This window comes from Haliotis rubra, unplaced genomic scaffold (genome assembly GCF_003918875.1).
Source record: "Haliotis rubra isolate DU_JTF1 unplaced genomic scaffold, ASM391887v1 Scf16, whole genome shotgun sequence".
Classification (NCBI taxonomy): Eukaryota; Metazoa; Mollusca; class Gastropoda; order Lepetellida; family Haliotidae; genus Haliotis; species Haliotis rubra.
Window position 1 is genome coordinate 1,147,845 of NW_025765558.1, and position 72,089 is coordinate 1,219,933.

The 72,089-nt window shown below is 39.8% G+C and overlaps 1 protein-coding gene across 1 annotated transcript; it reads right to left on the bottom strand.

Annotated features, from left to right (window-relative positions):
* Nucleotides 1-7,838: 7,838 nt before the first annotated feature.
* LOC124271377 (G-protein coupled receptor dmsr-1-like) lies at nucleotides 7,839-55,647 on the bottom strand. Its single transcript, XM_046706511.1, has 3 exons — nucleotides 55,500-55,647; nucleotides 18,169-18,500; nucleotides 7,839-12,759 (listed from the first exon to the last, which is right to left on the bottom strand). The coding sequence occupies exon 3, from the start codon at nucleotides 12,727-12,729 to the stop codon at nucleotides 11,629-11,631; it is 1,101 nt and encodes a 366-aa protein (XP_046562467.1). The 5' UTR covers nucleotides 12,730-12,759; nucleotides 18,169-18,500; nucleotides 55,500-55,647; the 3' UTR covers nucleotides 7,839-11,628.
* Between the last annotated feature and the right edge of the window lie 16,442 nt (nucleotides 55,648-72,089).

Here is a 72,089-nt window from a genome sequence, read left to right on the forward strand (position 1 = left end):
CCATAACGAGGAAATACTTAATGGCAGAACGGAGAACAATAATGCCATAACGGAAAATAATAATGGTAGTACGGGGAATAATATTATACCATAAGGTGGAATAACAATGCTGCCGTAATGGGGAATGATATTGGCAGATCGGTGAATGATAATGCAATATTGGGCAATAATACTGGCAGAATAGGGACCAATAATGCCATAACGGGGAATATTTATGCCACAAAGGGGAACAATAATGCAATAACGGTCAATAATAATCCCACAACGGGAAATAGGGGAATAATAATGCCACAATCGGCAATAATAATGGCAGAACGGTGAATAATAATGCCGGAATGGGGAATGATATTGATAGAACGGTGAATAATAATACCATACCGCTAAATAATAATAACATTATGGGAAATAATGCTGGCAGAACAGGGAACAATAATGCCATAATGGGGAATAATAATGTCACAACAGGGAATAATTTTGCTGCAAAGGGGAATAATAATGTCATAATCAATAATAGGTCCAGAACGGGGAAGGATAATGCCACTGGGGAAATAGGGTATTAATAATGCCAAAAAGCGTAATGATAATGGCAGAACGGTGATAATGCCATAAAGGGGAATAATGATGCCATAACCGGGAATAATATACCATAACAGGGAATAATAATGCCTTAAACAGTTTACAGTACCCACGGTGCAGCTACATATATTGACTATCCTGTTTGGCCATCAAAATACACCTGCAGCAAATTTAAAGGTATCCCAGATTTGATTGAGTGAAAATTACATCTCATGGAGATGATGTTTGAAGCTGTCTTCACTTCAACACACATGGCTTCTGCACGTGCTATAGAAGCAGTCGCGACTGCCTACTGAGCCTGTGCATGGTGCGATTGTCTTTACAGTGTCTGTAAAAAGTCCACCTTTCGCGTGATGGACACATCAGTAATCATCGATTTCTGTGCGTCATTTGCCCTAGATGTACACAGTGCTTCAATTCTATCACCATGGAGAAAACAATGGCAATTAAGCCTATATGAGGCATTTTCAACCTAATCGACATGTGGTAAGCTCTCCTGTTTTAAGCTAGAAAGCACAACATACTTTGTGGTCCCGAAATTTGTTCAAGTTCTACATTTTACTCTTAATGCCAATGGTACCGCTTTTGACATTTAATTGAAACTGATTTCTCTGTGTTACATTTACCATCGCCATGTATCCCTTATATGACTTATTGGTATGAATAATACCTACATGTCTACCTGTAGCTCGTTAACAAGTTATGTGCCTATCACAGCCGAATGTCTTCTCAGTCATACGTTCACACGTCTTCTCTGATTTCGAAACAGGACCACACTCTCCAGTTGGTAATGTTGCACTTTCAGCACTGATGTTCGGAAAACACCATCATCGAAAACAGGAATATTTTTAAATATAAAATATGTTAGGTCTCTGTTTTTACGTGGTTTACAAATTTGTTTAGTTTAAAAGAAAATGTTTTCCGTGGGCACAATAACAATACCATAGAAACTGCCCGCATATATTTCTATTGCTCACTACGATCAGTTGGTAAATGAACAAAATGTTGACGAGACAGCAGTTGAAGCAAAGGCTACTACAAGTATGTATTGACATCACAAATAGTCATTTTTGTATGATCAAGTAACTATTACATCTCATGACATATTTATTTCAGGGTACAATAACACTATTGACTATTATTTTATAATTATGTTGAAACAAAATGAACACAATTATAACTTCAGAATATGCTTTTATCGATAGGATCAATAGAGCTATCATATGGTGAAGTAGATTTGATAATTAATATAGTAAGGGCATGGGTAGCCCAATCGCCAGACGCCGCGCAGTCTGATTTTAGGAGTTGCGTCCCTTGGACATGCATCAAACCTATGAACTCGGGCTTGAATCCCAGTTTACCCACTCACGATTTCGTTTCCAGATTTGTCATCATCATGGCCTTTCTCCACCAATGTGTTAAAAATATGGGACCTGAATTGATCACGGCTTTCGTTCTGTAATAAGCTGACATGCCGTGATGTAACTAGATTACTGTTCATAGCAGCGTTAGGGCGGTGGGGTAGCCTAGTGGTTAAAGCGTTGGCTCGTCACGCCGAACACCCGGGTTGGATTCCCCACATGGGCACAATGTGTAAAGCCCATTTCTGGTGTCCCCCGCCGTGATATTGCTGGAATATTGCTAAAAGCGGCCTAAAACTAAACTCAGTCAGTCAGTCAGTCATAGTAGCGTTAAACTCAACTCACTTTTTGAATATTTTACACTTCATTAAGTATGACACCCGTAAAGATCCAGGTTAGAATTGGTCTTCAGTAAACCCATGCTTGTTGTAAGAGGCAACTAACGGTGTCGGGTGGTCAAGCTCGCTGACTTGGTTGACACATGTCATCGTATCCCAATTGCGTAGGTCGATGCTCATAATGTTGATCACTGGTCCAGACTCGTTTATTTACAGACCGCCGCCATATAGCTGGAATACTGCTGTTAAGAAGAGGATGAAAGTACAGTCTGCTGTATTAGAACAACTGTCAGCGATTAGAAAATGAACGGTAAAAGTGCAATCCCGTCAAAGTATTGTTAACGGTAAAAGTAAACGTGATTGAAATCTAGGTAACCGATATTCACAATCAACAAATCACCGGTCAAGTAGCCTATGCAGTTGTAATTCACGACAACTCCAACCCCCCACCCCAACCCCTCTCTCTCTCCTTATATAGACGCCATCCACGCCCAACATTCACCACTAGCTTCCGTAGACGCTGTAGTGATCTTAACGTGCATCTCGCTGGGCTGCACTACAACCGGTTTCAAGGGAAACCGATGCAAATCAGGTTTGATATAGATCATAAACCGGAACACAATACGACCCCTAGTTTCCTTCCCTTGGCATGCACGAGCCATTAAGTGTCATTAATGTCATTTCGTGCATGTCCATTGCGCTGAGACACAAATAATCCAACGTCAATCAATTTGAAGCATTCATGGTCGATAATAATTGATTTGTGTTTGATCCGTTGTAAACGTTGTGGGTTTGAGTCCGAGACTAACCATGAGAACCTTGCTTGGTTGCCAGGACGTAGTCCGTTAACAGGAATCGCTTTACTGGTGCGTTACTACAGGAACAACGTTGAAAATGGCTTATCTTTTCGCGAACACCTGGAATCATTAGTGTTTGATAGTAATTGGTAAACCCATTCTCATGACACAGTTGTATTCGTACAGTGGACCTTGGGGCGATAGGGTGGACTATTTTTTAAAGCGTTCGAAGACCCGGCTTCGATTCCCCACATGGATGCAATTAGTGAAGCCGATTTCCCGAGTCCCCTCCGTAATATTGCTGGAATATTGCTAAAAGCAGCTTAAAACCGAATTCACGCACTCACATTGGACTCACGTTTAGCAAAGATTTCATCGATTATTTATTTAGATAACCAACCAACTTTGTTAAAGCGCTCGAAGACCCGGGTTCGATTCCTCACATGGGTACAATGTGAGAAGACCATTTCTAGTGTACCCCGCCGTGATATTACTGGAATATTGGTAAAAGCGGTGTAAAAACCACTCATTCACATTGGATTATTTATTTATAAAACCACTTGAAAGACCCCTGTAAAATTCGCTGGTCTTCGGTAAGGGGTGAGAAGAATGATACGAAGTGTGTCAAGAAACATTAGTTCCCTTTGAGGAATTGATATGAGAGGGTTTGTTGTAACATCGCCTTGAACTGTTGCTTTACGGTGTTCAAGTAACATCACGGCGTGCTTGGTGTTAGAGGGAAGGCCGAGGAGGCGCAGATCTCAGACGTTTTCCAGTTTGCTGAAAGCATGATTCCTGTTATAGTGCTGGCACACATAAAAACATCCCCGAAGTCTACCGACGTTAAACCCCAAATCATTAGGTTTCAGACATACCCAAGGGACGCAACAGCAAATTGCGGCGTCTGAGACGACTGAGTCATCTGTGCCCGAACGATCCGACACGAGTGAAATACAGACGAGAGCGGAAAACATTCACATCACATTCACATTTCTACATTTCTACTGACCGTCAATTAACCAGAAAGATTATTACTTTCTGTTGAGCAATGTAATAACGCTGATGCCGTCTTTGTAAATTAATCTCTCTCTTTAATCGTTGATGAATCGGGACAATATTGTGCCCTTTTCAAGAATACCTATCGATAATGCAGTTAAGGCCATGACAGCAATTTATGTCGCCTGTATGGAAGGACTACTGTGACCTCTGAGCAGCAAGGTTACAACCCGGACTCGGATGATTCAGGGCAACTCCAGATCAGAGAGAGGGAGAGGCAAAGACATCAAAGTACATCTGTCGAACTGTTAATTAAGAATACCCTGTCAGCTGGTGATGGGACTGACATTAAAGTTTTGGATTGTCAAGCTTAGATGTGTCTTAGGTCGTCATGTAAATATGTCCTTAAAGTGTCAGACGTTGGTGAAACCTTACGTTCAGGGAATAACAGTGAATCAATATTTCTTACAAATATTCAGATGGCTCAGTCGCCCAAGGCATGCTCGCGATCTCCGTTACCTTTGTGCGTCATTGTTCTCGAGCCTTGGGTTCGTATGTCAGAATCGGCCAGATTATTATTATCAAATGCTCGTCAACATCATACCCGTGATTGTCAACAAGGAGATTAACTTGCAGATCTGTTGTGGGCATTTCACTATTGTTCTGGAAAACCTTCTGACGCATTTACTAATCATGACACGTGGTTTGTAACATGTAACATGGGTTATGTGGAGGACGAATATAATTTCTTGTTAATTCGTAATGCATATTTTAACTTCGGCTGCAACGAATATGTCTCTCTTTCTCTCTCGAATTCAATATGTCTCTCTCTCTCTCTCTATATATATATATATATATATATATATATATATATAGTAACGAATACGAATATGTATTCGGGAATGCTTTTTGTTACTATCAAGGATTTGAAATAACAAAGATTTCATGTAATTGCTTAGGTTAGAACATTTGAATAATTTCTGTGAAGTGAAAGAGCAATACAATTGCGAAATATGCTGCTTAAGGACACTGCCGTTAGGGGAAATTTCAAAATGTCAGAAATTACGTCATTACATTGCTTGGATATATTTCATTTTACGCCTCTCACTTAGATAAACAACAATCTAGTTTAAAGTCAAACACGTTCTTTAACATATTCGTAAAACTCCGAGCATAAATAATGGGTTGAATTCATGAAGGGGTAGGGTTCATTTACTCGAATACGCGAGTAGAACGTAACAGGACGAATGGTAACCATCGCCAGAAGCATATTTCAGAAACGTTTCATGTCCGTTTCACATTATCTCAGATTGACATTCTAATTTACAAATACAGACACGTTTTTGCATCACGCAATCAACAACCCCTTGGCTATGCTGTTTTCTGTCAACTTTCAGTTGCTACATAGGTCGAAGGCCTACATGAGTAATGAATAAAGAATTAGACTCGTCCTTGACAGCATGATGCCCGGCGGTATTCTGTTACCCCTTTTGGAAACTTTTTCATCCATACTTCCCTATTCATACTTGCTTCTTCCTGTTTTTTATTTATTCAGGAAAGCCGTGAGTGGCAAGGGGGCGGTGGGGTAGCCTTGTGGTTAAAGCGTTGGCTCGTCACGCCGAAGACCCAGGTTCGAATCCCCACATGGGTACAATGTGTGAAGCCCATTTCTGGTGTCCCCCGCCGTGATGTTGCTGGAATATTGCTAAAAGCGGCGTAAAACCAAACTCAGTCAGTCAGTCGTGAGTGGCAAGAAGGCCCTCGCTTCTTACAACAAGCTGGTGTTACTGAAGACCGATTTAATCCAAGGGTCCGATAAATTCAGACCGTCTTCGTATGGGAGGAGTGTTGCAGGGTGAGGCGTTCGACGACAATCAAGCACCTATTTTGAAACTTGTACCGTTCGAGCAGGACACGCTTATACTATCCCCTAACACCTGGTGTCGTCACTGATTTCTTAGTGATGCACTCATAAAATGTGCATAGCTATTTTTTCCTTTTACGCCTTATGGCATCTGTTTCGGACCCGTGAAGACTAACGGGATCGGGTGGTCAGGTTCACTGACTTGGTTGGCACATGTCATCGTATCCCAACTGCGAAAATTAATGCTCATGCTGTTGATCACTGGATTGTCTGATCCAGACTCAATTATTTACAGACCGCCGTCAAATAGATTGAATATTGCGAATGGTGAAACAAAACTCACTCACTCACTGTTTCGGCTGTTCACAGCGATATACAACTCAACTCACTCTTTCACTCACGTAGTGTTAAGCAAAAGATTTCGTGCTGATTCGTTTCTGCCATAAAATGCGGTAGAACGTTTTTCTGTATTTTGATTTCTCTGGTTCTTCTAAGCAATATTAGCATTTAGACAAGGTTCATTACAATATATACAATTATACCTTACATACTTCATCCGATTCTTGTTCAAAAGTTGTTTGATCAAGGCTGCACCATGCAGTCCTCGATGCTTTCAAGTTTTATGGTAGAAGGAAAATTTGAAGTATCGGTAACAGAAGGATTGTGTCATGCAATACCCTGTTTAAACTTGCACCATAGGGAATCGTATTTTGTTCGATGAACAATTGCCTGATGGACATTGTGACAGTCAATTTGGAAAATCTAAAATTCAACAACAAACGCATCACAGTGGTGGACGCTTGGCATGCAAACTGAAGTGACTAAACCGTTTCCAGAATCACAAAAAATCCTTTCCATTGTTTAAATCCGACTATATGAGAAACATGTGGTTCTGGATCAATATCAAACAGTGGTAATAGAGATGTTCGCGAAGAAGTGAGCGCATCCTGCCCCAAACACGGTCCTGTCACAAACACGCGAAGGCATGTCAAAACCGGCATCTACACTGGCAACGCCAGCGGTTCCAGAATTACCTCTCACTTGAAGGTCCTGGACGTTTGGGCAACTTGTATTCCCAGAATCATATGTTTGCTAATTGGGCTGACGACAATGCTGTCATACCTTGGTCTCTCAGCACCTCATCCAAGCCCCTCGTAGATCATAACATTGAATGTTCCATCCTGCTTTATTCTAAACTGAAAAATACCTTAAAGAATATTGCAGCCACTCACTCGTTTGGAGGTGAGATGAGGTCAAATTGGGTTTAACGTCGTGCTTGAGAATATTTCGCTCATATGATGACATGCATGCGTGTGTATGTGTATGTGCGGCTTCTTGTACTAGCCCAGACTGAAGCTGGTTTTATAGTGCTAGCCCACTGAGATACCATGCCGCAGTGAAGCATGAATACCCCACTAGACACATTATACTGACTCCGAGCCGATCAGTCCTTGTTGTACCCATTCATGCCGAGCGCCGGGCAGGGACCAGCAAGTACCATATTTCAACGTCTTTTGGTATGACTCAGTCGGGGATCGAACCCGCGACCTTCCGGTCTCCGGGCGGACGCTCTAACCACTACACCACGGAGGCGGTCCACTCGTTTGAGCATCTCGTGCTGTGAGTCCTGTTTTCACTATTTGTCGAACATATAGATGTGTGTCCATTCCTTAGAAAAACACGGGTTAGTCTTGGACTTCAGCAACCCATGCTTGTCGTGAGAGGCGACTAACAGGATCAGGTGATGAGACTATCTCTACTACGTATATCGATGCTCATGCTGTTGATCACTGGATTGTATGGTCCAGATTTGATTATTTACAGACCAGCCGCCATATAGTTGGGATACTGCTGAGTACTGCGTTAAACAAGAAACAAACTAAACAAACCTTAGAAAAAACGTACATATTCTTCGAAATGTTTTATTTTCCATTTGACTTATATACAGTAACAATATGTAAAAAGCACATGTTCAACAAATTTCATAACGATGCTGATATACAGAGACAATGAACAAGAAAAAATTGGGAAAACAATTTGCACCCAAACAATTCCTGACCAACAACCCTCAAGTCTGAACACCATCAGTGTCAATGTACATTATAAATCCACTGTTTACTGGACATCCTTCTATTCAATGTATAGTTTCGGACAAATTGGTTTTGTAGTCCCGGGGTCCGTGGGGTAGCCTAGTGGATAAAGAATTCACTCGTCACCCGGATGAATTGTGTTCGATTCCCCACATGGGTACACCGTGTGATGCCCATTTCTGGAGTTCTCCGCCGTGATATTGCTGGAAGATTGCTAAAAGCGGTGTAAAACTTAACTCACGCACTTTGTAATCCCAACGCGATCTCCATTGTCACTGATAAATACTCCTGTTCTCTCGAACTTTGCATAACTCGATAAAATTTTGTCCCTTGGACTATTGAGTTGAAGACGTTTTATCCATCGCGATAATTGGTTGCAAATGTTTACAAATGTTACATTTTAAACATATATAACGAAAATATTTGAAAAATATAATTTTGGGACAGGTTACGAAAGGGAAATGTCTATATGTTAACGCATGAATATGTTAAGAATGTATTGTAATAATCTTGTATCTTTTCAATAGATACTCCACAAAGTCAAAAAATAATTTCCAGTTCAGTAAACCTGAACGAAACCATGTTTACGCCTGTATGCTTTTGTTGTTAAGCTAAACACACTCTAATATTAAAACCCACATAGTCCATTCTTACAGGTACACGAACACAGAATTACTATCAGGTCAAGAAGTCGTTATTACAAAGCCCCAGGGCTTAACAGCGAGATGAGGCTTAATGGAAGCATTGTCACCATGCCATACTGAATTAACATCCAACGCCCACTTTGCTGTATATAATTATAAGGACAATATGCTTGCGTGCTTGAGGAAAGTAAAGTGTGTCGTGAATGTGTCCCAAGGCAACCATATATAAATTATTAAAAAGGAGAACGGTTGTATACAAACCGAAACAAAACACTAACGGTCGGCACAAAAAAGCATTTAGTGTGTTAGCTTCGTGCAAAGTGTTTTTGATTATAGCTTTAGGCAGTGACGTGATCCTAAAGACAGCGACAGAGAGTAAGCTAAGAATCAATTGTTATGAATTTCAGATTCTCATTGAAATGAGTGTATTACTTGGGTTTATTAATCCTATTAATCTTGGCGACACTTATGGTCCAGTCCGTCAAACACATTTGCAGAGTTGTTTCCCTTAGTGAGTCAGGATAAGATGAGATGATTATGATCCTTTCTGCCACCACCATAACCCTTGTAGGTTTCACGATAACCGGGAACACTCAGGACCTCTGCTTTGTATACCATGACATTAATCTTACACATCGTGACACCACACTGATGCTGTCTAAAGTAACAATCCGTCTTCACAAACCAGTACTTGTCGTGAGATGAGACTAACGTAGTAGATGGTCATGCTCGCTGACTTGGTCGACACATGCCGTCGTATCCCCGGTTGCGTTGATGTGTGCTCATGATATCAATCACTCGATGATCTGAACCAGACGCAAATATTTACAGACCGCAGTCACATAGCTGGAATATTGCCGATTGCGGCGTTAAGCAACAAAGAAACATATCAACGGGCACTAATCCAACTCGCTTACACACCCCTCTCAGAACAAGTCTCCAGAATATCAAACCACTGGTCCGCCATGACAGTATGGCAAATCTGTGGTAAAATACACATGTTTGGGGTCACTAAACAAATCTGATCTAAATACTTCTATTTCAAAACTGAACTTTTAACTGACTTGCCACACCGTCATGTGGGGTTGCCTTGGTACTCTGGTATATATATATATATAACAAGAAACGGTATCACAGTGTATTGTCAAAATTATTTACAGTCAAACACTCCCTGTGTCGAAGTTGACGGGACCTACATAACACTTCGAGTTATCCGAGATAAGATACAACCACAAAGGGATAACCAATCACCGTATACGTGGGACCAAGCTTTTTACTTCCAGACATCCGTATTTGGACACATCAAAGTTCGACCCAACGGTGTTCGACTTTACAAATGGTAGGGAAAGCACACATCATACAAACGGACTATAACAAGTAAGGAATTATCAACTATAATGATAACCATCATCACAATATTCTGGAACGTGACGCCCTGCTATCACAGTAAGAGATAGTTCTTTGGGACAGTAAAGCAAATACATCAAATGGACGTCTTGACCGATTGGAAACATAACGTAATGCAGTAAACTACGGTTATGCCGAATTCAAAGGGACATAACCGTACGGCTAAAATGTACAAGTGGCCTGGAACAAAACATATAGTTCGTTATAGCCGTCAGTTCGTTACGTGTTCGTTACAAACATGTACGTGTCAGTGATGATTATGTCTTCCAGTAATACTAGAAGAAAACATCTTTGCCAAATTACGTAACTGCATGTCCATTTATATATGTACTTACGTTAAGGTATGTAAATTAAGAAATTTATAATACTTGACAAATATTTAAAACATGTAAATTAAATTTACAACCACTCTTTACGCAGGTAAATCTTTAAATTGAATTTACAACTGTTTACATGTCTGTCGACATGCAATGGTAAATTTTATGCCATATTTACAACACGTGTTTGTGCTTACGAATACGGTATTTGCACGCATGCAGGTCGAGCGTAAGTTCGGGAGATACACAGGATGTCAGTTGTGCAGAGTTGGAAGGTTGGCTGGTCTTGGACAGAATCGCAACAACTGTTCTGCTTGATCTATAAATAACATATCCCAGCTTGTAGGTTTTAATAAACTGTAACTACCTCAGGTCGATTTGAATCTGGTCCATTTTTACATGGAACACCGTGAAATACTGATAAAAGAAGCAGAATCAGCACTATATTAGTCAAAGAATCTGTTCACGATTGCGTGTATTTCTCGTTCTCTACAAATGGGGTTGTGTATTCCTAATCGATTCCAATCACATTCATTGACGGATATAATTCCTTTGCAAAGTGTTGTCAATATTTCACTAGGTTTTGCAAACTCGAACTCTGTTTTGGAAGTAAATTCGATGTCCTTTAGGTCTAATATTGCTGCTCCGTTTGTCCCGAACTATTGTCGTATCCAACGACTTAACCGGTAAAATATGTTTCACTGTACTTGGAAATGTAACTGATTAGGATGATGTCTTGATATGTAGGAGTAAGTCTTCTGGGTAGAGAACGGTCACATCAGATCACTGTCCAGGAAACCTCAATTGCCCGGACTCCAGGCAACAGCCGCCGCCTACATAAGCGGTATTAGTTAATCCGGACATGTATTTATCCGGACATGTATTTATCCGGACGAGTTCCCACCAAACGATTGTTCCGATTATCGGGGTTCGTCTGTACAAGGGAAATATTGGTAACACAGGGACTGGGCACAGGGGACGAATATTTCGAAACGTCACAAGGCAACAACGAGAAACTGATATGGTTTTGGTGAGTCTTTTGCTCAGTGGAATATCATAAATCCGATACACCAACATTACTCAGTGACACTTCCGGTTGACGACAGGGACGCTGAAATATAAAATTATACAATAAATAATCTTAAAAGCTGTATTTGCATTTTGCCACGTCATACACCGGAAATGACACTGAGCAATGCGCCATATTTGTTACATCACCCATCCCTGGTCCGCCTTAGTCAAGTCATGCGCAGAATCAATGCTGTATTTGACCGCTCTGAGTCAGCGTTGTGAATGCCGTTTGATGTCGTGTGTTTGGCATTGGGCATGACGGCCATCTTTAACAAGTCCATTAGTGTTCTCCTGAAGTCCCGACTCATAGCACAGTACAACACAAAGTTCACACCGTTGTTTATAAGCGCTACCATATCCATCAAATCACCAAGCGGAATGTAAACATTTCTGAAAAATCCTCTGGACGTAACACTCATGATGATGAGAATTCCTTGTGGAAACTCTGTGATCAGGAAAAGGACAATCACAATCAGCAGCATCCGGGTCGTTCGTGAGTTGTCCAGGGGGCGCTGCATCGTGGTGGAAGTGCAGGAAAGTCGTCTGCGTTTGTGACGCAGCTTCGACTTCAGCGTCCAGACGAGCAGGCCGCCATAGACTACCATCAATATACATGGCAGCAGCTTCGCCAACAGACTGTACATCCACAAATTCAAAAGCACAACCGGTTTAACGTCCGACGTACCTAATCCGAGGTTTTGAAAATGGTATACGGTTTCGTTGTTTTCAGTCAAAGTAAAAGTTAGCTTGTTCGTCATATAGTTCGGGGTAAGGCCTACGGCGGATAGTACATAGATCATTACGACAGCGATTCTGGCGCGGACGAGCCGTCGTATACGAGTTATCGCCCCTTTGGCAGGAGAATATATGTGTTTGTATCTGAAAATAGCTAGAGTTACACCAAGCCAGATTGAAACTGTGTGGGTAGCGGCGGAAAAGTTGATGTGGAACAAAATGAACTGCATCCATACCTTGCTGTTCTTCTCTGGGGATACCTGCCAGGGTGGATACACACAGTAAAAGTGAATCGCGAAGGGGACGTATGACGTCATTGTAAGTAGATCCGACACAGCTAGCCATGTAAGGATACAGTTAATAGGCGTGCGCATATGCTTCTGGGATAGGACTGTGATGTTGATGAGGTTCATTGGGATCCCAAACACACAGACGAGGATGCTGAGGTAACCATGGACACCCGTGTACCACTTGTAAAAGGAGGCAAGGGTTTCACTCTTGTATGGCTCGTACTCGGTCAGGTTCGACTCCATCCTGGCTCAATCAAACCACTCACGTGCTCTCTGAAAGAATCAGTGACACATTATTTTCACTTGTGAATCAAGTCACATACAAATAACATAAATAAAAGCGACAAAAGACGATTGTATAATGAGTATATCATGAGTACGTGTATATTTCAGCAGTATTACAGTTGTACGATGTTGTTTGCAAACAATCGAGGCTGGACCAGAGTCCAGTGATTGTCTCCATGCAATACGATGACAGAGCATGTCTTTATGAGTCACTACGTTCGCGAAAATTTGAGCGTATCCTGCCCATCAGGTGACAACCGTCATAAACATAAGTCTAGTCAATTGTTCACCTGAAATAATTCGGGAACGTATGTTACATGCCAAAATCATTAGTTTTGTCACTGATGCATCAAATTTGGAAATTTCCTCCACATGTCTATCATAATACCTTTTGAAAGCTTTACTGAGGCCTTGAATGTTGTAACATTAATCGACAACTTCTGAGCAAGAGAAGTATGACGCTCTTTGAATTCTTGATAAAAAGACACACTCGATGACTGTTTTTGTCTGCATGTTCAGCACTGAAAAGTTCACGCGCTCTACAATATTGATGTCGTTATGCAGACACAAATTCATCATTGTGAAATAATGTGAAATGACGTCAGGAATGACGTCGTGGCCCAGATTTCGGACACTTCTTCCTTGAAGCTGATAACATACTTAATTGATGTTCCTCTACCGTCGTTAAATAACAATTAATTTTTTCTCAGTTTAAACGATTTCCTTCCTTGTTGAGAACGAGAATTTCATGAATAATGCAGTATGAGATAGTACTGGTAGGATCTATTACACAGAAATGGGAGTTATTAAGTAGGGACGAACTGGAATGTCAAGACAATTAACTATTTACAGTCCAATCCCATTTGTAAAGCTCCAAACTCTGTTTGAAACGGTATGGAATTCCCTTAGCTTCATCTTATTCACGTGTTAAAATCATTACTTCTCGCTTTTAATGACATTTGTTTAAGACATACTTTAAAAAATGCCTTAGCTTCATCTTATTCACATGTTAAAATCATTACTTCTCGCTTTTAATGACATTTGTTTAAGACATACTTTAAAAAATGCCTTAGCTTCATCTTATTCACATGTTAAAAACATTTGTTTAAGACATACTTTAAAAAATGCCTTAACTTCATCTTATTCACATGTTAAAATCATTACTTCTCGCTTTTAATGACGATTTTTAAGACATACTTAAAAAATCCATTAGCTTCATCTTATTCACATGTTAAAATCACACTGACATTTGTATAAGATTTGTAAATCTTTACTTCACGGTTTTAGTGACAATTTGTAAAGACAATTTTTAAAACAATGTCAACAATGTCAATCTTGTCGGGTTCATGGAATTTCCCCACATATTAAATATTTTACGTCAACTCCAGTGAAGAATCAATCGTGATCACTTAACGAAACAATTCGATTGGCCTAATAGGAAAAATATCATATGAATTGATACCGAGAAGCCGGTTATACGCGCACAAGGTAATCCCGCCCTGTCGGAAACCAGAGGAGTGGTAAGTCTTCTGTCTGCAAGCTGCTCTAATGTAAAGCCCAGAGGGATTCTGGGTAAAACTATAGATCCCCGGTAAACCCACAAGTGGCGACTTAATAGCTGACGATCGCAACATCGCGTGATTGCTTGTCATCGTGCATGAATACGTGGACAGGTTGCTGCAATACCAATCACTTGATTTTCTGCTCCAGACTCCATTATTTACGGGTCACCACCTCATAGCTGGAATATTGCCGACAACGGATTTTTTATACGAAACAAATACTAACATGTGTTTGTGATTTAAAAAACACAGATCTCTGACTTAAATTCATGCTTCACCACTGGTGTGTTTTGCGATGTCATTAGGGGGTAGGCTAGTGGTTAAAGCGTTCGCTCGTCACTCCGAAGACCCGGGTTGGATTCCCCACATAGCTATAGGTACAATGTGTGAAGCCCATTTTTTGTGTACCCCGCCGTGATATTGCTTGAATATTTCTAAAATCATCGTAAAACCAAACTCACTCATTATATGTTTTCTATTTAGTCATCTGTTTAATAAATTTCGCAATGCGATTGTATTTCCAAAGATGTTTACTAAAACAGTCCCTTCTATTAATAATTTACGCCAAATAACATTGAATTAGTGTGTCCTTTTATAACTGCTTCCAGGAAACATGCGAGACTCCCTTGTCTGTTTCTTATTCAGATCTGTGCATAAAGACGTGGGTAACTAAAACTCTCTACAATTGTGTTTGACTACAAGGAGGATGACTGCAACTTTCTAATGATGTTCTCCGGCACAAATTCAGCATGAAAACCCTTTAAGTCTTCGTTTCTCAACTTTTGAATTCAGTTGATCATGCTCTTTCTACGAAGATGCCAAAGAGCGTCATACGGTTCTTGAACTAAGGTTGTTTGGTCAAAGTTGCATCATTCAAAGCCTCACGAAGTCTTCAGAATGTTTTGTGGTTAACACGTGGAGACTATTTTTATATGTCACCAGTGACAAAATGATGTCGCAAGCAATTTCCTGTTTTGACTTGTACAATACGTTCTCATGTGAATAAATGACGTGACCTTGCATGTTTGTGTGACGTTAACCACCGTTGGGACAGGATACGCTCATCTAGGTTGGGGGCCTCACTTACATACGTAATTTATAGCTGAATACACAGCTGAGGGTTGGAAGTTGCCGGTAATAAACAAATTCCTGCTGCTGCTCCAAACCGATGATTGGTCTGTATTTCAACATCAAAGAACTATTATTTTAGGGACCATGTCATTGTGGTGCCACCGGATATTTCCAAAGGGGTTAAAAGCAGGGTTACTATTTGCGAACACCTGATATCATCACAAGATGAGAAGCTTTGCTTGAATTATTCTTCAAGGACTGTTCTGATAAGACACATCGGCGCGTTCAGCTCGGTTGGGTTCGAGATATGAATTGTCTAAATGTCAACAGCGCCATAACGGACAAGGGTATCTATGGTTTTCATTACAACAATAAAGCGCACAAATGCCAGTGTCAAACATTAATGTTGGAACTGATACAAATGGCTTTAATGATTTGGCGAACACTACAAAAAGTATTTTAGAACTGATATTGGAATAATAGTTCTTTTACGACCATGATGAACGTTATTTTGAAGTATAAAACGACGTGTACTTTTAAATGACGTTAACTCAATTAGACGTTAACTCAGTTGGAAGTGCTAAAGTTACTTGACACATCATCCTTGATATGAAAGAGTCATACTCACTCTTGCTTGACAACGATACAAGAATCTGTATCGAAACGTCTCATCTACCGAATAAAGAAGTTGTTTATCCATGAAGTTTGTCTGTATATTACTCTCCAACTTGTAAACAATGCCACTCAAAGAAGTCAGCTTCATTAATGTTTTGTGCGTGTGCGTGCGTGTGTGTGCATTCTATTATCTTTTATTTCATAGTGTGAGCCTGAGTTTCAAATGTTAAATTTCCTGGTATAAAATTAAACCCGTGTTGTTATTTTTGCAGTTTGAGGTAGTTTAACTATATCCAATGTATAAACAAACAGGAATCCGTGTAAATGAGTGATAATCTGGTGTGGATTCCAGATACGAATATAAACTCATCACATTTGATAGGTTTAGACTCACTGTGCCCTCATTCTGTGTGGGTTAGGGGATTAGGGGCTACAGCTCATGGCATTTGTAGTCAACATATGTTTACTTTCTGGTGGCGGTGGTGTAGCTGGTTAGAGGAGGATGGTAGAGGTTAAGGCGTTCGCTCGTCACGCCGAAGACCCGGGTTCGATTCCCCACATGGACACAATGTGTGAAGCCCAACTCACTCACTTTCTGAATATATATATTTTGATAGAAACAAATAATTCCATTAAAACTTAAAACCTGGTTGAGTGAGTGAGTGAGTGAGTATGGTTTTACGCCGCTTTAAGCAATATACCAGCAATATCACAGCGGGGGACACCAGAAATGGGCTCCACACATTGCGCTTATGTACATGTACGCGAGGAAATCTAGAATTGTTTCATTAAGCGCTTTAATTAGTATTTCAGAAAGGACTGGAAGGGGAAATAATGCGGTGCATGTACTGTTGGACAGACAACATTTGTAATGAAATTGGCATGTGGAACTGTTCTCTCAAAGTGAACTCTGTGTAAATAATATCTGATCATACGGTTACCTGTAAGCTGAACACTATTAAAATGAATTTCGTTGAATAAATCCATAAGCTTATTTATTAGTGAGTGACAGGTGCCAGTGTTGACAAGGATATAAACTGCTGGAACTGTTCACACTGGTAATTGTAAAAGGACAGATGTTGAAGTATTTGTGTACGCTAACTACTGCCAGTAGCATCCATCGCAAACACATGGAAAGCCAAATCAATTATTCGCATGAAGTAACGATATGGCTTGACCATTTCAAAAGCGATCAATAAGTAAAATACACCAACATGTTCGATTTGTCAATATTGAGCCAACTTTTGTAAGAAATGTCATTTTATACACAAATAAAAATCAATGCATAACTGTTTATTGTCAACGCACGCAAATAATCTATAAATAATCTATACATGTTCGTATGAAACTTATTGCTTCATCCATGCGTTAATGGCGTGTAAACTGAAGTCAGAACAGAACAGTTTTTATCAATAAAAAAGGACAGAATTGAGTTTCGTCAGATCAACTGTTGACTACAAGAATGATGTTCATGAAAACAATTCCTATTAACTCGAATGGTGATAATCCGAAATCCGAATCCGAAATCCGAAATGCCCACATTAAACTTCTACGACTCCGATAAGGCCAGAGCTTATCGATGAACAACTTCTTTATTGAGGTGATGCGATGTTTCGATACAGATTCTTGTATCATTGTCAAGCAGGTATGATATCACCTTAATAAGGAAGTTGTTCATCCATAAAGTTTGTACTCATCTCTTCAACTTAAAATAATGCCACTCGAAGAAGTTTCTACTGCCCCCCTCCTCCTCCTCCTCCTCCTACCCCCCACTACTACTACTACTACACCGAAACCAGCAGCACCATCAACACTACTAGTACTACCATTACTACTACTACTACTACTGCTACTGTTATTTCTACTACTACTACTGTTATTTAGAACTACTACTACTACTAGTATTACTACTCCTACTATTACTACTACTACTACTACTACTATTCCGACACCAGCAGCACCATCAACACTAGTACTACTACTACCATTACTACTACTACTACTACTACTGCTATTTCTACTACTACCACTACTACTATACTAATTTCAACATAAATAAAAGCGGGAAAACCATTTACATAATCATAGAGAAATCCCTACAAAACCAGAACCGATTGCATGATTCCATCATCAAACATCACATACTTACCGTAATTACAAATACGGTCCATATCTTAGACCAGCACACACTGGTTCAATGGCGAATTATCAAGTAGCTCTGCGAAAATCCGTCTTCACCAACACCCATACAACGTATTCCAACAGGTCTTTACAAACATCCATTAGCTGAGCACTAAATCCAGAGTTCCCGAACAGCCGGCTTCTGTAGCTGTTGCATGTATAGATCCATCTCCTTCCACTGACTGGGAGTTGAGCTGGAGTGTGAGTACTCAGAGCGTATAGGCGCTGCTGGGTTGGTTTTGACCAATGGCAAAGGGCGCCGTTCTTCGATTCGTCTAGTGTTTATCCCTGCCTGTCAATCTGTGGAAAGAGAAGCGTCTTGAGAGATGGCTGGTATTGTTGTGGAGAATGAATGCCAAAATATGCCACGGCCATAACGGTTATAATTAACCAGGACATTAATTAGAACCAGCATTGGTAGGGCTGAATGATAAAGCGTGTTCGCGAACGCTTTTGTCGTCACCATTTTACTCGGATTTGTAAACATGCTTGTTGTATGAATTGAATCGTACAATGGATTATGATTAGGGAAAGAGTTTATAAATTTTCTTTAACAAAAACTGAATACAGTGTAGTTTTCACTGTTATGATGCTTACCTACAAACATATGTAGGCGATACTAATTTTCAATTGTCACTTGCTCTGTGTATGTGGCGGTGCAACGTGTGTACGCGCTGTTACTCCAGGCTTTGCTCCCACATTAAACAGACACCTCAAGCATGTATACCTGAAATGTCACCCAATTACTCACACATCTATGAATCATTTTCACCCGAACCACTCTATGACTATGACTACCGGTAAAGTACTTTCCCAATTTTCTTATTTGACGAATCTTGACAAATTTGCAAAATCGTGTTTTTACTGTTACCAAATGCTTACATGTTTTGTTTTTTTAAGTGGACAGTTAACATGCTCATGCCGTCGGTGGTACTTTCATCTGTTATCACCAGTATTTAGAAAGAGATATGTTAATGTTTATGATGTTTTTTGGGTGGAACAATGGATTATGCCTTTAACAGATATGACCAATGCTTACAGAATGTTTCTACCGCTATCATTACTGATATACTTTTAGTCATAAGCATGTGTTTATGATTTACTTTCAAATAGTGACTGGGGCGGTGGGGTAACCTAGTGGTTAAGGCGTTCGCTCGTCGCGCTGAAGACCCGGGTTCGATTCCCTACATGGGTACAATTTGTGAAGCCCATTCCTGGTGTCCCCTCCGTGATATTGCTGGAATATTGCTAAAAGCGGCGTAAAATCCAACTCACTCACTCAAATAGTGACGGCACCACGTATTCGCGCAATGGTGACCGTATCCTGTCCCACCGGTGGCAAGTATAAAAACACATGCAAAGGCTGGTCAATCCAACACCTCAAAAACAACAACGAGAACTCACGGTACAAGTCAAAATAGGGAAATGCATCGTTTGGTGGTAAGAGAACGTCAGTACAAAAGAAGACCTTGACTATCAATATAAAGAGATTCCTTTTGGTGTACAAGGCAAATATCATTGAAAAATTATATGTCCTCAACCAGGTTTAACCACTGTTTAAACGCCTTGTATATTGTACCATGATCAACAAGAGTCTACCCTTGAAATCTTGGCAAAAAGGACATTGAACATGTAAAGGCTTGGACAGGGACTATTGTTCGACATAGAGGAAATGTCGACTATTAAAATTTGAGTTCATCCCTTTTTTCATATAATCTTACAGAGAGCCTCTCACCCTCTGAATTTTCATTCATTGATCCCAAATGAGTGAGTGAGTTTAGTTTTACGCCGCCAGCAATATCAAGGCGGGGATACCAGAAATGGGCTTCACACATTGTGCCCATGTGGGGAATCGAACCCGGGTCTTCGGAGTGACGAGCGAACGCTTTAACCACTAGGCTACCCCACCGCCCCCGATCCCAGAATGAATCAGATGGGTCTCAACATACGTTTGGGTGGGGTTGTAAAGTCTATATGTTACAGTCAATGTCTACAATCAGGCAAGTGCAACCTTGACTTCTTCAATTAAAGTACTTTTCTGTAGTAATAATAAACAATGTGTCCATTAATATAGCGCCAAACTCCACACTAGGTATGCTCATAGCGCTAACAATCAAGGCACAGCACATTATTACCCCGGATAACCCAAGCTGCCTGTTAGGCGCTAGAAGGTTATAGTCATATGACTTTTTTCCACCGGGTACCCATTTCCCTGCTGGGTGAACATAGACAATTTTGAACAAACTCACTTGCCTAAGGTGAGACCACATGTGTCACATGTGCTTCGTTGTGGGGCAGGACTGAAGTCCTAGAAACTCTCAGGAGTCAAGCTGCCAAACACGGTCACCCATCCAAGGACTCTCCGAGCTCGACGCTGCTTAACTTCACCGATTTGTGACCTGAGCTTTGAGCACAGGACCACGCGCCACCACGAGATTGACTTTGAATCGGATTGTCGTCTACTCAGATGTTCACGAAATGCAGACTCCATGATGATAACAAGAATGAATGTCAAGTCTAGTAAGAAAAATACTTGCATTTTATAGCATTTCTTAGGAAGCTTGTGCTCTAAGGAAGAATCATTTCTAGGGAAGCCTTTGCTTTAAGGAAAACTTTAGACAGTGTACACAATGACTGAGTGAATCAGGCAATGTACACATTGACTGGTTGTTTCATTCATTGTACACATTGCCCGATTGTAGACACTGACTGTAACATATATACTCCCAACACTGGGTAATGTCAATCAAACACCCCTGTGTTAGTGCAGATTAACAATCTCCTGTCACGTTCTTAATGCCTATATATTATCTCATTATCTTGATATATCTAGTCAAAAAATGTTTTTTGTGTTCCCTATCTGAACCTGTCATTTACAATCACCTCTCAAGACTTAATGTACATTAAAAGAGTAATTACTAATTTCCACGGAGGCGGTTGGACACGTGCCCTTTTCCATCACAAAAAAGAACCTCATTATCATTTCACGTTATATCACAATATAAAAATATTTATGATCAATAATTTCTAATTTTCACTTGACATTAATGATTTTTTCATTTTACTGCCATGTAACAGGAAATGTCATGCCAACATTACAGGCGGAAGAGTTTAATTATTACACTTAAGGCTGATGATGTTTTATCCGAAGAATTTGTATGTATGATATTCAGTTGCCATGGCAATTAACGCATTTTCCGATGTGATGAAACCGGATGTCAGGAAGCATGGCATCTAACGTGAATAATTGTCGCCTTTTATATCAGTACGTCAATCATTATGAACGTTAAACATATTTGGGACATTATCGTGATACAGGATGAAGTATAATATTATCCATGTTATCATGGACTATTGATATATATATCCATGTACTGACAATACAGCTGATTTGTTTGTTGTTTAACGCCGCACTCAGCAATATTCCAGCTATATGGCGGCGGTCTGCAAATAATCGAGTCTGGACCATACAATCCAGTGATCAACATCACGAGCAGCGCCCTTCTCAATTAGGATATACGATGACATGTGTCAACCAAGTCAGCGAGATGACCACCCGATCCCGCTAGTCGCCTCTTACGACCAGCATGGGTTACTGAAGACCAGTTCTAACCCGGATCAGGCATCTGTAAATAATCGAGATTGGACCATACAATCCAGTGATCAACATCACGAGCAGCGCCCTTCTCAATTAGGATATACGATGACATGTGTCAACCAAGTCAGCGAGATGACCACCCGATCCCGCTAGTCGCCTCTTACGACCAGCATGGGTTACTGAAGACCAGTTCTAACCCGGATCAGGCATCTGTAAATAATCGAATCTGGACCAGACAATCCAGTGATCAACATCACGAGCAGCGCTCTTCTCAGTTAGATACGATGACATGTCAACCAAGTCAGCGATCCCGCTAGTCGCCTCTTACGACCAGCATGGGTTACTGAAGACCAGTTCTAACCCGGATCAGGCATCTGTAAATAATCGAATCTGGACCAGACAATCCAGTGATCCACATCACGAGCAGCGCTCTTCTCAGTTAGGATACGATGACATGTGTCAACCAAGTCAGCGAGATGACCACCCGATCCCGCTAGTCGCCTCTTACGACAAGCATGGGTTACTGAAGATCAGTTCTAACCCGGATCGGAGTCATGTAGAAGCACTTACTACTAAGCACATTACAAGCAGTAGTACTGGCAAACAAGGATAAGTTGGACCGGCGCAGAGAACGCGTTTACGAGAAGTAGGCGGTGCACGGCAATGAGCAAACCCATTTGGTTTGTGAAAGGTGGAGCAGTTGTAGGCCAGTGCACGTGCAGTGCATGACGATGAAATTGATTCCGCGCGTAGCTGCACACGCCTTGCTCATAAGACTCTCACTTGGTCGGTGTAGCAAGTCGGACAACCTGGGGCCCCTTCGCTCACAATGGCAAGCGCCAGTGGGCGGCACTCATACATGCTAATACGGGTCAATTGTCAGGTCGGTGCTCAACTTATCCTTGTTTGCCAGTAGTACTCTATGTGGTTTCGTATTTGCGACAAATCGTTTCCTTCCGTGATAACGATGCTGCCTCTACCTGTAAACAAACCAAATTAAGGAGCTATTTAGGATTAACCACTCCTTAAAAAGTTCCATCACAACCTTTAAACGCTATATGGCGGCGGTCTGTAAATAATCGGATTTGGACAAGACAATCCAGGGATCAACAGCTTGAGCATTGATCTACGCAATTGGGATACGATGACATGTGTCAACCAAGTCAGCGAGCCTGACCACCTGATCCCGTTAGTCGCCTTTTACGACAATCATGGGTTACTGGAGGTAACTCGGATCCTCACGGGTAACCTTTAAACAGAACGTTTGAAATCAGGAAGTTCTTACTGGTAGCACTGATCATGTTCACAGGAAATTTAAAACTGCTGTAAAAATAAATGTGAAGTTTTATGGGCCTTATTTAAACAGATTATAGTGCATGAAGTGGTCTTTGAGAGTGTTTGTGTAAAAATGGGGAAAAAGATCGCTCACTGTGATGCGTGCTTTTTCAAGCTAAATGTATTGCATGCTTTTCAACTATCCTTTATAATCTGCTGATAAGGGCATCAGCAAATGAAGATATAAGTGAATGCTGTCAGTTCCCTGGGATTGTCGTGAGGATTGGGATACGATGATTTTCCACTGTGGCATATATGTTTATATGCCAGACATCATATAAAACTCATTACTTAAAGGCCATCTGATATGGTGAGAACAACAAAAATATAATGGAAATCAATAGATTACTAGCGCTCCATGTGATCTTTCCCTAGCACTGTTTGCGATCTGTCGACATCTGTCTTCTTTTGGAAACACTGCGATTTAGAAAAGTCAGACAATGATACGTGTTAAAAAAGTCCCATAGTCGCCATTTCAGTTATTTGTCCGAGCCATGGAATCGCCACTACTATTTTACCACAAATCGATGTCAAACCCAACTCACCCACTCCTTTGCTTGTAAAATATATTTACTTCACATATATTATTAAAACGAATGAAATTGTCACAAAAACACACGCACACACGCACGCACGCACACACACACACACACACACACGAATATTAATGATATTGGTAGAAGAGATTCCTCTTTCATTACAATGATGATGTGTCAAGTAACTCTAGCCCTTCCAATTGTGTTAACGTCACATCACAGTATACGTTGTTTTATACTTCAATTCAACGTTAATCATGATAGTAAAATAGCTATTATTCCAATATCAGTTCTAAGATACATTTTTAGTGTTCGCCAACTCGTTGAAACTATTGGTATCAGTTTCAACAGTAGTGTTTGACACTGACTCTTGTAATGAAAGTAAATGAGTAATGAAAGCCATAGATAGCACCGTCCATTACAGCGCTGTTGACATTTAGACAATTCATACCTTGAATCCAACTGAAATGAACACACCGATGCGTCTTATCAGAGCAGTCCTCGGAGGATAATTCAACAATGATGATATCAGGCGTTCGCAAATATTCACCCTGCTTCTAGCCCTATTATCTCACAGTAACCACCCTTTTTCACTCTCTCGTTCACTCTCTCTCTCTCTCCACACATACGCACGCACGCACATGCAAGCACGCACACACAAGTATATATGAATTTTGATTGCGTTGACTTATGCCTAATTTCGTCCTTCGTTCTTCTCATAATTCTTTATCAATCACTGGACTGACTGACTGACTGAGTTTGTTTTACGCCGCTTTTAGCAATATTCCAGCAACATCACGGCGGGGGACACCAGAAATGGGCTTCACACATTGTACCCATGTGGGGATTCGAACCCGGGTCTTCGGCGTGACGAGCCAACACTTTAGCCACTAGGCTACCCCACCGCCCCTATCAATCACTGGAACAAATATTTGGAGTAAGTTATCAATGTTAACCCGTCCGACAGGACCTGCCACCAAGGTTCCCCAAGCCAAAGCCTACAGTAATATTCTCAGTCTGGTGAGAAACACATCCATACGGCCATCTTACGTGCAAATGGAACCTCCGGCTCTCCATCCAATGCCAGGATCAGATGGACCCTCAGTCATGTTAATCAAAGAAGGCCCAGAGGCCCTAACCATAGATGAAGCTTGCTTCCTCTCTTGCAGCTAATCCTGTTAAGGTCGAAACGAACCCTTAGAACATACAGCCATTTACTTAATTATATTATACACTCATCCCATTTTGACCATCATAATCAGGTACATATGGACTTAGTATACGTTTGTTCTAATGTTGTCGTCGATGAAGTACTTCATGTGCGCCGCGTAAATATTATCTGGTTTCTGTTCAAGAATGGTAAGAGTACTACTACTTGCCATTAGCAACATAATATGAGTGTATGTTACCTTCTAAGAGTGAATTGAGGGTCAAGAGATATAAGTGGTTCGGTGCGGGGCATAAATATGTAAACAGTTGCGGCCCTTGGTCGTTTCAGGATTATGATTGTTGGTTATATTTCCATATACGTCCTAATTATTATCCTTCCTAGGTGAAGAGTCTTTCATCTTGGTTGCTGCTGTTCTTGAAGTGGTAAGCTTGTAAATGTGTCGCTTTGAGCGGTCTACATCATCAACATGGTTCTCAAGGTACACATTGATCATTCATGTTACACCCTGGTACACCTTGACGTTCATGATAAACCATGGTAAAACTTGATCTTTCATGATATTCAATTGTACACCTTGACGTTCATGATACTCCATGGTACGCCATGACGTGCATGACACTCCATGGTACACCTTGATCGTTCAGGATACTCAATGGTACACCTTGATCGTTCATGATACTCAATGGTACACTTTGACGTTCATGACACTCCATGGTACACCTTGATCGGTCAGGACACTCAATGGTACACCTTGATCGGACATGATACACCACGGTGCAACTTAATCGTTCATGATACTCCATGGTACACTTTGATCGTTCAGGATACTCAATGGCACACCTTGATCGGACATGATACACCACGGTGCAACTTGATCGTTCATGATACTCCATGGTACACCTTGATCGTTCAGGATACTCAATGGCACACCTTGATCGGACATGATACAGCACGGTGCAACGTGATCGTTCATGATACTCCATGGTAAACAATAGTTCATGATAATCCATGGTACACCTGACCTGATCCTTCATAACACTCATTGGTACATCTTGACGTTTATTATACACCATGGCACACCTTGACGTTCATGATGCTCCTTGGTGCAACTTGATCGCTCATGATACACCATTATACACCTTGGTCATTCATGATACACTATGGTACATCTTGATCGTTGATCGTCCCCTACACACCATGATCCGCCAAGCCACACCATGACACGCCATGATGCACCATGACACTCCACCTTACTCCGTGACTCTCCATGATATACAAACATGTTCTGTGATAAGCAATGACCCTACACTGAGCAGGTTACGGTGACGTTCTATATATTCAGTCACTTGCGGGTTTGGGATTTTATTTTATGAACAGAAACACATCTGAACAGCCCTACCTATTGCTTTCCACACTGAAACTCACGTACAACTATATACTTTCCCCAAAAACAAACGCATAGGCGTTTTGTATTTTAAAAAATCTTTTAATTACCTTTTGTGTTCAAACAATCGTCAAAATATGTAACAAAAGTGTTGATAACATGATTTTACACACAATTGCACAAATAAAACATCGACTTCACCTGTAAATGTTGATTTTGATGAGATTTCTTACAAGGTTTAAAAAGGCATCGCCACAAGGCAACCAAAATCACCTTCCAGTTGAAATTGTGCAGCAAAGAGCATGCACTGTCTGGCTATAAAAATCCAGATTACTTTCGGAAATCGGCATTCGTTTTGAAGGAGTTTCAACGTCAAATCACTACGCCACGTCTTGACTCTGCGACACGGAACATCGCCATTGAAAGAATGCACGCTGGAGATTACCAATCTTCTGTTGTCAGGCGTCTGATTATTAGTCTAAGCACGATATCACGGCTTGCAGCTCGTTAGAATCAAACAGGTATAACAAATGACCGTCCTCGTACGGGCAGAGCTCGAGTCACCTCTGCAGCCCAAGATCGGTACATCCGGGTAGTACATTTGCATCTTCGTACTGCCACGAGTGAGAGCACAACAGCCAGGGTGCCTGAACTTCGGATGATATCCGGCCAAACTGTACGGAACAGGTTGAGAGAGATTGGACTGAGAGCCAGGAGACCCGACGTCGGGACCATGCTACGTCTTCACTGTCGCGCTCAGCGTATCCGTTATCTAAAATTATCCACTTGGCTGTATAGACGTTTCCTTCTTCTAAACTGATGTAAAAATTCATGTCCTAAAGTCTATTTGTGGACGAGTTATACATGTTTGAAAATACAACATTTTCGCAACAGATTTCTGGCCTATGCGTTTCTTTTTGGGATAGTATATATTCGAGACTCCGTTCACCCACCCGTGAAGATCCGGGTTAGAATTGCTCTTCAGTAACCATACTGATGGGATCAGGTGATCAGGTTCGCTGACGTGGTTGACACATGTCATCGTATCCCAATTGCATAGAACGATGCTCAAGATGTTGATCACTGGACTGTCTGGTCCAGATTCAATTAATTACAGACCGCCGCCATATAGCTGGAAAATTGCTGAGTGTGGTCACTCACTCATTCCCTGTTCACTTGGAATTCATTTCGGGTCGAGCACATTTTGGAATTATCTGAAGGATCAGTTTTAAGGATCAACCAAAAACTCATTAATCCAACCACATGTTTATTCAGTGATTTCACCAATTAGGACTAGCAGGGTTTCACTATACAGTGAACTTCGTTACTCCGGACGAAATTGAAATCTCCCGGAGAATCAAATTTCGGGATAATGAATTATGGATACACAGTAATGTTTCCCACAAACAAAACATTTTTTGTTATACTTTACATCACCCAGTCTGATCCTGACATGGACAATGCCACGAATGGCGTCAGAGGCCTTATCAGTGACATGCTTTCTCGGCAATCAGATGAAATGTGCTATCATCACAAAGTAAACACGAAAATAGTTTCAGGATAAGTGAATTAATCGTCATCTATAACACTGTGACCGTTGATACTGACGTTCAGATGCCGTTCAAAGCACTTTAACTCGATTGCTTAACTCGTTCATCGGAGGATCAAAGTAAAAGGGTTCGTTTGACATTCAGTTTGACAGAATTGCACCAGGTTGCAAACTGATGGAGCATTGTATATTAACATTGATTAAGTCTGCTTGACATCACATATACCTTAAGTGAATCAACTCGAGTCCAAACCCATGGCTTTCAAAATGTAATTAATCAATATATATATAAATTATATTTATATTATTTCTGTATCTGTTATTTGTATGGATTAAAAGTTGTGAAACTGCTAAAATACAAACGCTCTTTCAAACTGTCAATTTTGTCTCTGTTATCTATGTGTTTAACAATTTGTAAACCGGTGAAGTACAAAAGCAGGTCTTTCACTTTTAATTAATCAATTTATATGTAATATATATTATTATCTTGAATCTGTGATCAATAAGGTTAAAAAATAATTAATAAGATTATTCATCACTTCACATGTAGTTTATCCATGACATATTTGTTTATGACATAAAGTCAAATTGTTCATTCCTAAGAGACGTGGCAATCGACACGAATATGAGAAAATCGGAAACCTTTTTAACCAGTGGACGTGACATGCTTTCACAAGCAAATGTTTGAATAGCAACACAAGGTCTTTTGATGCTGGAAATTATAGTTTCTGTCGTAAACATATTTATTAGTCGTATTGTCAAATGGATGTCAAATGTATGCTGAATAAAATCTTTTCAGAAATGTCAACCTTTTCATGGCAATCTTTTACACAACTTGAAGTCATCTGAGTACACTTTTCAGAAACTTCAAAACAAAGTTGTACTCGAAATACATGCGAAGCCCTGTAGAATGACGTCACAGAGATAGCTGTTGACGTCATGTTCACGCGTGGACTCATGTTATAATTATCTCTACACAGCCCTTGACCTAGTAATGGATAATATTATTTTAGCTACACAGATGTCATAATTGACGTCATAGTGTGTGGTGACGTCACGCTATCATCGTAAGGTCATGTGAATACCTTAATTATTGGCATGATGCATTGCGCATATCATTTTGACGTAACACTTCTTTGAAAACGTTATAATGCTAACATTTTTGCATTTGTTATGGGTATTTTGCATTTATCTATAAGATAAAATGATTTTAACAATATTTAGTGATTAACGAATCACATAATCTTTATTTTGATGTCTTCCTCGTGTTTGTTATAACATTCGAGTTCACTTACCTCCCAAGCAATCGGAATTGTTGAAGTCATTCTAACATATAATTTGTAGTGGAAAATAAATTGATTTATTGTACACGTCCTCCAATATCCAACGATGCACATTTTGGCGACTGTGAAAATGTGTCACGATGTGATGTTTGATGTAAACCTAATTACTCTTCGTAAAGGTGTTATTGATCACCGCACGCTTGTGTGCTTTTGAATACACCTGTGCAAATATTTAACACGTGCTGTGTGCAATCTGTCAATCAAAGCTGAAATCGGCGACATTTCTTCATGAATATCGATCAGGTCACGCGTGAACCCTTTTAAGAGCTAATCTTTGATCGTTCATTGACACTAGTATATCTAACTGGGTTTTGTAAGTTCATCATTCGCGCACTTATAGATAGAATTGTTCGATTTTGTATTGTGTGTTGAAGGTGACCTTGCTCAGAATATATTCGTCAATGATTTATGCAACAAAAGCCCCTTTGGAAATGCACCAACACTGAATTCTCCATCTGTCACTAAATACGAAATTCCACAAGGACACAATATTTGTGCATAGTGAATGTTACTTGCCTTAAACAACATGCCCGTTACTTTGTCACTCCTTGTCATGTCAGTATCTGAGTCATGCGTATATGTGGGTCACTGTGTTATTGTGTATACAAGTAAATACAGGTCAGTATATAGTTTCTGATTCCTAATCAGAAAATTCTTTCTTGTGTAACGCCGCACTCAGCAACATTGCAGCTATATGGCATCTGTCTGTAAATAATCGAGTCTGGACCAGACAATCCAGTGATCACACAGCATGAACATCGATCTGCGCAATCGGGATACGATGACATGTACCAACCAAGTCAGCGAACCTGACTACCCGATCCCGTTAGTTGCCTCTTACACGTATGGGTTACTGAAGATCAATTCTAACCCGGATCATCGTGGGTCTTTACTGAGTGTAGGCAAATGTTCTCCTTTCAAGGGGTCCGTTTCTCGACATGGGAACAATGTGTCCAGCTACCTAGGTTAACATTGCTATAAGAAGAGTAAAACTATCTTAATAAACTCTTTCTTGCAGTCTCATTACCTTGAATGAAAAAGAAACATGTACTGTTCTCAAGGCAAATCTCCCTTCCAGGCACAATCTATTTTGTTTTGTTAATCCCATTAGATTACACAAGTCTGTACTGTGCTGGTACTTCACTCTTGGGGCGGTGGGGTAGCCTAGTGGTTAAAACGCCGCTCGTCACGCTGAAGACCTGGGTTCGATTCCCCACATGGGTACAACGTGTGAAGCCCATTTCTGGTGACCCTCGCCACGATATTGCTGGAATATTGCTAAAAGCGGCGCAAAACTAAACTCACTCACTCACTACGTCACTTTTACTTGACATTGGTTTAATGATTTTACCGAAACGTCGCATCATAAGAATAAAGAAGTTGTTTGAGAAGTTGTTATCCATAAACTGATGTTTGCCGATACAATCACTCACCAAATTGTAAAATGCCAATCAAGCAGTTCGTGTCCATTCCTGCCATTAAGAGTCATTGAACACCGAACACCTACCCTACACGTCTTGTAGTGGTTTTACACGTGGTTGGTTAACTCGTTCTATTGGCAATTCATTCTCCAACGTCCCCAAGGAGCTTCATGTTGGACTGTTTTGTCCGAAACCTACACTCTAACTGTATCTAGCGGTAGCGTTTGTCCATTGTGAAACAGCTCTTCTTTTTATTACTGCAAAAAGTAATTTGTTCAATGCAGCCTTGAATTCGCTGGCTTAAATGGAGCATGTAGCAATATAACAGAGCAATTATCAGTTGGGGATTCACACTAAATGCACTTGGGAGGGATGGAGGGCAATTGTTTTTTTAAATATGCCCGACCCGGCAGAGATAGTGTTTTCCCCTCCTATCGAGAAATTTCCGGGCATGCGGTTTCGAGGTCATGTTGTGAACAAGATGATAAAATAATTACTTTTTCCATTTCAAGAGCGCGATAGGTTTTTAACATTTTTTCCAAACATTATTCATGGCGCGAAACAATTAACTTGTTGTTAGAATGAAAGAGCTGTAATTGAAATTAGATGCCGAGGTTAAGTCTCGCCTAACATCGTGGTAACTGACAGAACTGATATGGGCTCCTTCACTGAGTAAACACATAAGAGATTCATACTCGTTGCGTGTTTCCTCTGCAATAAATAAGCCTTGTATTTGATGTTGTAATCCATGATATCAGTATACAGTGTAAATGTGTGTATGTTATGATTACACAGTGTTTGTAAACATGCAATGTGTACCTCCCTTAACTCGTTATGACTGTTAATGGCTTGATAATTACACTGGGAGAAAAGCTGCATTTTCAATTTTGGAAAGAGCATGGACAAATATTTCCACGAGTGCTGACAATTGCATTATGTGAAAAGAGGCAGCACTATTATTACATGAACTTTTTATGTGGTAAGTTTTGGCATGTATGGGAAATCTATGGAATAAAATTAATATTGAACGTCAACAAAAGAGAAAACTTGGTCTCGTTAAAGCAAAAATGGGCGACGGGGTAGCCTAGTGGTTAAAGCGTCCGCTCGTCGAGACCCGGGTTCGATTCCCTACATGGGTACAATGTGTGAAGCCCATTCCTGGTATCCCCCGCCATGATATTGCTGGAATATTGCTAAAAGTGACCTAAAACAAAACTCACTCACTCACTAAGGCAATAGTGGTAAATATTCTATGAATGGATGACTGACAGACACAAGAGGGTCTGGAAAAGGGGAAGTATCTCCACCGGTCACAGAAAAGTGTTGCCTGGGGACAGCCTGTTGACAATCCAGACAATCAAGTGATGCAGCAGAAACTATCACTGGAAAGCATTTTAAATTTAAGGAATACATTGGAAATATATGTAGCACATTGGAGTCTAAAATTGAACAACCACATGAAACGTTTCAGCGTACAATGCTTGATGGTAAACCCTTATTGACGTGTAACGTATAATGAATGGTTTGCTAACTCACTGCGAACTCATGCTATGACATCATGAAGTTAACATGAAAGCCGTTTTAAAACAGAAATTTGAGGATGTGTCACGTGGGCACTGGAAATACTTGAAGTAACAACTTTCACTTCTCAGATCAAGACAACAATGGTTGGCGTTGTGGGAAGTCTTACAAAACAGTTATTCCTTAAATTGACTAAACATTGTCTTCGAGTGGTTAAATTGCATAAACCCCTTTAACAAATACGTTTCTAAGTGTTTAAGTTTACTCACGTAAAGATATTATTCAACATTTGCTAAGGGCCTTCCTTAGCAAATAGTGTGTAATATATATGTGATGACTCGCCTCAATTGATATGCAAACTGTGTCACGTTCATTACAATGCTCTGAGTTCTGAGTACATTCTTAGGAGTAACTTGACATCAGGAAAACGGCATTCGTATACGTTTTGTATAATGTAGGTTAACGATATATCTTTGGATGTTAACACCGTGAACTGTCATTTAGGTTACGACAATTGTTGCAACACACAATTTGCAATGTCGGAAAACTTAAACAACAGACAGTGTAGCAGATTCTCTATCTGAACCAGAATTCATTAAACGTGATTGACAAGACCTGGTGTACATCGGTTTTTTCGATTCACACCTTAATGAATCAAAAAGAATACCCCGTTAATCCTTTAAATGAAATTGGACAACAAACAAAATATGATGTCAATATTGTTTCATTAAAAACAGTCGTATAAATTAAAACAGACGGAAATTACAAGATTGACAAACAATCCACTCAGAAAAATACATACTGTGGCGCGACCTGTATCAGTTGATGTATAATTTATGCACATAACTTGACACGCCCACAAAGTCAGTAGCCAATCAACGGGGAGTAGCATCAAAGGAGAATGTTCACAGGATCTGTCTATCACGGTTTAAGACTAGAACAACTAGAACAGGCTATCCCGAACCGTGACAAATATGTCAGGAGGAAGGCGGTTGTTTTAAATGAGATGGTCAGTAACTGACAAATTCAAGCATTAGTTTTCTGAGATTGGGTCGACATAGGTGAAAAATACGACTTAGGTATAAAAGCCGAACACATGTCATTTGTGTAACCCAGGTGAGAGAAGAAATATCTTACGAGTAACCCTGCAAATCCAGTAGATATGTTGTTGTCTTCCTTTCCGACTTCGGGTATCAAAAGGTGTCTGGAGCGACCCTGAATAATTATATATGTATGAACATGTTAAAATATCCTATGCACGAATGACACGGGTAAGCAGAAAAGGAATTCCCTCGACTGCCGATGGGAGTCTCCGACAATCATTAGTGGTGAAAGGAAAATGCAGGAATTACAAATGAAAACAACGGGAATTTAATTATCCCTGAATGAATCGTTAAACACTTTCTTCCCAAACTGAATTACATTCCCTTCCACGTACGCAATATGAACACAATCCGTGTAATTTTATTCATGATCATGATTTATGATCACAGTGTTATTTTACAACCATTGAAAAGGGAGAATATTTATTTGATATTGCCATGGAAATGAGAGAGAGCAAAATATGAATATATTTTAAATTCTGCGATTTGATATTGTGATACTCCAGACAGCTCGATGGACACGATGGAGGAAGCGCCACTGACGTTAAATTGCTTATGGTCACCGAATTAAACCTAACTGGCATCAAAATCAGTAACCAGGGTTTGACACTCCAGTGATTTACATTAAGAGATTCGATTACGCATTTGTAATATGACCACGTACATCGACAAGGGTCCATTGGTCGTCCCTTACCACAAACAAGGGATTTAGAAGTCCAATGATTCTCACTAGGGCGAAGTTACCAATACCGAGTATTCATGATAATGATAATAAGATGTATAAAATGATGTTTGCCTTTACGAAGTAATCACAGTTAAGCAAATGGTTGTTCTCATCAACCAAACAATATTGCGTACATAAAGTCGACGTCATGGCGGAGCCCGTGAAGATCCGATTAGAATTGATCTCCAGCAATCCATGCTTGTCTTAAGAGGCCACTAACGGGATTTCAAAATGTTTATTTGAACACTTTGATGATGTAATTATATCCCATTAAAATAAAGCAATCTATAATTCATAATACTTTTGTTTGGTGTTTAGTCTCTTGTCTTGTTTGGTTTAGTCTATTGCATTGGCATGTTATCAGCTGATGCTCTGGTAATCCACTCACCCGTGAAGATCCAGGTTTGAATTGATCTTCAGTAACCCATGCTTGTCGTAACTAACGGGAGGCAACTAACGGGATCGGGTGGTCAGGCTCGCTGACTTGGTTGACACAAGACATCGTATCTCAATTGCGTAAATCGATGTTCATGACGTTGATCACTGGATTGTCTGGTCCAGACTCGTAATTTTACAGATTGCCATCATGTTGCTGGAATAATGGTATATGCGGCGTTACACAACAACAACAAAGGAAACTAGCATCATGGCGTTATGTGTATAATCAAGTTAGGGTAATGACTATACCATATACAGCGACCCATGCCACTGGGCTACAGTAACACACGATCTAATCTGGTTAGCTCGAATAACAAGCTTCACTTGATGGCGACCTCTTTTGACTCTAAATCCTCACGAGAGAAACGTACTTTAGATGCTGGAGACGCATCTGACCACGCATGGCCACGAGGGGGACAGTGTTTGGATGTTGGACACATTCAGATCACAGAATTCCCACGAATCAGACAAGCGTGGGGTGACGATGACCTGGTTAAATCCCTCAGGTAAAAGAACATAGAAACAGATTCATACTATTTAAATCACGGGTAAGCACCGGAAGACGTATTGGCAGCAAAAACAAATTCCTTCTTAACTCAAATTCCCTTTCCACTGACATTGCAACGAAGGCAAAACGTTTCTGTTTCTGTGACCCTCGAAGAACTTCAAGAAAGGACCTGGGCAAGTTTGTTTCTTACGGCAAATAGAATGAAGATGTTAACGATTTGGAGATGCTGTTCATTAGTCCCTCAGGTATACCTCCTCAGATGACCTCCATCGGAGTCAGCTGAAACTAGGACACACTGATTGCCCTATATATATGCTAATATCCTAACGAGCACTTGTTCACTTGGTACTTGAATAATTCCGCTAAGCTGCACACATGTGGTTGATGTCTTGCACTTTGTTACTTCTTTCATGGAGCAATTTATGGCTGATTATGTATAAATGTGTCTCTGTACCATCTCAACTCGTAAGCTCTTGTAGTTTGTCTCTATCTAATCCCTTTACTCTGAACGACTGGTTCAAAATCTGAATCATTTGCATATAAAAAGTAATTTTGTCACTGCAAGAATCGTTTATTAGACAATCAAAATGCAATTATTCTCTAAATTGAAATTCGTAAGACGTCAAATAATTATTTTATTCGTTTATTCAAGATGACAATTTTTCAAAAATTCAGTTTCTGTAAATTCACGCAAAATCGTCATTTAGATATTCAAGATTGTGTCAGTTATTGCAATTTCTGTAACTAAAATCGATTTCGTCATTTAATAGCATTTTTCTCACAAACGGCATTCCTGCAAGTGCCCACCATTTAACACTTAAGTGGCCATCATGCAATTGCTGTTCAAAATTTCATTTTGTTAAAAGTACATCGTTTTTATCGTTAAGTCACACGCTCACTGGCGTTAGCTGCATATAGAGATATCCATGCGTGCAATGTTTCGACGTATGTCTAGGGAATCCACGACAAAATACCCCCGGACGAATTCCCCCCTCCCCAGCAGCTTCATTAACAATTGCAGAAGAGTTTGAGAAGATTGTTTTAGCTAGGTAAACTGGCATAGAACTGGCTTCCACATTAAATATACATATTGTATGCCAAGTTTGCAAAACACAACTCATCATGAAAGTAATACGGAGCAACAAGGGTGGTTCCAAATGTCCGGGATTTTGTCCTACGATGCACTTTTGGGGGGATTTTGTCCGGGGGGATTTTGTCCGGTTACCATGTCTAGGCACACCATACTTTTAAAGGTAGTATATCTGTCATGTTAATTTTTGGCTCAACCCACTCACTATCATCAGTGACTGAAGAGATGATGTAAATCCAGCTAGGGTCCGTGCAGGTAGCAAAGGTACTGTAAGTCCCCATGGTCCCTAATATGGTGATCTGCCTTCAGTTGCTGGTAGCCTATAGCAGTGTTTATTGTATTGTCCTATATTGTAGTAAATATGTTAATGTTTACATGCTAGTTTTAAATTTCTATCCGTGATAAACTCGGTGCGCCTAGTGGCTGCAAGAGTTGTATACTCCCCAGGGAGTTGATATTGATAATATGATGTGCCGTTGTGATTGACATCTAATGATCGAGGGGAAAATATACCAGCGCTTTGAGCATGCACTAGTTGCGTGGATATGTGCGCTATATAATTATAATAAAATAACCGTGTTGTTTTACTGTCCTTTGTTGACAGATTTTACGAAATATCTTTATTTATGATTAAAGTATATATTGTTTTAGTCACGGTTTGGCTGAAATATTGCCGATGTGACTCTACATCTTAACTTACTCAACCCATACATGCAACACTGGTCATTCTTGTTTCGTCAGTACGTGAAGAGGCTCATGGTGGGGCAGGTTACGCTCACCTTTTCGCCGACCGTTCATCACCATTTGATAGTTAGTCATTAACACGTGTTTATTGTATGATTGGTACAATCAACTCTTCAGCACGTTTGACCATGGTTTCTGTCAGTCTTCAGAGGTTCAGGACAATATGTAAAAATGACAGAACATTTCGTCTGAAGTTGACTGAGAAAACAATATGTGAATTACTCTAGCATTCCCTGTATGCCAATCATTACTCTAGAAGCTCCAGACTTTGGTGTCTACATTTCACAACCCCGTACAATCAAGCACAGATCTGCCTACGAAGATTAAAATGGAATGCCCAAAAGCTGGTTGTTCAAGGGTTTGATGCAGGCATATCGAGGATATGTCCAAATTCGACTGAATATAGTTTATCATGAAATGAACCACTTTATTATAATTACGTTATGGTACGGTAGCCGTTCTTCTTGTTGTAGTAATGATAGCGTTGGACTATTGCTGAAACGTACAATATCCCGACTCGCTAATTTACTAAAACAACATAATATAGATATATCAATATCAATAGTCATACATGTGCCGTGACCCAAATATCACTTGCTTGACAACGACATTAGAATCTATGTCGGAACGCCGCCTTTCAAAGAATATAGAAGTTGCATATCCATAAAAATCTCCATTTTCTAATGATAATACCCATCAAAGAAGAATGTAGACTTCTTTATAAGTCTGTAATATTATAAAATAGGGATATCTATCTTAAATCTGATTCACAAATGTCGGTGCGGGTTAGAACTGGCCTTCAGTAACCCATGCTTATTGTAAGAGGCGACTAACGGGATCGGGTGGTCAGGCTCGCTGACTTGGTTGACACATGGCATCGGGCGCAGAACCCGTGAAGGTCCGGGTTAGAATTGGTCTTCAGTAACCCATGCAGCAGGGACGTTGTGTGGTTGGTTTACGACTTTCGGCTGAATCTGATACAATTTCGATGTCGATACGACCCGTGAAGATCCGGGGTAGAATAGGTCTTCAGCAACCCATGCATGCCACAAAAGGCGACTAACGGGATCGGGTGGTCAGGCTCGCTGACTTGGTTGACACATTTCATCGTATCCTAATTGCGTAGATCGATGTTCATGCTGTTGATCCCTGGATTGTCTGGTCCAGACTCGATTATTTACAGACCGCCACCATATAGCTGGAAAATTGCTGAGTGCGGCGTAAAACTAAACTCATTCACTCTTCACTCACATGTTCCATTTGCTTCCCGAAGATTCGTTATATTAGGGAACAGTGCAATATACGAAGCAAATCAACGACTGTAACATTTGGTACTTTATCAAGTGTAGTATTGTTATCAGCATTGGCGTTTCCAATCTGTATATCGATTTGCTGGACCGTGTTGGTTTATTGCTCACGGATCCCTTGTTCCCCGTTCACTGCATACAATGACTTTGTATCAATATTTGATGTGTATTGGTCTCAATCTGAATAGGAAAGTCGGTTTACAAAGGCAAAGTCTGAGGCGTGTCGAAAGTTGCGTGGCCTATGTGATATTTTCATTCTCCGTTTGTTTTACGAACAATCTGGTAGGATTAGAGCGTTTAACAATTCATATCACCTTTCATTTGTCAGTTTGCAGGTATTCCTTTAGGTATTGTGTTGTATCCAGTTTTAGGTCTTTGTGTTTTGTCTGCTGGGTGAATTTGGTTTTTTTGTTGTGCGTACTCTGAGTATGATTGTTGTGTTGTTGTACTCTGAGGTGGGTTGTTGTTATGTGTAGTATTGTATCCATAGTGTTGTACACTGAGCTATATGTTGTGTTGTTATGTTGTTTTGTCCGTTAAGGTAGGTTGTGTCGTACACTGTGGTCTGTTGTGTCGTACACTGAGCTAGACGTTGTACGCAGAGCTATGTTGTACACCGAGGTGGGTTGTTTTATTGTACACTGAGGTTGGTTGTTATGCTGTATAGTGTCTGATCCATGGTGTTGTACATTGAGCTATATGATGTACGCATAGCTATGGTGTGTTGTACACCGAGGTGGGTTGTTTTATTGTACACTGAGCTTGGTTGTTATGCTGTATAGTGTCTGATCCATAGTGTTGTACACGGAGCTATATGTTGTACACGGAGCTATGTCCTGTTGTACACTGAGGTGGGTTGTTGTGCTGTATAGTATTGTATCCATATTGTTGTACACTGAGCGATGTTGTGGTATACGCTGAGGTGTGTGTATAGTGTCTGATCCATAGTGTTGCACACTAAGCTGTGTTGTTTTATTGTACACTGATGTGGATTGTTGTGCTGTATAGTATCTGGTGCATAATGTTGTACACTGAGCTATGTTGTTGTGTTGTACAGTGAGGTGGGTTGTTGTGATGTATTGTGGTTGATCTAGTGTTATATACGGAGTTATGTTGTGTTGTACACTGAGCTAAGTGTTGTGCTGGTAGGTGGTTATGCTTTATACGTGTATACGTTACTGAACAACATTGTTCTGTAAAACACTGTCTGAACTATATGGTTGTGCTGTACTCGCCCTGAACCGCGTTATGTTGTATATGTCTGATTTACATTGTATAAGACACGGTATATGGTAAGGCTGTATACTTTATGGGCTGTTGTTGCTTTGCTATATATGCCGTCAGAGCTGGGTTGTACAATGTCAGCCTGGTGGCGTTTTTCTGCTGAAAGTTTGATATCTGCGACTGGGTGATGTGATTGTGTATGAAGACTATGTTTGGCTACATCTGCAAAACCAGATAAATATCATCGTTGCAGCTACATATAAAAATATTGAAAATAAACAGCAGACATATTCTTTTTTTTTGCAACAGCATGAAGCATAATGTGAGGCATTTCCAGAACAATATATTTCCTTTACCTTAACATCCCTCGATAATCGAGACTGGTTATTATCTAGCATTGACGTTTTATACTGTGTTGTTTTAAACACTCTTTAAAAAAACACCCCAAAACGCATAGGCGTACTCAAGTAGGCTGAAACACCATTAAAGGATGCTGTTGTGTTGGCGAACTCCTTGTCTATACACGATTGAAATTGCATGAAATAATTGCTCTTAAATTAAATTCTTCTAAAACGGCGTATGTGTTTCTTTTTGTGAAGAGTGTATTGCTTCAAATTTTCATAATTTTAGGGCTTGACATTCCCCCAAATTAGTGTCTCTGCGCATCGACCATGATCAAATTGATACAGTGTGTCAATCCTGACCCATTTGTACATATATATGGACACATTTACAGCTCAGTCCCTTGTGTCCTTGTGTCCTAGTGAACACTAGACGGAGCCATACGTCCATGGTGGTCCTGATGGGCGAATTGATTATACATTAACTCCATGTGACAGTCCCATCTGCGTTCAGTGACAACGCACAATCGCAACCCGATCTCAACGCCTACCAGATGTGGTTCAGATTGTGTGGTTTTATAGGGAAAATAATGCACCTATAACGAATTTGCTCTTCCAGTAGGTAGCACTTACTTCTATATGATGAAGGCGGTCACCTGTGTAAGGGTGTTAAAACATATAACGTTGGCGTCAGGGAATACACTGTCTCCGAAACTGTTTCCATCGGGTGTAAAAGACAGTGTTTGGCTTGTGTTATTGTGTAACTCCGCACTCAGCAGTATTCCAGCTATATGGCGGCGGTCTGTAAATACTCGAGTCTGGACCAGACATCCAGTGATCAACAGTATGAGCATGGTTCTACGCATGGGATACGATGATATGTGTCAACCAAGCCAGCGAGCCTGACCACCGCCTCTTACAACAAGCATGGGTTACTGAAGACCAATTCTAACCTGGATCTTTACGGGTCTGTAAAAGACGTACGATGCATTAGATAAATTCCACCAAGCAAACCATCTCTGCGGGGTCTTGGAAGTCAGTTGTACTTTCAACAAAGAGTATTATTTAGGATAAACCCAACAAAGAATTATTGTTTTATAGAAATAGACCATAGAGAATATCAAATGGAGATTCAATAGAGATTTGTATCTATTCTAGGGATGGTTACATTCACATTAAACTAATCTGATATATATGCAAATGGGATCGTGTAGAAGAATAAATTTTTATAACTCAATAAATCAGTGCGATGCCTTCTTTCTCAATAAACAATTGACAAACGGCCCCATTTTGCTAAGGGGCTCATAAAGGGGCGTCGAGGACTTTTGGTAGTATAAATAATAATTAGGGTGGTCACGTAAGAAATATATTTATTTGCGTTTTCTAAATCTTCTGAACGAAATTACACCATAAACATCGATGATGTTAAGAATAGCATTGTATGATGAAGAGATTGTACTCTTACCCTTCGTGTTATAACCTATATTGTGAGTCTGTATCATATATAGCAAAGTTTAGGAATACAAGTGTGGAGGTGTCTGGTTTTGTACGTAGTGAGTGAGTGAGTTTAGTTTTACACCGCACTCAGTAATATTCCAGCTATATGACGGCGGTCTGTAAATAATCGAGTCTGGACCAGACAATACAGTGATCAACAGCATGAGCATCGATCTGCGCAAATGGGAACCGATGACATCTGTTAACCAAGCCAGCGAGCCTTGCATGTGTGACCGTGTTTTCAGCTTAACTCCTGAGAGTTTCTAGGACTTCAGTCCTGCCCAACAACGAAGCAGTCGTGACACATGTGGTCTCACCCTAGGCAAGAGAGTTTGTGCATGAATTGCCTAGTTCACCCAGCAGCTAATGGGTACCAGGTAGGATCAGTCATATGCAGCTTGGGTTATCCGGGGTACTAATATGCCAGAGCCTTGAACATGCACAAATGCGTGGAAATAGGCACTTTATAAATAGTCATTATGCTATTAGTAAGAGTCTTCTAGTCGCCCATGGCTTGCACAATACAATTGTTATTTCTAATACAATGTATATGATGTTATAATTTCATATGGGGATATAAATCTATGTATATGTGACGGGTTTTAGATCACGGGCTGTCCTTTGCGAAGGAACTGTAAAACATACGTTCCTTACAGTTCAATCACATTAGTTCTGGTTCTAAAATCGAAATACACATGGACTGACTGACTGAGTTAGGTTTTACGCCGCTTTTAGCAATATTCAAGCAACATCACGGCGGGGGACACCAGAAATACACATGGAAACTAACAGACACATTACCATGTCGATTTCAGTTATTTTGGGAACATAGGAATTTTGTTACACTTCAAAATATCAATACTATTGCAACACTAATTCTTTGAATATAAACTCATTTAGTAGTGCTAGATATTATTTTGTCGCTTTTATGCTAATATTATTTAATAAATAATAAAACGTGATTATAAATTGCAAATAAAAATATTTTTTATAAATAAGTTTTTACAAGCTATTGGTAATATACCTGCTTTGTTTGGGTGAAATATGATTATTCCCTCACTCAGATAAACGAAACCTTTCTTATCAAATAATCATCACATTGATTAGAAGCAGTCACGCAGTTCAGTATTGACTGGTGCAGCACAGTTTCAACACATTTTCCGTTTTCCAAACCTTACTTCAACAGGTCTGTCACAGCTGGTTCATTGTCAGCATAAAATGGCACCGTGTTCAACATGACAGGACACAAATCAAACATGGTCGAAATACGTGAAATATGACGTATGAAACGAGTTACACAAGACATATGGTTTTATGGTTTTACATTAAAATCGGTAGCTAAATGTATAATTATGTTAAAGTCTTACATTGGAAAAAACAATATTTAGACCACATATGCAATTTGTTGTCAATACTCTTGACAGTGTTTGTAAACATATGGTCACGTTAGGTGACAATTGAATCAATTATACGCTATTCACACTTTGCTAAGGATCAAATCATTGTTTCAACAGGGAACTATGATGTGGGGTCTAATTTGGTTTAAATATCTAAGCTTATTGTAAGAATGGATCCTAGGTTTCAGTATGTCACTGCATCTTGTGGATCCCATACCTGCTATTGACAGGTGTTGTGTACTTGTCAGTGACTCGTTCCATGATTTGCAAAATGGTTGATTGGTGCCATGAAAACCATTTTTATGGTTACACATGTATCAAGTGCATAAGGTTAGATTAAAGTGGCTGTTTTCCAAAAGAGGGGTTGCCATATCATCATTTATCAAGTTTTAAATGCCATTGGATACAATTTCAAATAATAAATCTATGTTTAAGTAAAGTTGGGAATTTTTGTGATCCTTAGCAAAGTGTAAGTAATATACGTTGACATTTGTGGCGTCATTGACATGTCAGTCTCTCAAAATGTTACCTTCCCCGAATCCCCTCCACACAGCCACACAGCCACACACACACACTACACAACTCGCGCGCACACAACCCACCCACCTGGTTAAAAAAGTAACAAACCAGAAGATAAACACACAAATAACAGTAAAAAGAAAATCACAACACCGTAAACAAACACGGGAAAGGAAACTTCGCACACTGTAAATAAACACGACGAAGAAAACGTCATACACTGTAAACAAACACAATGCCAAAACACGCACATTTTTCAGCAAAACTCCAACCAAACACAATCTATAGTCTAACAATTATGATGAAAGAGGTTCATTAAAATTTGAATTAAAAGCTATACCTATGGCACTGCTTAGCGATTATTAAGTCCTTACAGATAAACATCAGTGAATATTTTTAAGTCATTTTTGACTCTAAAATCTGCCTGAAATCTTTCATGAACAATAACCTCAGCCTGCAACACGACACATACAACGTTTTACTGAACTCCCCGAGGTGAATCCTATGCATCAGTTGCGTTGGTGTTTAACACCGCACTCAGCAATATTCCAGCTATATGGCGGCGGTTTGTGAATAATCGAGTCTGGAACAGACAATCCAGTGATCAACAGCATGAGCATCGACCTACGCAATTGGAATACGATGACGTGTCAACCAAGTCAGCGAGCCTGACCACCCGATCCAGTTAGTCCCCTTTTACGACAAGCATGGGTTACTGAAGATCAGTTCTAACCCGGATCTTCACGGGTCGACACCAGTTACACTACAAAACAATATTTCATCTAAGGCCTTCTTTAACTCTTACACTAACACAAAGTACAACACAGGAATGATCTATGAAGCATACCGTCATTGCGATTCCTGTTTAACCGACCTGTACAGAGAACCGCACAACGTGCAAATACCTCCTGCCAATCCGTTAAAGTTCCAATACATCACTGTAATTGGCATCCTATTTGTGTTAGTTAATATTTACGAGCCTACCGTTAGGCTGTTTGAATATCATTACACGTGTAGTGCTGGCCCGTTCTATTAAATCTAATCACTTCGATAGACATGTTGACTGACATAACACTGTGTGATATGCTGGAGTTTCTCATTGATAACAAATGTGTGGAAAGGGGAAAAGAAACACGCATCTCCTTTGGCACCAATTGTGCTCGCTTTCTTGTTGATCTGTTTCTTTATGCACTTGAATCGGAATTACTGTGCGGATCGACAGAATCAAAACAAGGATATATGGGCAGGAAATTACTTACGTTTGAGGTATATCGATTATCTCAATCATTCGATAACGGCCCAGTAGCCAATTGCTTTCAAATTATTTACCCCTTTGTGTTTACAAAATATGAGAGGTAAGCGAGACCGCCGAGTCTGTGTTTAGTAATTAGTGTATAGAGAGTTAGGAGAGAGAGAGAGAGAGGGGGTTAAGGAGAGTTGGAGTTGAAGAGAGAGTTAGAGAGATACAAAGGGAGAGAGTTAGAGAGATAGTTAGAGTTAGAGGATACAGAGAGAGAGATAGAGTTAGATAGATACAAAGGGAGAGAGTTGAGAGAGACGAGAGGAGAGAGCGAGAGCGACAAGAGAGAGAGACAGAAGAGAGAGAGAGAGAGAGAGAGAGAGAGAGAGAGAGAGAGAGAGAGAGAGAGAGAGAGAGAGAATGATACAGTGAGAGAGTTAGAGTTAGATAGATACAAAGGGAGAGAGTTGGAGAGAGAACGAGAGGTACAGAGCGAAACAGTTAGAGAGATACAAAGAGAGAGAGAGAGAGAGAGAGAGAGAGAGAGAGAGAGAGAGAGAGAGAGAGAGAGAGAGAGAGAGAGAGAGAGAGAGAGAGAGAGAGAGAGAGAGAGAGAGAGAGAGAATGATACAGTGAGAGAGTTAGAGAGATACAAAGGGAGAGAGATTGAGAGAAAGTCATACTAATCCATATGTGATATATTCTTTGGCATCAACTATCCACATTGAACACGACCATTTCGTTCAAATGTATTGACCAACAGTCCTTATTCAACTTTCCGTAATTATCCTCCGAGCAGACTGGATGGGGTAATACAATATCACATCTAAGTAATAGTGTGTCACAAGAGTGTTAGCGTTTAAGAAGTCTACGACCTGCATCCCCTTTCTGCACCGTCACATCGTGATACCACTTAAATGCAATTCGACGCCGTGTCAGACCATCTCACTGACTTAAATGCCAGCTGATATTTACGTCATTGTATGTGTGAATATAACCGGCTTTGGTTTTAAAGTTTAATCCCAGACGTATCAGTTAAATCCACCGAGTATCTTACCGACGCCAAAAGAGTGTCATGTTCCTCTGACTTAAATACGTCATTGGAAATGTCTTAATACCCCAAGGTGACGAGAACAGAAATAGTGTGGTACAATGATGCTCGGATTTCCGAAGGCCTTTCAGACAGACGAAGTGAAAACAAACGCAAAGCGAGTCTTAACCACATTTCATCCAGTTCGTGGTGGCCCTCGAGAGACATAACCAGACCAAATACAAGGCTCTGATCCAATGAAAGACTGATTTTGAATTTTCCTAATAGTATTAAACTCAGTCGATACGTCATACAGAACAAAAACAACAAAAAACAATGCACAAGAAACAAGACATATCTCACCAATGCTTCCTTCAGGAATTGTGTTGTCATCTCGCGTTTTCTCGTTGATTCTCGCTAAACACATTATCCTCACCAAACAGAGGAGGCATTTTGTAAAGGTCAATAAACCTTAAGATCTTAACGAAAATTAAGATTTTAATCTTGGACTTTGTTGTTCTCCAGTAATCGGAAGCGTCAACAGTAACACGAGACGCGTCAGCGTCGTGGATCTACTAAAAACTATACTGTGAACGACGAAAACACGTCAGCTTGGTTGTCAGCTGAAGAAAGGGAAATATAATGTAATTGAGGTACTATTTTTTCTCAAACAGATCCTTTATGGCAACCCAGGGCTTGTGGATATCACTTGGAAACTAGCTGTAACCTGAACGATCCACAGTACTGGGCCTAGATTTTCGAAGCTCTCTTAGCGCTAAGATAGTGCCATACATTAACATTAACTTACGACTATCTTAGCGCTAAGAGAGCTTCTAGGCCCTGAACTTTATGTAAGGTTGGTGCGTTGGTTTGTTTTTTAACACTCAGCAATATTCGGGTTAGAATTGATCTTCAGCAACCCATGCTTATCGTAAGAGGCGACTAACGGGATCGGGTGGTCAGGCTCGCTGACTTGGTTGACACATGTGATCGCATCCCAATTGCGTAGATCGATTTTCATGCTTTTGATCACTGGATTGTCTGGTCCAGATTATTTACAGACATGCCGCCATATAGCTGGAATATTGCTGACTGCGGCATTAAACAACAACCAACCAATCTTACTGTAACATTAATCCAGATGTAAGGTTTGCCCCAGATGCTGAATATTGATCTTATAGAAAGGATCACTATTTAAGATGTTAGGTAGTTTATGTAAAACAGACATGTCGATGTATATGTTGTCAATTATCAACATGCATTAACGTTGTGTATATGACATCATGCAGCAGGGACGTTGTGTTGTTGGTTTACGACTTTCGGCTGAATCTGATACAATTTCGATGTCGATACGACCCGTGAAGATCCGGGGTAGAATAGGTCTTCAGCAACCCATGCTTACCACAAAAGGCGACTAACGGGATCGGGTGGTCAGGCTCGCTGATTTGGTTGACACATGTCATCGGTTCCCAATTGCGCAGATCGATGTTCATGCTGTTGATCACTGGATTGTCTGGTCCAGACTTTCTTATTAACAGACCGCCGCCATATAGCTGGAATATTGCTGAGTGCGGCGTAAAACTAAATTCACTCACTCGATGTCGATACCCCTAACAATTCGATTTACATACTGAACACAAAGATGAGCAATCAGAAATCGTCCAATATGAAACGTCTGTGTAAGGACATAACACATTTAGCAAGGAAATAACACATCTCGGTTAGATTCCTTTGCAGTGTTTGCCCTTAACCCTGACCCAGAACCATAAAACGTTGTGGGTCCAGATCAGAATGTGTAGGCCCTTTATTTTAGCTACAATATAAGTAATTCCCAGAAAACAAAAAATGTGACAACTAACAAACTGAGTTAAAGAGTTTAATTTAACTCTAGTGAATGACTAGTCTTCAGGGGCGGTGGGGTAGCCTAGTGGTTAAAGCGTTGGCTCGTCACGCCGAAGACCCGGGTTCGATTCCCCACATGGGCACAATGTGTTAAGCCATTTCTGGTGTCCCCCGCCGTGATACTGCTGGAATATTGCTAAAAGCGGCGTAAAACTAAACTCAGTCAGTCAGTCAGTCAGACTAGTCTTCATTTACAACAAAATCAACATCCATGTCAAGATCCAAGTCTTCAGATAAGTCTGAATCAGATATGTCAGTTACTGGGGGTGAAAAAGCTGTCGGCCATAAGGGCCTGCAGAAAACAAAAGCTGTGGGATCTAGTGGTTTTCAGTCGGCTTCGGTCCTAAGGACCGACTTAACTTCGAACGCTGTTCCCTTGGGCATGAAAGATAAAATCGAGGTGAAAATCACAAGAATGGGTGATTCAACATTAGTGATGGTATCTGGTGCTCATGAAAACGGTAACCATGAGTGAGTGAGTATGCTTTTACGCCGGTTTTAGCAATATTCCAGCAATATCATTGCGGAGGACACCAGCAATGGGCTTCACACATGGTACCCATGTGGGGAATGGACCCCGGGTCTTCGGTGTGACGACCGAACGCTTTAACCACTAGGCCACCCCACCGCCCCACGGTAACCATGTCCTACACTACTGGTATCATTTAAAGGAAGTCATCAAGCGAAACTCATCGCCTGGAAGAACCGAACTAACACGTTGCCTAAATTCGTCACTGTAGAATACATCTTTCTGCACAACTGCAGTGTTTTAACTACCAGTACGATGAAGCATTAAGCAGCATTAACAAGTAAGATTCGATGGATACCTTTAATTATTTTCTGGAACAACGTGTATGCGGTACAATGATCAATATTTGCAACTGGATCCATCAAGTTAATTGTGACAACAGCTGCTAACTGTATTTATGTTGCTTGGAATATTTTCTAAGCTACAGCGTAACGTTCCTATTCATATGAATACGGTGGTATAGGATTTACCGCCACACTGGTTACAGGGGTTAATCTCATGATCATATGAAAATACGAAATGAAAAACACCCTGGGGATATTCGTCACTTGTATTATAGGTCTTCCCCTCACCTCAACCCCAAACCCCAAAAATTGGCTACCGGTCTAAATATCAGGGAACTGCAGTTGTGCCCCTTACCCCTGCTAGGATCCCACTACGTCAGAGTGTGGTTGTTTGTGTGTTTGTGGATGTGGGGCTGGCGAAATGAAGGTGTGGTGTGGTGGTGGTGGTGTTTGATGAGATGTTTGGTGTGGTATGGTGAATGGAGTCGAGTGGTGCGAGGCGCGGCGAAGAGTGGAGCGGGGAGAGTAGAGTAGAGGAGAGGAGAAGAGCGTCGCGGAGTGGCGTAGAGCGGAGTGGATATACTGGAATGGCACTCTGTGGTTTGGTGATATGGTGGTGCAGGTGCAGTATGGTCGTTTAAACACTTAAACCTGTTTTGCTCGTAGATGAGTAGTCTCAAGTTAATTGAGTTTATCACACGGAATGATAAGGCACTTGTGGTTAAAAGCGTCCATTCGTTTCACCTTCTTGACCCGTCATCGTCCTACCAAGGTGTAAGTGAACAACTTAATGGTGTCCCCTCCGATATATAGCCGAAGTATTGCCGAGAAGCTCTACACCGTCATCACCAACACTTCATTCTTTTGATATCCTGTAATCACTCTTGTGATATTTACTCACGGCAGACTGGGCTCCGAAATACCGCAGTTACTTTATAAGAGCCTCACAACCAGAGGCACAAGATGCAATTTACTGCAATGTGATCAATTCAATTTCAAGTATTGAATAAGCAAATAATTCGATACACAACCGTCATTTAGTTGAAACCCTATATAACCCTTCATCACTGACACGCCATTCTTTTCTCGAAGGAAATAGTTCTCAACGAAGGGCTTCCAAATGGTTAAGACATTCTGCAGGAAGCTACAAGTAGCGAAAGTCTTATTTCTAATTTAGCGAGAAGAGGAATGGGGATGTAATGACCATCCACCGTGTATCTTCAACGGCGATCCAATGAAACCTGAACTGTCAATCGATGGACAGAAATACTGGCGTAAGTAAATACGTTGGGCACATCTTGAAGCTGTCAATAAATATTATCGTCTTTGGTACGTATCATATGTCATTAATTATCTGCTGATAGTAATGGATCGAGTAATAAGTTTCTCCTCTCGGCCAATAAGGTCCTGTTCGGCGTGACGAGCAAACGTTTTAACCACTAGGCTACCCCACCGCCCCGAAGAATATGTGAATACATATTATTATAGGATATGTATATAGCGCACATATCCAGACAACTCAAGGCGCTGGTACGTTTTCCCCGCGATCATTGGATGTCAATCTCAACGGCACATCGTGCTATCAATCTCAACTCCCTGGGGAGTATACAACTCTTGCAGCCAGAGTCGCACCGAGTTATTGTGGCTTTCTCATCCTAACGAGGTGCCCATTTACAGCTGGGTGGACTGGGACACATAGTCACAGTACTTTGTCCAAGTTCACTGCACGTTGCTGTACCCGGAACTAGGTGTTTGCACGTATTCATGTGGCCACCATCTGGTCATATACCAACGGATTCGTGGGTTCTTTGTACTGTACACTAGGGGTTGTGACAACACTGAAAGAGTCTGCACACAAAGTTGACTCCAAGGTTTTTACACCCGGTCACAGGTGGGCTCGATCCCGACACCTCAACCTGGATCACTAGCCTGGCGCCTTAGCCAGCTCGCCCACCGCGCCCCATCTACCCATGAGCAGTATCATACTGAACAACATAAGATCTGTTACAACATTAGAAACGCACAACACTAAAATGCACCGACGATGCTCAGATATCATGGGTACATTTCAGTCGGGGATATTTCGTATTATGTGGGTGGTGCGTTTCTAATGTTGTATATTTTCAATATTTTAGAAGTCAACATTTAGATTGAGAACTGCTTTGGCCCGAAGACACCCGGATATTGACCATGGAATTGTTTTAGGTTTGTTTGTTGGTTTAAGTCATTCCAGCTTTCACTGTACTGCTCTTTTGTTACCGATCCAATTGTTGATACGTATTGCAATCGGTATTTTGGCAATCGGAAAAGTAACACACCCGGAAATCTTCGGGTATTCCCTTTTTCATTTGTGCCAAATATTATTCACATGGATTAAATTGTTTTGTTTGTTTGTTTGTTTGTTTAACGTCTCACAATATTCCAGCTTTCACTGTACTGCTCTTTCGAAATGTTAGAACACTCAGGGTTGGCACCGTCAAACTTTGGAAGAGGTATATTCCAACCCACCTGAATCCAATGTTTGTTGGTTGTTAAACGCGCACCCAACAATATTCAAGCTACATGGCGGAGGATTGTAATAATTTGGAACCAGACAATCAAGTGATCAACATCATGAGCATCAATCTACGCAGTTGGGTTACGGTGACGTGTCAGCCGTCGTCAGCAATCCTGGCACACGACCCATTAGTCGGCCCACGAGCATGGGTTGCTGAAGACCAATTCTATCATGACGGGAGGAACCCTGTTCTAACTACGATGGTCAACAGCTCTATTGTTACAACATTGTAAGATGGCTGTGCGTCAAACATTATTGCTTTGTGATGATAATTAACTCCACCTTCCGAAAATCCCATGAGACCTGTTCCACACGAGTTGCCGACAACATATCAACATGATTTTAATCGTGTTTCAGATCATATGGTACTGTTTGCTTCTTTGATTGATTGAGTATTGTGTTTAGTAATATTCCAGCAATATCACCGTATGGGGAACGAGAAATGGGCTCAACAGGGTGTACCATGATGGGCCTCGAACCTCGGAGTCACCAGCAAACGCCTTAACCACTTGGCTACATTTGGCCATTAACTTGTCAATACTCAGTAACATTGGTCCACGGGGGATCGAGTTTTTAATGCGTTAGCTTGCCATGACGAAAACGAGGTTTGAATCCTCACAGTGAGGGAAAGACTCTATGAGATGTGAATTGAATATTGCTAGAAGATGCAGAAAGCACTTGTTCATCAATACGATAAGGATGAACACCTGTTTCACCAATACATCATATGCACATGAATCATTTATAAATTAAACGTGTTAATTTGTTAACGAAAAGTCCTTCTGGTCGGGCTGACCACGGGTACACTTTTCGCGAAAACCTGAAGACTGACTGACTGAGTTTAGTTTTTACGCCGCTTTTAGCAATATTCCAGCATAATCACGGCGGGGAAAACCTGAAGAGGCCGAACTTATCGTACGGTATTTAACTTCCATATTCTACACACAATGCTAACAGGTAGTTCTACCACTAGTGTGTTGTGCAGAAAAGTGTATTCCACAGTGGCGTATTTAGGTCACGTGTCAGTTGAGGTTTTCCAGCCTTTGCGTTTCGCTCGATGGTTACGTTTAGGCGCTCATTGGTAATGCACGACAGGATCCGCGAACATCTGGTACCATCAGTGAACCATACAATTAATACAGTAAAAACTACGGTTATAACGAATTCAAAGTAACCAAAACATTTAGCTCCTTACAACCGTTGTTCGTTATAAGCATTTCGGCTAAAATACACGGCAAATGGTCGGACAAAAAAACGCAGTTCGTTCTATCCGTCAGTTCGTTATAAACGGGTTCGTTATAACCGTAGTTTGGTGTACATGATCCATAATGTTTTCGGCTATGTTGCCTTTACTCTCCATGGTATTTATATACTCGGAAAATCGATACTGGCTATTCTCTGAAGATAACGTTTAATGTTAATGGCGAGCCTTTTGCATCTTTTCGTACTTTACGCTCTTACGATTCGTCGAGTTCGAGTGGGTTGTTTTTCTTTGGTTTTCGCCGCTTCGTAAATGTTGGCCTCATCACAGTGAGTCCCGACAACGCTCTTAAGTAAAGCTGTCGTAAACAAACCACTTATCTCGGTGGTGTGTTCTCATTGTTCCATAGGTAAATAGGCTGGACATCAATAAACGTCGTTCATAAACAGCTGAGGTCAAAGTTTGCATGGACACAGCCTATCAAAAGAAAGTAACGTTTCATTGAGAGAATGCGTGAATATTGTTAAACACCGCATCAGCAATCATCCAGCTATTCGCGGAGATTGGTTTCAATGAGATATCAAGCAAGCCATTTACATATTTACATTGAAGGGCGGAGGGGTAGTTGTTAAAGCCGAGCTTATCGTACTGTATTTAACTTCAATATTTTAACACGCAAATGATTAAGGTAGTCTAACATCGGTGTTCAGGCCACGTGTTAGTTCGGTTCTTCCAAGCGTTGGCTCGTCACGCCGAAGACCGGGTTTGATTCCCCACATGGGCACAATGTGTGAAGCCCATTTCTGGTGTCCCCCGCCGCGATATTGCTGGAATATTGCAAAACTCACTCACCCATTTAATAATTATTATGTTTATGGAATGTTAATAGTCTGGTAATCTCCCCCCCCGAGCTCTTTGATACAGAATCCGAATCTGTAAGGGTTGTTGTGGCACCATGAAATCATTTAAGACATGTAACTTAGTATAGCAAGTTTTCAAAGTTACTGAATGAGGCGTAACACTAAACTCAGTCAGCCAGTCAGTCGGTTCTTCAAGGCTGTGGCTTTAGGACATGGAGCCATGGGGTAGCCTAATGGTAAAAGCGTCCGATCGTCACGCTGAAGACCCGGGTTCGATTCCCAGTGGGTACAATGTGTGAAAGCCATGTTTCTGGTGTCCCTGCTGTGAAATTGCTGGAATATTTCTAAAACCGTAAAAACTGAACTCACTCACTGCTGAACGTAAATTCTTTTAGTCATAAATGTTTTCAGTAGTAGTTTGTTGTAAAAAGTTTGAACTGCATCACATTTCCATTACTCATAGCATGTTTATACAAGTGTACAGTTGGGGGCGTTGGGGGATTGCTTTTGAAAACAAATATCAATTTTCCAATGTGGTTCAAACTGAATTAATCATTTGGAAACTCTCGGTTATGCTTGCTCAACCACAAGTGTTAGATCACATAAACCACTTAGGATAGAATCAGATGAATCAACGACCGCATCACTTCGAAAGCTAACATTTATAGAAAACGATTTATTTTCTTTTGTTGACCATAGTGAGCAGGCATTGCAAAATAACACAACCAGGATACAAAAATAGAACTGCGCTTACTACAATATTCAATGTATTTATGACAAAATAATTTGGCCAAAAATCCTGGAAGTATTCGACAAAAAGAGAGTACAGTATTTCATGTAATGTCATTAACAGAGAGCTCGACATTTGACGTCACAATGAGTAGTGTGACGTCTTCAGTATGAAATATTTGGGTTTAAAATAATCACCCCCCAAAAAGCCAAACAACAAAATATTTGGGCCTCTGCACCGGCATCCTTTGTTTAAAGGCTATTGTCAGTGTATCTTAACTTTACATTCAACTCAGTACATTAGATTGAAGCATTGCCACTTCCCTTAATATAGGCTTACTTGCCATCATGGAAAGAGTTCGCGTTCCATTTTGTACTGGTACAAATGTTCGAAATTCTATTAAGTGCTTTTAAATGTAAAGATTAACATATCTCTGCACTGAAAACGTTTATCTAGAAATTCATGACAAGGCCACGTAATTGAAAACAACAATCATAATATCAAACTTGCTAAAAACCAGCACACCATACACCTTAAATACTCAAATATGAGTATGCTTTGTAACAGCATTTGTACTATAGCTGGAGATGCATGGCATTCTTGTCTCAATGGGAAAATTAGCTGAGATTAAAGACGAAGAATAAGTTCTTTAGTCGGTAACAAAAGTCAGGTGAGGTGAGGTGAAATTGGGTTTAACGTCGTACTTGAGAATATTTCGCTCATATGACGACTTGCATGCGTGTGTACGTGTATGTGCGGCAGCTTGTACTAGCCCAGACTGAAGCCGGTTTTATAGTTCTAGCACACTAAGATACAATGCCGCAGTGAAGCATGAATACCCCACTCAGACACATTATACTGACTCCGAGCCGACCAGTCCTTGTTGAACCCATTAATGCCGAGCGCCAGGCAGGTAAGGGCAAGTACCATATTTTAACGTCTTTTGGAATGATGTGGTCAGGGATCGAACCCGCGACCTTCCGCTCTCCGGGCGGACGCTCTAACCACTACACCACGGAGGCGGTCGGTAACAAAAGTACAATTACTGTTGGAAATACCTCGAGGCGGTTTCCAGCTCAACTGCCGATAGAAAAGCACAGCAAGCAGATGTATCCTACTAGATGTACTGTTGTTAATCTAAAGTCAGATGAAACTTAATGTCTAGTGAATATTGGACAGAAGCCCTTGAGCAGTTTTCAACAAAAGTTCATCGTCCAGTAGTTTTCAACAAATGTTCATCCTCTAAAAGTTCGATTACTCTGCAACAGATGTTCACGTTTAAGCCAAGATCGATTACGATTGTAGGTCGTCGTCCGGAGAAGTGTATCCTCTCACAGAAGAGACACTACATGTATGCACACATTCTTTTTGAGAATGTAATTCTAAATGCTAATCATCACATAAAACAAGCCTTCATGACTTGTTTTGACTCGCAAACAAATCAGAAACGACACTTCAGTATCTGTGCATGTGTATATTAGATGGGCATTAGTCTTTTGAGTTTTGAATGTGATTTTGTTCTGAGTTTGATATAGTCCTTAAAGTCACAAATATCTTCCATTTGCCTCAAAGTAGTTCCATGTGCAAAAATTATCGTGGCATTATATAAGTGAGTTTGTTCACAAATTGCTTTTTTTTACCCATCGGTGAATGGGTACCCGGTGGGATAAGTTATGTGACTGTTAACCTTCTACCGTCTCACAGGCAGCTTGGGTTATCCGGGGTAATAATGTGTTAGTACCTTGAGCATGCACAAGTGCGTGGACACAGGTGCTTTATAAATAACCATTATTTTTATTTGTGGTGGTATTATTTGCGATATTCTAAGCTACAATGCAGGAACAGTCGGAATCACAGACGGACTAAGAGTGATGTAAATGTATGCATACACATCGTAATGGACAGACGAGAGACATTGGTGTAGCCCTGGACACCGAACTCGGGGATGTGCTCACAGACACGAATCAAGCGATAATCGATTTCATATCTCATTGTCAGGATATTAAGTAATGACATGCTGAGTTGACAAGGGCATAATTGACAATTGCGGATTACAGCATGTGAACTGCCATACATGTAATTCGAAAGTGTCAGATAGGAAATTGTCCAGAACCAGTTCTTCGTAATATGCCATAGAGTCTTAAGTGTCTCCGTGACACTTAAATATATGTCTCACTGAGGTGACACTTTAATTCTAAAACAAAACCCAAACTTACCTTAACTATAAAAGTAATCTATGACCCGCCATCCGTTCTTTGGTCGATACACACCGTGAGGCAGTGTTGGGTTGACTGAGCGAGAAAATACCAAGGTAAGTGTGACTATCTGCTCTTCTGATCACTGACTGCGAGCTGCCTGGGTCTGTTCGATTAGACTTCCTGGCGCCTGGTGTGGGAAGGCAGGAGAACTTGCTGCCCGATTTCCGGTAATAGCAGGGTGCATTCGATTGGATAATAACATTCAATACGTGAGTGGAGAGCAGCTGTGTTGCCTTTGCTCACGAAGTGTCACTGTAAACTATTTTGTCATGCCTTGGGGCTCGTTCGATTAGAAATCCAACGGATTAAATCGTCGAGCTATGACAAATATAATTTTCTGTCGATCTAAAGAGGATTATCGATTTGATAATTTGATGACGAATTATGAGATGTTAAAAGTCTTTGCCAATACCCTCTTTGAGTGGCATTTGCCAATACGTTTGCACAAATGGATTTCTGTAAATATTTTCGACGTTGCACAAATAGTCGATTCGCACTTCTTGAGGTTCCTTTCGGAGATAAACATCGTACTTATCATCACAGTGTTTGTTTAATGGCTCACACAGTAATATTCAAGCTATATGGCGGCTGTTTGTAAATAATCGAATCTTGACCAGACAATCCAGTGACTGACATCGTGAGCATAGATGTACGCAATTGGGATACGATGACATGCATCAACCAAACCAACTTGTCTGGCCATACGTAACTCTCGTCAATGAAATATATGATTATTCAACATGTTTGTTCGTGCTAAACGTAAGAGCGACACATCATTCAAATATACATGTGTAATCTCTGCTGAACGTAGATACAATGAACGATTCTGGCTACAGCATGTCCATGTGAAATGAGTCAGTATGATATCCTGATGATATCAGTGATTGAGTGAGTTAGTTTAGTTTTACGCCGCACTCAGCAATATTCCAGCTACATGGCGGCGGTCTGTAAATAATCGAGTCTGGGCCAGACAATCCAGTGATCAACAGCATGAGCACCAATCTGCGCAATTGGGAACGATGACATGTGTCAACCAATCCAGCGAGCCTTACCACCAGATCCCGTTAGTCACCTCTTACGACAAGCATGGGTTACTGAAGATCAATATTCTAACCGGGACCTTCACGGTTGATGATATCGGTGATCATGACAGAATCCTGCCTCACTGGTGGCAGCCGTCACAAACACGTTCTCGGGACATATGTCAACAAGTTTACTGAACAATAACAAAACATAGCTGTATATTTCATATCTAACCATTATAGCTATTCAATACTATGAGGTTAAACACCTTTTTAAACTTTTTTGCATGTACTGATGCTTTATTGATTATTTTAGTGAACATATAGATGATATTTACAATAGATTGTTTAACATATTATATTCGTATTTAAAAAAATAATAACAACATTAATTTGGATTTCCAATATTGTAGATTATTTTTATTTTCTTTCAAGCATTCATGTTCGTGCACATCAGTCAGTGCATGGCTTGCGATGACAGATGACAGCGATCCAGTACGATCCAGGAAACATTATAACCTATGTGCAAGTAAGACCCATCAATAATCGGACTCACTGCAGCTCGTTGTAAGCCACACATTTGCAAACACTCTTTCTTGACACCACTAAATGGCACTGACCCGGGGTCATCGAAAACGACGTGAACCATGTGACTGACTGCCGTAGGAGTTGCGGACAGAGTTGTTGTTGGTATCTCTGGTTAAAACTGACCATTGAGGATCGGTGGTCACCTTGGTCAGACACGAGCCTGGCCTAGATACGACTCTCACAGTAGACTTATACATGCCTTTCAGGTAATAATTAATAGTTTAAGTAATATTTTATAAAAAATGCATTTTCAACTTATCTCGACTTGCCTGCTTAAGGCATAGAATTAATATGCATCCATGGGCTTTGCCTTCAGTACAGTCTTGCATTGTCCACTCATCTTGGCTTGCCTGTTTAAAGGATAGAAGTAATATACATCCATGGGCTTTGCCTTCAGTACAGTCTTGTACTGTCCACTCATCTTGGCTTTCCTGTTTAAAGGATAGAATTAATATACATTCATGGGCTTAGTCTTCAGTACAGCCTTGGAGCAAGGTTAAGGTCACATTGACACAGCTGGAAGTGTGACATGTGTCTTTGATGTTTCAGGACGTAGACAGCAATATAACAGTCTGTAAACGTGTCTGGACCAGACATTTCACGAGCATCGATGTACACAATTGGGATGACATGCATCGATCAGGCATCGGTTATCATAACCTAGATCTTAATGGGCACACTTTGACAGAGTTAGACATTCACCCTCTTAATATTACTTTGTTACAGTCTGTGTGAATGTGCAATATCTCGTGCAATAATTATAATGGTACGTTAAAGAAATATATTTTTTAATATAATTGTAGGAATTGCTGGTGCTGCCCATATAGTGTTGTCGATGAACCTTTGACAAATCGTCTACCCTTCATTTTACTTTGGATATTCGACTCTTTCGTATTCTCTGGCTTTGACGTCCTATATTCAACCGAATGTTTAGATTCCTGAGGCACAATGTATGTCGTCACGAAACGTGAAGAAACATAAGTCTGTTATTTCATTATGATGAGTTGTCTGTTACTTATTATTCTGTCTGCATTATCCATGGACATGGTTATTCATAAATGTATAATACAGAACATATGAAGTGTCAGTTACCTGAAGAAACTTTAATACAGTCCATTAGCATAAACTAGTTTCTTTTTCTCGTCTTCAAGCCTCTATAACCGTCTCATTTTTATCCCACTTATTAATGTGTGTTCATAGAGAAATGGAATATTGCCCTTCTTTTGGGTAGGCTTCTTATCATGATGACTAAAAGCAACATGTAACTTAAAAACGTAATCATTGCAAACATCTCACGTAGACATGAAGATCTTCTTGACATCAAAGGCTTACAACACTAATGGTCATACTTCCCTGCCATGGAATGCTGGGGACGCGTTACCCTGGATAAGATTACCTCTTACTTAACCTTCACAATAAAAACAACATCACGATGAAGCCACGTCTTTGGAAGACTCGACATAAGGAGGAGGGCTGCTGGGGAACGAGAGATGTTCGCCTGACATAGCATTTAACGTTCATACTTCTACAAGCAAAGATGAAATAAGTTTTATGTTTCTGGGAGAAATGTTGAAAACAAATTGCCTCCCTGTTGTTTTATCTTCAAATATTGTCACTGCACAGACAAAAAACCCTGTAACGCACATTGATCAGATTGTAATGGATGAAAAGAACGCAAGTGTCATAGTTCACACATTGTGTCTCCAACGACATAAACGGAATTTCAAATCAATTCAGAACTTTTGGAATTGATATAACATATGCTAAATGCACAGTTTGAAAATGTGTTCGTGTGAGATAGCGATATGTAAACAGGAAATAGACGGAGCTAGGTCACTCACGCTGGTGATGCATGGCATGCAGACTTAGTTACAGTTAACCTTAACGTACAGCTCAGGTAAATACCACATTGTTTGTGAAGGTATATTGTTTAAACAGCTTGGAATGTGTAAAAACCTGTTAAATGATGTACACAGAAGTACGATATACGTCCTCGTGGCTTGATGTATTGAACACAACTGTGCGTTGTAAAGCATGTGAAGTGTTGTAAATAGCGACTGCTAACAGTGGAGTCAGTTATTCGAGTCTGACTATCATGAGCAAGACTTAGTGTTTATGAATCACTACCAAAAAGTGATAATACAGGGAGTTCGCATAAAAGGGAGGGTATCCTGTCCAATCGGTGGCAGCTGCTATAAACACGCGCAAAGGCAAGGTAATTTTTCACCTCTCAATTATCTGTAGTTTTCATATAAAGACAATAACTGAAACTTCTATATGAATAACATGATAGTATTAGAAAGAGAAACATGTATATTATGTTCAATACTCATTGAACTGCTTGCCAATAGTGTTTCTAAAACAAAACGCAGTTCGTTTGTCAGTATAAGACGGCTTCCAATGTTTGAACACGTCATTGAATTCCCGAGTGATGTCCTTCATGTTTTCTGTTCGGTCCATCAGTCGATTGTTTAATTTGTATACCCAGTACTCGCGCTCGGGAAAAAAACCCGCAATTTACAATGTACATAAAAGTCGGTTCTGCATGAAAAGACGGGACACTCAAGATGCAATAACATCGGTACTCTGAAAATACAAGTTGTTTATCTTCTGAAATACGTTTTCCGTTTAAGACCTGCTGATGTATGTCTGTCTGTCTGGGTACATTCACCCTTGCCATCCCATTTCACGCAAATAGTACTGATAGAGTGACGGTTAAAAAGTTGGAAATGAATATCATTGTATGCCTTATTACAGTCTGTTTGTGTAAAAATGATGCGATGTATAACAATCTAACTCCAAATCGGTTCATGATCAAACATTCATTTCAAGCAGAATGTAAAGAAAACATCAGAAAAACGTTTCGTAACATTTGTCTCCAAAATACAAAAGTTACTAAACAAACTATCATCATTTTCTTTTGAATTTCTGAGTGAAGTTTTACGAGGGTAAAGTATCAATATGAATGAATGTTTGATCATGAACCGATTTGGAGTTAGATTGTGATTCATCGGTATAATTTTGACCAAAACAGACTATAGTAATTGGTAATGACAACAATACAAGCAAAAGGAGTAATTAGTGATTACAACAATACAAGCAAAAGACAGTATACACTTGAAAACTCGATTCGACAAAAACATTCCCAACGTTGTCAAAAATTTCTTACATTTATTTGACACACAACTTAACTGTAAATAGTTCAGCAGCAAAAAGAACAGGGTGTTTGTGGACGGCAAGGTACCAACTGCAATTATTCTCGAAGTTGTTAGGCTGTTTATCCTTCACTGTAAATATATAGGAGGTTTCTTTTATATACTTTGGCATGTTAACATGCTGAAATTTTAAGTAAGACATGCAAACACTTAACATTGCGGTTACATTTTTATAGCTTATCACGTATACATATGTGTGTTTGGATTTGTAAGATGAATATTAATGATTTTATAAGTTTTCCGGGAGCTACCAAGATGAAGAGGGTGTCTAATTTACTACCCGAGTCTGTTATCGATGAGATGAATATAGTTATCACTGTGTATTCCATCCCCCACCCATATCATGTAGGCTTGCCGAGTGTTGGAATAATGTATAATCATGTACCTGATGATTACAGTAATTGTGTCAAGAAAAGTACTGTATCAACAGATACCGAGGAGATACGGTAAGGAGGGACGTGTGTGGAAGTGAAACATATTAACCATTCTTGTGCTACAAGAGAATGCAAGCTGTAAACAGGTCTTCTATCGGTTGATGACCTTCGACTGAGTTGGAATAAAGATATTTGTAGAGAATGAACTTTGAAAGTGAAATAATGAAGTGCTGTTACTTTTGCTCTTATAATTGATGTCCAACTTCCACTGAACCGTTTATATGCATCTTGTAAGCCAATTTTGACTCTTGTTTATGCACTATATATTTTTCGATATCTGTAATATTTAAGCATTAGGCATATGTCTCGATAAGTACCGACTTCAACTGCATGTACAAATGATATTCTCTCTCTCTCTCTCTCTCTCTCTCTCTCTCTCTCTCTGTCTCTCTCTCTGTCTCTCTCTCTCTCTCTCTCTTCGCATCGTGTAGTATTCTACAATAACAAGCAGGATTCTTGTTTATGTCATCTATACTCTCTCTCTCTCTGTATGTGCCATACGCCTAAGAAAGTGACTTCTTATCGGTCTTGAATCAAGCACATAGATCACGATACGCATTAACACATTTCCGTAGATCGTAAAATCCAAATCCGTGGAAACATTCACTAAAACCACGTGGTCCAGATTATCTCTCTCATATACATAAAGACGTATCCCACCTATGCTTGTATAAGTAAGAAAGTTAAATGATATGTAAGGCGAACATCCTTGACTCCAGCCCAGCAACAGCCCTCCTCCTTATTTCGAGTCCTCCAAAGACGTGGCTCCATCATGATGTTGTTTCTATTGTGAAGGTTAAATAAGAGGTAATCATGTCTAGTGTAAACCGTCCCCAGCATTCCACGGCAGGGGAAACTATTGGAAGTGTGTACATTAATGTGGTAAGCCTTTGAAGTCTCGAAGACGGAGATCTTCAATTCTATAAACCTCTCTCCCATGTGAGATGTTTGTCATGAGTTTTTTTTTAATTACGTGTGCCGCACTGACATTATAGAAGTAAGGGTAATTTATTTTAGTTACGTATTCCGCTTCTCCGTGAAAACACAGACATAGGTGGGACAAATAATGTCACCGATAAATATGCCTGGCTAACAAGATCGTTATTTCTTAAACATATTTCCAAAGGAGATGTTTGCAAGGAATATTTGTTGTTTGAAGTTAACGATATAATTGATTCTTCATGGTGGTCCTGTTAGTAAACGGAGATAGCAGGACGAACTATTGGTTGATACTGTGAGGTACAATTTGTCAGATTTATGTATATATCTTAAAACGGATAGCAGTATATTCTATTGTTTATCGAATTGTTGGATACAAACGCCCTTGGATCCACTAATAGCACCTTTCTTGTGTGAGATGTTGGCAAAGATTTGCATGTTGATTTCAAGGTATTTGTTACATAATCGAAATGCTAGACACTACACTATTAGAATAGAAAGACAATTATATTTTATGTTTTTTTATGTACTATAAAATGTGAGTTACAGTAAGTGAGAACGACGTTCTGTTTCCTTACAAGACTCTTTGCCCATTCAAAATGTTTATTTGAACAGTTTGATGATGTAATTATATCACATTAAAACAGAGCAATCTATAATTATTCATAATACTTTTGTTTGGTGTTTAGTCTCCTTTCTTGTTCGGTTTAGTCTGTTGCATTAGCATGTTATCAGCTGATGCTCTGGTAATCCACTCACCCGTGAAGATCCAGGTTAGAGCTGGTCTTCAGTGACCCATGCCTGTCGTAACTAACGGGAGGCAACTAACGGGATCGGGTGGTCAGGCTCGCTGACTTCGTTGACACATGTCATCGTATCCCAGTTGCTTAGATAGATCCCCATGATGTTGATCACTGGATTATCTGGGCCATACTCTACTATCTACACATCGCCGCCATATAGCTGGGATATTGCTCAGTGCGGCATTAAACAACAAGCACTCAGAACAGTAATCCATGGTCACTCAATCTTGACATGTCTGATTTCAAGCTGTCGGACAATTTGGGTATCTGAAAAATGGGGAGTTTTTCTGCTTTTTAGGTAATTAGGCCTGTTATACATGTCTGAATGGTACTTGTCTTTAGACAGTGCAATCATCATCACTCACAGCTTTGCTTGTCCAACAATAAAACACAGACAAGAACGAAAGAGCAAGTGATCTGTGATTATTCATCCCTAGCAACATATAGGATGGGGGCACAGTGCGTCTAAATGCTACTAATATACTACCCATCAAAAGTTTAGACTCACTTAAAGCTCTCACTATATCTAATATGTATATATATGTACGGTTACATCGAAGGTGATTTTCTCCACTAACTTCGGGGAACCAATTGCAAACCTTATGCCGATGAATTTCACGAGGATCAATTTTCTGAAAAGCATGTGCAAATGCCGTGCATATGAACGGCTGCATTTTGGTGTAAAGTTGTGTTACAAATTCGCCAATTTTCACTGAGCTTAATGATTTATTGAACTCATAAAAATAATGTATTCAACGTTACGAATTTGTTTTACAATACATCTATTCATGTGTAAACAGTACTTTTAAACATTATGGAATATTGAGCAAACTCTAGTTTAGAACAGCTGACTTTACATCTTGCAACGTTTCCCCGAGGCACACAAATGTGTAATTTTCAACAGCGGGAAGCATAATTATATTTTTGAAGTGTTTACTCTGACAATAACAATAAGTAAATCATGTTGGCATGAAGTAACCTGGCATTTGCTGGTGTAAAATGATGGGACAAATGCTGCACTTAAAGCTATTTGTGGCTCTGTAATTGTTTTAAATGTCCCAACCAGCTTGTGTACTTAATAGTATTTACGATGACTGCTGTATTTAAAATTACAGAAAAAATGTAACTGTGCTGATACGATGCAAACAAACTTGTATTATCAAACTTTTATTGCAAGTGTACTTCTGTCAGTTGTGAAAATGTTGATAAAGCCAATCTTGGAAAACATCAACCCTATTCCATTGGTAATGCAATGCATCAGATTTACATGTACGAAGTATGTTAACTGTAGCATGTTAATGAACAATTGTGCTGGATTTATTGTTTTCAAGCTCTAGGTTTAATTATGTCAAAACATTTGACAAGTGCCATCATCCGACATGACCAACTTCAAATTGCCTTCCTCTGTCTAAGGGGAATTTGCATTCGTCAAACGTTACATACAGATAGACATTGCAGATAGGTCATTAGGCATTTCCTATGGGCACAAGCTGTGCTCCCCTTCTTGCTAATCTGTTTTTTGTGTGCAGAATCTGAATGACTGCTTTGATTCAAGAGTGGACAGTGGACCTCAGGTATATCATTGATATGGCTGTGTTCAAATATAGTCTGACAGCTAATTCCCTTCCGCTATTTACTCACTTGAATTAGAACTGATAGACCAGAGAAACATCTGCTGCAAATTATAATTGAGAAGGATTAGGAAAACCCATTAAACTGTATGTGACGAGTCATGACATGCAACTCGTAGACACGAAGTGTCACTGTAAACTATTTTGTCATGTCATGGCGCTCGTTCGATTATAAATGTAAGGAACTAAATCCTCGAGCTATGGCAAATATAATTATCTATCGATATAAAAGGAATGATATTTGATAATTTGATGATGAAATATATGATGTCAAGAGACAATCTTTACTAATACGTTTGCACCAATGGTTTGTTCTCTATATTTTCGACGTAAGGTTTGCAGACAGAATAGGTGGTGGCATCTCTTGTTAAAACTGACCAATGGTAATCGGTGGTCACCATGGTCATTCACGAGCCTGGCCCAGATACGACTCTTCAAAGGTCACAGTAGACTTGCACAAGTCTCTAAGGTAATAATTAATGATAATTTCTACACAATTATCAATAACAGACTGGCGTACTGTCAACGTATCTAGACTTGCCTCTTTAAAGGATAAAATAACTATACATCCATGCGCTTAGTCTTCAGTACAGCCTTTGACGAACCCTCGGTCACATTGACACAGCTGGAAGTGTGACGTGGCTTTGATGTAATCTGTTACTGTTTCAAGACGCAGTCAGCAATGTAACAGTCTGTAAACGTGGCTGGACCAGACATTTCACGAGCATCGATCTACACAATTGGGATACAATGACATGCATCGAGCATGTCTTACGACAGGCAGTGGTTATCATAAACTAGATCTTAATGGGCACACTTTGACAGAGTTAGACATTCACCCTCTTAATATTGCTTTGTAACAGTCTGTGTGAATTTTAAATATCGCGTGCAATAATTATAATGTGCGTTAAAGAAATGTGTATTTTTATATAATTTGTATGAATTGCTGTTGCTAGCAATAGATAACAAACAGTTGGTGTCGTCGATGTCTATGACTCTTTTGCCTTTGGACATTGCTGCTATATAACACATGTAGCATATATATGAATAATCGAGACATTCGTATTCTATGGCTTTGACGTTCTATATGCAACCGAATGTTTAGATTCCTCAGGCACAATGTATGTCGCCACGAAACTTGAGAAAACATAAATTTATTATTTCAGTATGACGAGTTGTCTGTTACTTATTATTCTTTCTGCATTTTCCATGTACATGTTTATTCATAGGTGCATAATACAGAGCTTATGAAGTGTCAATAACATGAAAAACTTTAATACAGTCCATTAGCATGAACTGTTTTCCTCTTCTCGTCTGCAAGCCACTCTGTCCGTCTCATTTTTATCCAATTATTAATGTGTGTTAACAGGTAAACTATATATTTTTTTGTTATGATTCTCATCATGATGACCTAGTGCCACTCGTGTTTTAAAAACGAAATCATTGCAAACATCTTAGGTAGGAACGACGCTGCTAGAAACGAAGATCTCTGTCTTCTTGACTTCAAAGGCTTACCACACTAATGTACATATTTCCAATAGTCCTGGAATGCTGACACGTTCGTTGGATATGGACACCTCTTACTTAATCTTCACAATACAAACTACATCACGATGTAGCCACTTGTGTGGAAGACTTGGAATAAGGAGGAGGGCATCTGGGAAACGGCTCCTGCTGGACTGGAGTCAAGCATGTTCGCCTGGCATTGAATTTAACTTTCATACTTATACAAGCAAAGATGGAACACGTGTTTATGTATCAGAGGGTAATAATCAGGAAAAATACATTCAAGCAAAGATGAAATAAGTTTTTTTGTTTCCGGGAGAAAGACAATTCCTCGCTGTTTTGTATTCACCTATTTTGCTTTTTATATATCAAAATGTAAACCGACATGAATATTCCTTGGAAACTGTTTTCATCTCGAAAATATTATTTTGTCATTGCACAGACGAAAAGAAAATTCAAAACATATTCATTATATTGTAATGGATGAAAAACGCGCAAGTGTCATAGTTCGCATATTGTGTCTCCAACGTCATAAATAGGATTTCGAATCAGTACAAAACTTTTGGAGCTGATATAACATATGCTAAATGCATAATGAAAATGTGTTCGTGTGAGATAGCGATATGTAACAGTAAATAGACGGAACTCGGTCACTCACGTTGGTGATGCATGGCATGCAGGCTTAGGTACATCTAACCTTAACGTACAGCATGGGAGCTTTTCGCTCAGGTAAATACCTCATTGTTTGTGAAGGTATATTGTTTAAACAGCTTGGAATGTGTCGAAATACCTGTTAATTGATGTACACAGAAGTACGATATACGTCCCCGTGGCTTGATGTATTGAACACAACTGTGCTTTGTAAAACATGTGACCTGTTGTAAATAGCGACAAAACACTTTCCATACTCATCAGAAATATCTGCTAACAGTAGAGTCAGTTACTCGAGTCTGACTATCATGAGCAAGTGCTTATGAATCACTATCAAATATAGATATGATACCGAGTGTTTACAAAAACGGTGAGGGTATCTTGGCAATCGTCGGGATCCGCTACAAACACATGCAAAGGCAAAACGATTGTTTGTTCACCAGTTATGTGTAGTTTTCATGTAAAAACAATAACTTAATATTTTATATGAATCATATAGTATTAGAAAGAGTGGCATGCATATAATGTTCAATACTCATTGAACTGCTTGGTGAAAATACTCAGTTCGTTTGTCAGTATACGACGGCCGCCAATGTTTGAACTCGTCATTAAATTCCCGATTGGTGTCCTCATGTTTTCTGTTCGGTCGATCAGTCGATTGTTTAGTTTGTATACCCACTACTCGCGTTTAGGAAAAAAAACCCCGCAATTTACAATGTACATAAAAGTCGGTTCTGCATGAAAAGACGGGACACTCAAGATGCAATAACATCGGTACTCTGAAAATACAAGTTGTTTATCTTTTGAAATACGTTTTCCGTTTAAGACCTGCTGATGTTTGTCTGTCTGTCTGGGTACATTCACCCTTGCCATCCCATTTCACGCAAATAGTACTGATAGAATAACGGTTAAACAGTTGGAAATAAATATCATTGTATGCCTTATTACAGTCAGTTTGGGTAAAAATGATACGATGTATCACAATCTAACTCCAAATCGGTTCATGATCAAACATTCATTTCAGAATGTAAAGAAAACATCAGAACAACTCTGGAAAAAAGTTTCGTAACGTTTGTCTCCAAAATACAAAACTTACTAAACAAACTATCATCATTTTGTTTTGAATTTCTGAGTAAACTAACAGTGTGAATGCATGTTTGATCACGAACCGATTTGGAGTTAGATTGTGATTCATCGGTATGATTTTGACCAAAACAGACTACAGTAACTAGTAATTACAACAATACAAACAAAAGACAATATACGCTTGAAAACTCGATTTGACAGAAACATTCCAAACGTTTTAAAAAATGTCTTAAATTTATTGGACACCATAACTTAACTGTAAATAGTTTAGCAACAAAAAGAGAAGGGTGTTTGTTGACGTGAGGACAGCAATTGTAATTTCCCTCTAAGTTGTTTATGCTTCACTGTAAATATATAGGAGGTTTCTTTGATATACTTTGGCATGTTAACATGCTGGAATGATAAGTTGAGACATGCAAACACTTTGCGGTTACATCTATATAGATTAACATGTATATATATGTGTGTTTGGATTTGTACTTTGAATATTAATGATTTTTAAAGGTTTCCGGGAGCTACCAAGATGAAGAGGGCGTCTAATTTACTACCTGAGTCTGTTATCGATGAAATGAATATAGTTATCACTGTGTATTTGCATCCCCCACCCATATCATGTAGGCTTGCCGAGTGTTGGAATAATGTATAATCATGTACATGGTAATTAGAGTAATTTTGTCCAGGAAAGTAGAGTATCAACAGAAGCTGGGGAGATACGGTAAAGAAGGCGGTGTGCGGAGGTGAAACATATGAACCATTCTCATGTTACAAGAGAATGCAAGCTGCAAACTGGTCTTGATGACCTTTGTCTAAGTGGAAATAATGATGTTTGTAGAGAATGAACCTTCAAAGTGAAATGATGAAGTGTTGTTACTCTCACTCTAAACATTGATGTCAAACTTCCTTGAACCTTTTATATGTATTAGGTTTTCATATAATTAACATTAACAATTCATTTATTCCAAGTGCCGTGGATACATAAATCTTTGGACAGTATGAAGCATCAAGATATATGTGCGGTAAACGAGACAAACGGTGAGGTGAGTGAGTTTGGTTAAACGCCGCTTATAGCAATATTACACCAACATCACGGCGGGGGACACCAGAAATGGGCTTCACACATTGTGCCCATGTTGGGAATCGAACCCGGGTTTTCAGCTTGACTAGCGAACGCTTTAACCACTAGGCTACCCCACCGCCCCCAAGGTGAGGTGAAGTGGAATGGGTTTTAACGTTACCTTCTAACTAATACTGACATAGCACGTGCACACTGTTCATATGTCTGTGCACACTGTTCATATGTCTGTGCACACTGTTCATATGTCTGTGCACACTGCTGAACTTTCATCCTGTAGTATTCTACAATTTTATGTTAATTAAGACTATTGTTCATGTTTTTTAATTTTTCGATAAATGGAAAAATTAAGCATTTAGTATCTATTTCGATTAGAACCGAGGTCGTTTTGCATTGCACATACAAATAACACCGCTTACTTTCACTCTCTCTATCCCCCCCTCTGTCTCAGTGTTTGTATGTACCATACGGCTAAGAAAATGACATCTCACTGCTATATCAATCAACGAAAAGTTACACATCCCAAGCCGACTAAATCACTCCAAGCAGAAAGTAATATTAAGAAAGAAGCAGTAAAGAGAATACATCTGCCCACAACGTGCTTTGGAGATGAACATACGTTTGTAGAGTACATACTGAGCATCGATAGGGCAGCGCGGCAATTCTGACCGAGTTCTGTCTACAGAAACAATTCATCATGAGTTGTTCCTGTCTAGTTACCCGTATGTCGGAGAAACATGTTCTGAAAATTGCATCTGTATTTCAAAATACCTCAACTTATTTAAATTTAGAAAGTTTCTGTAGAGTTACTAAATAGTTACTGTATCAGATTTTAACGTCTTCTCATTTGTACAGTAATAACATTCTTGAGATAAAAAGCATTTTACAATGGCGCACATTTATTTCTGAGCATATACTGTGATGTTCACCAAAGCAAAAGACGCAGCTACTGAACTGGAATGTATTTCTCCAGATTGCTTCTCGAAAATACGCAAACACTTATTTCATCTTTGCTTGTAGAAGTATGAAAGTTAAATGATATTTCAGGTGAACACACTCGACTTCAGTCCAGCAGGAGTCCTTCCCCAGCAGCCTTCTTCCTTTATGCGAGTCTTCCAAAGACGTGGCTCCATCGTGATGTTGTTTTTATTGTGAAGGTTAAGTAAGAGGTAATCATGTCAAGTGTAAGCCGTCTCCAGCATTCCACGGCAGGGGAAACTATTGGAAGTATGTACATTAGTGTGGTAAGCCTTTGAAGTCTCGCAGACAAAGGTCTTCATTTCTTCCTACGTTTGATGTTTGCGATGATTACGTTTCTAAATTACATGTGCCGTTTAGTGATCTTGATGAGAATCACTGCAATAAGGCGCTATAAAGAGAAGGGCACTATTTCAGTTGCACATTTCGTTTCTCTATTCTGAGTCACTGTTCTTTTTATTGCACGCGCTGTTGCAGAGTTGATTCACACAAACATACTTCTCCAAAGCAGTATTGAGAGGGCTATGTTTTACTGAAAGTCAAAATCATTAAGTTCTTCTGCCATGTTTTCTGTTCGGTCCATCAATCGATTGTTTAGTTTGTATACTCAATACAAAAAACGTAATTTACAATGTACATAAAAGTTCTACATGAAAGACCAGGACACTAAAGACGCCTTAACAGTGGTTCTCTGAAAATACAACTGTTTTCTCCTGAAATACGTTATCCGTTAAAGACCTGCTGATGTCTGTCTGTCTGGGTACATTCACCCTTGAGATCCCATTTCAAGCAAATAGTATTCAATAATTGATAGAGTGACGGTTAAACAGTTGGAAATGAATATTATTGTTTACCTTATCAGTAAATATAACAATACAAACAAAAGACACTATGCACTATCTGACCCAAACATTTCAAACGTTGTCATAAATGTTTTATTTTTATTTTTTAACGTAGTTTTAAATAGGTTAGGAACAAAAGGAGAAGGGTGTTTGTGGACGCGAGGACAGCAATTGTAATTATCCTTTAAGTTGTTAGGCTGTTTCTCGTTCACTGTAGATATATAGGAGGTTCCTTTTATATACTTTGGCATGTTAACATGCTGGAATGTTAAGTAAGACATACAAACACTAAGAATTACGGCTACACTTGCATAGTTGATTACGTATACTTCTTTGTTTTGTGATTTGAATATTAATGACTTTAAAAAGTTTCAGGGAGCCACTGTTCCGCTACCTAGATGTACAGGGGCATCTAATTTACGATCCATTGAACGTGTCTGTTGTCGATGAGATAAATATAGTTATCACCGTGTATTTCCATTCCCCAACCATACCGTGTAGGCTTGTCGAGTGTTGGAATAATTTATAATCATGTACATGGTAATTCCACTAATGATGTCCAGAAAAGTAGAGTATCAACAAATGCTAAGGAAGTATGTTAAAGAGACGTGTGTGAGAAGGTGAAAAGTACTAACCATTTTCTTGTTAGGACAGAGATCAAACCTTGAACTGCTCTATCGTGGTTCGACTACCTTCTTCAAGTCGGAATAATGATATTTGTACAGAATGAACTTTCAAAGAGAATTTATGAAGTGGACCTCAAACTTCGTCTGAGCTGTTAGTATACATGTGCATTGGTTTTTCACATAATTAAACTTAGCAATTCATTTATTCCAGTGCTGTGAACATATAAATCTTCTTGGGTGAAGTGGAATGGGATTTAACGTTGCTTTCTATGCCACATTTACAGTATGCCACAGTTCTATGCCACAGTCAGTACACACTTTAGAACTTCGCATCTTGTATTTTCTACAACAACAAGCAGGACTCTTGTTTATGTCATATATATTTTTCGATATCTGTAATATTTAAGCATTTAGTATATATTTCGATAAGAACCGACTTCGGTTTGCAAATGACAAATGACACTGATAACTTTCACTCTCTCTCTCTGTCTCTGTTTGTTTGTTTGTGTGTGTGTGAACCATACGCCTAAGAAAATGTCTTCTTATCGGTCTTGAATCAAGCAAATAGATCACGATACGCATTAACACATTTCCGTAGATCGTAAAATCCAAATCCGTGGTATAGTTTACTAAAAATACGCGATGAAACCATTTGTTGGCTATGTTCAGTGCATCTAGGAATTACATCTCACTACTATGTCAGTCAAGGAAAAGTTACTTATTCCAAGCCGACTAAATCACTCCAAGCAGAAAGAAATATTAAAAAAGAAGCAGTAAAGAGAATACCTCTACACACAAGGTGTTATGGTGATATGCATTCTGTTGTAGTGTAATGAACATCGTTAGGGCAGCACGGCAACTCTGACCGAGTCCTGTCTACAGAAAAAATTAATCATGAGTTGTTCCTGTCTAGTTACACGTATGTATTTGACATATATATATATCAGTTTCAAAATACCTCAACTGATATAAATGTAGAAAATTTCTGTAGAGTTACTGAATATTTCCTGTTTCCAGTTTTTAACGTATTCTCGTTTCTACAGTAATAACATTCTTCAGAAAAATGTTCTTCATTTTAAAAGCACACATTTATGACTGAGTATATGGTGTGATGTTCACCAAAGTAAGAGACGCAGCTACTGAAGTGGAATGTAT

Coding starts and splice junctions, on each gene's coding strand:
- LOC124271377 (XM_046706511.1), bottom strand. CDS start 12,729: ATGGAGTCGAACCTGACCGAGTACGAGCCATACAAGAGTGAAACCCTT.